A 64,873-nucleotide genomic window follows, 5' to 3' on the forward strand; every position below is an offset into this window, starting at 1 on the left:
TCCTACACAGTGAAGATATGTGATTTTCCAAAACCTTACAAGAGTCACTTCATTCTAAGCAATATAAAAGATAATTACAGTATAGTTTTCTAGTATTCCATTTTTCCACCTGCAAGGAGGTCCTCACTGAATTTCAGCTCAAACGCCACTCCCAAAAACTCATTGTGAGGGCCTATCCCTTGGAAGCACTCCTAATACAAGAGTTATATCAGGCAGTGCCCAGCCTGGAAAACAGAAAGGGGGATTAAGTACAGAAAGTTGTTACACAGCTAATGAACAAACTGAGTGAGGCAACTCAGTGAAGAAGAGTAGAAAATCTCTACCACCTCCAGGTCTGGAGGGACAATGGAGGAAGTGGTAAAACCTGAGAAAACCAGAAGCTGGTGTCATCCATTAAGAACCACAGTATGGTCAGTCCTGTTGGACCTGGGACCCAGGAGGGAACTGGGACCCAGGAGGGAATTGAGCAACCGTCTGATAGGCTGTTCAGAGCTAAGTGAGAGAGAAAGGAGCGTCCTGGTTTCTCTGCTTCTCTTATACTCCAGTATTACACAAGGCCTCTTCTTAACCTATATGAAAGCTGGTTAAAAGGTAACCTGAGAAATATACTTCCCTACAATTCAGAGCAGTACATGCAAAAGGGAAAGCATATGAAGGCAAAGGGCTAATGATTGGCATAGGGAGAGCTCTCTCTTTTTTTCTTTTTTTTTTCCTGATTTTCTTTAATATTGATGTTTTTTATTCCTTAAATATTTAGTAAACCTTGCTGATGAAGATATCTGTAGCTTTTTCTGAGAAAATTTTTAATTAATGATTCAATTTCTTTAATTATAATGTAACTATTGAGATTTAAACATTCCTTCTAATGTATATTTTGGTAAGCTATATTCATCAGGATTTTGACAATTTTATTTAGAATTAAAAGCTTATTAGCAAAAGTTGTTTTTAATATCTTTCATGATCTTTTTTTTTCCTTTTATCATTCTTTTATTAGGTTTGTTAATTTATTTTCAGAGAGTGAGAGAGCACATGCACGTGTATCTGCATGAGCAGAGGAGGGACAGAGAGAGAAGGAGAGAATCTCAAGCAGGTTCCGTGTTGTCAGCACCAAGGCTGATGCAGGGCTTGATACCACAACCCTGCGATCATGACCTGAGCCAAAATCAAGAGTTGGATGCTTAATCAACTGAGGCACCCAGGCGTCCATCTCCTTTTATTATTCTTGATATCAATTATTAGTACCTTCTCTGATTTGTTCTTAATATAAATTACTAGGATTTTGTCAATTTTTAAAAAATATTTCATCCAGAATCATAGGAATCTACCCCAAAAACCAAGAGCACACTTTGCACACTCTATGTTAGCCAATTTGACAATAAATTATACTAAATAAATAAGATTAAAATATTTAATCCAATTAATTAATTTTTAAAGTTTATTTATTTTGAGAGAGAGGGGGGGGGAGAGAGAGAGAGACTGAGTGAGCATGAGGGAGGGAGAGATATAGAGGTAGAGAGAATCCCAAGAAGGTTCCTCGCTCAGCACATAGCCTGACACAGGGCTCAATTCCACAAACCAAGAGATCATGACCTGAGCCAAAATCATGAGTCAGATGCTCAACCGAGCCACCCAAGGGCCCCTATTTAATTAATTTTTTAAAGTAATCTGTGCACCCATTGAGGGGTTTGAAATCACAACCCTCAGATCAAGAGTCACAGGCTTTACCAACTGAGCCAGCCAGGCACCTCTACTATTTTACCAATTTTTTTTCAAAGGACCAACTTGGCTTTCTTCTCTTTTCTATGCTATGCTTATTTTCTATTTCATTAATTTATGCTCTTGTTATTTTTCCATATTTTTTTGTTTTTATTGGGCTTAATTTTCTATCCTTTCTTTAATTCTTTATGATGAATGCTCAGCTAATTGATTTTCAGACTGTCTTGTTTTTATTTATTCATTTTTTAAAATTTTTACTTATTTAAAATTTTTTTAATGTTTATTTACTGTTGAGAGAGAGAGAGACAGAATGTGAGCCAGGGAGGGGCAGAGAGAGGAAGACAGAATACGAGGCAGGTTCCAGGCTCCAAGCTGTCAGCACAGAGCCTGACGTGGGGCTCAAACTCATGAACCGTGAGATCATGACCTGAGCCGAAGTTGACGCTTAACCAACTGAGCCACCCAGGCGCCTCAGCCTTCCTTATTTTCTAATACAGATTTTCCTCAACTTACAGTGGGGTTATGTCCTGATCATAAATTGAAAATATTATAAGATTAAAATACATAGGATTTTAATATGTATAGGATATGTATAGGATTTAATTCATATCGCCTGCTAAACATCATAGCTTAGCCTAGCTTTCCTTAAACATTCTTACAACATTTATGTGAGCCTGCAGTTGGGCAAATCAAATCACACAAAGCATATTTGGTAATAAAGTGTTGAATATCTCATGTAATATATTGAATACAGTACTGAAAGTAAAAAATAGAATGGTTGTATGTGCATGGGTTGTTTACCTTTATGATTGTATGACTGACCATTGTATGACTGCAGCTCACTGCTGTTGCCCAGCATCAGGAGAGAGGATTATTTTATATATATATATCACTAGCTAGGAAAAAGATAAAAATTCAAAATTCCAAGTACAGTTTCTCCTGAATGCGTATCACTTTCATGCCATTATAAAGTTGCAAAATCATAAGTAGAGCATTGGTGAATCAGGGACTGGCTCTATGTACATTTCACCTATGAATTTTTCCTTTACACATGACTTTTTTCTGAATCTCACAGAAATTCATATATAGTATATAGAAAAAAGTTCATATATAGTATTTTCGTTGTCATTACACCTAAAATATTATTTAATTTTTATGGTGATATGTTCTTTGACCCACGAAATATTTATGAGTACATTTCTTAATCTCCAAACCCATGGGCATTTTCCAGTTATCTTTCTGTTTTGTTTCTAGCTTAATTTTATTGTAGAAATTACTCTATATGAGAGACAACTTATATAACAGAGGACATACTTTATATGATTTCCATCCTTTGAAATATGAGGTTTCCCTTATGACCTAGCATTTGGACAACTCTAAATGATTCATGATCAATTGAAAATAATATGAATTTGCACTTGCTGGATGCAGTATTCTATAGATATCCACTAAATCTAGTTCACTATTTGTAAAAGTCAAATATTAAATGTACCGTATTTACTATTTTTTTTTGTCTGCTTGATCTTTTAGAAACAAAGGTGGTGTGAAAAAATCTCATACTACGATTGTGAATTTGTCTATCTCCATTTTTAGTTTTACTGATTTTTATTTTATGTTATATTATTATATTTAATTATTAGATAAATACAAAATTTGAAAAGTTATAGCTTTTTGGTATCTTGAAAATTTAACATTAATAACTGTCCCTCTATTTCTAGTAATGCTTTTCACTCTGAACTCTACTTTGAAATTATTATAGATATGCTGAATTCCTTTTGATTTGTGGCTTTTATATCATACTTTCTCATCCTATTACTTTCAACTTTCCTGTATCCTTATATGTTATATGTATCTCTTGTAAACAGCATTTTATTCTTTCACAGTTACTATAATTACTTAAATATTTGGGATTAAGTAAATCATCTTACTTTTTGCTTTATTTTTGTCTCACCCATTCTACGTTATTTTCCTCTCTTTCTTTGCATTTTTTTCTGGATTGGTTGAGTTTTTTCCCCTGATTTTTCTGTCAAATAACTTGGAAGCTATGCATTCTTGTACTGTTGTTTTTATGCTTATCCAAAATATTCCTCTATACTTGCTTGACTTATCAAATGCTTGTATAAATTAGTAATTATGTCTTTTTCTCTAATAAATGTTTGTATAAATTAGCAATTATGTCTTTTCTCTAATAATGCAAGAGACTTGGAATATGTTAACTCTAACTCTTCCTACTTCCAAGTATTTGTTGTTATTTTAATTATATATTTTTATTGTACACGTATACACATATAAACACATATATAAGCATCCATGAATAATTATATTGTTTTATACAGTTAATATTTATTTATTTATTTATTTATTTATTTTCAAGGGCTTTATTTTATTTTATTTTTTTATTTTTTTTAATTTTTTTATTTTTTAATATATGAAATTTACTGTCAAATTGGTTTCCATACAACACCCAGTGCTCATCCCAAAAGGTGCCCTCCTCAATACCCATCACCCACCCTCCCCTCCCTCCCACCCCCCATCAACCCTCAGTTTGTTCTCAGTTTTTAACAGTCTCTTATGCTTTGGCTCTCTACCACTCTAACCTCTTTTTTTTTTCCTTCCCCTCCCCCATGGGTTTCTGTTAAGTTTCTCAGGATCCACATAAGAGTGAAACCATATGGTATCTGTCTTTCTCTGTATGGCTTATTTCACTTAGCATCACACTCTCCAGTTCCATCCACGTTGCTACAAAAGGCCATATTTCATTTTTTCTCATTGCCACGTAGTATTCCATTGTGTATATAAACCACAATTTCTTTATCCATTCATCAGTTGATGGACATTTAGGCTCTTTCCATAATTTGGCTATTGTTGAGAGTGCTGCTATCAACATTGGGGTACAAGTGCCCCTATGCATCAGTACTCCTGTATCCCTTGGATAAATTCCTAGCAGTGCTATTGCTGGGTCATAGGGTAGGTCTATTTTTAATTTTCTGAGGAACCTCCACACTGCTTTCCAGAGCGGCTGCACCAATTTGCATTCCCACCAACAGTGCAAGAGGGTTCCCGTCTCTCCACATCCTCTCCAGCGTCTATAGTCTCCTGATTTCTTCATTTTGGCCACTCTGACTCACGTGAGGTGATATCTGAGTGTGGTTTTGATTTGTATTTCCCTGATAAGGAGCGACGTTGAGCATCTTTTCATGTGCCTGTTGGCCATCCGGATGTCTTCTTTAGAGAAGTGTCTATTCATGTTTTCTGCCCATTTCTTCACTGGGTTATTTGTTTTTCGGGTGTGGAGTTTGATGAGCTCTTTATAGATTTTGGATACTAGCCCTTTGTCCGATATGTCATTTGCAAATATCTTTTCCCATTCCGTTGGTTGCCTTTTAGTTTTGTTGGTTGTTTCCTTTGCTGTGCAGAAGCTTTTTATCTTCATAAGGTCCCAGTAATTCACTTTTGCTTTTAATTCCCTTGCCTTTGGGGATGTGCCGAGTAAGAGATTGCTACGGCTGAGGTCAGAGAGGTCTTTTCCTGCTTTCTCCTCTAAGGTTTTGATGGTTTCCTGTCTCACATTCAGGTCCTTTATCCATTTTGAGTTTATTTTTGTGAATGGTGTGAGAAAGTGGTCTAGTTTCAACCTTCTGCATGTTGCTGTCCAGTTCTCCCAGCACCAGTTAATATTTATTTAAATTTACTGATAAAGTATTTACCATTTTTTTTGTTCTTTGTTACTCTTCATATCTTTGAACTTCCAATTGGAATAATTTTCCTTATGCTGGAAAAACCTATTTTGGTATTGCCTTTAGGAGAGATCTGATGGTGATAAATTTGCTTTGTTTTTGTTTGTCTGAAAACATCCTTATTTCACCTTCATTCTTGAAGTATATTTTTTCTGAGTATAGAATTCTAAATTGGAAACTATGTTTCTTCTGTGTTTTGCAAACACCATACCATTGTGACTTCCAGTTTCTGGTGAGAATTTAGCTGTCAGTCTAATTATTGCTCTTTTTAAAAGTGTATTTATTTATTTAGAAAGAGAAATATAGTGTGAGTGGGAGAGGGAAAGGGAGAGGGAGAAAGAGAGAGAGAGAGAGAGAGAATCCCAAGCAGGGCCTGTGTCATGAGCACAGAACCCAATAATGGGGCTCAATCTCACCAATCATGAGATCATGACTTGAGCCAAAATCAAGAGATGGATGCTTAACTGATGAGCTCCTAATTATTGCTTTTTTGAGGTGTGGTAGGCTGAAAAATGCCCTCTAGATGATGTCTTTGTCCTAATCCCTATAACTTGTGCATGCTACTTCCTATAGCAATTTAAAGATCTTGAAATGGGGAGGTTATCCTCAATTATCCAGATGGACCCTAAATGTAGTCACAAGTGTCCATATAATAAAGAAACAGAAAGAGATTTGACACAAACAGAAGGGAAGAGGGCAATGTGACCACCGAGGCAGAGATTGGAATGATGTAGCTACAAACCAAGGAATGCTGGCTGCCACAAGAAGCGGGAAGAAGCAAGGAACAGATTCTCCCCTAGATAATCCTGCTCATGCCTAGATTTTGGCCCTATGATACTGATTTCAGGCTAATGATCTTCATCCAGAACTGTGAATGAATACATTTCTGTTGCTTTAAGCCACAAATTTTGTGGTAATTTGTCACAGCAGACATGGGAAATTAATATCTGAAGATAATTTATTTCCATATTTGGCATGATATACAATAGTTTTAGAATAATGCATCTAGAATAGCTTTATTTTTATCTTCCTTGTGTTCATAGGACTTTTTGAATCCATGGATTAATATCCTTTGTCATTGTAGAAAAGTTACCATTATCTCTTTAGATATTGTATTCACTCCATTCTCTCTCTCATCTCTTCCTCAATTCTTTTTACACTATGTTATACCTTCTCCCTGTGTTCTTTATGTCTCTCATTTCATCATGTATTTTTCATCTTTTTATCTCTACTTCATTCTAGATGTTTTCCTCTGATCTATTTCCCACTTTATTAATTTTCTCTCCTACTGTGACAAATCTGTTGTTATACCTACCTATTTGATTTTACTATCAGTAATTCTACTTTCTGCTTTAGAATTTTCATTGTATTATTTTCATTAATATTAGTTCCCTTAAAAAACTCACAATACATTTCATTTCCTTGAACACATAAACATGGTTATTTAAAAAAATTTGTTAGGGGCGCCTGGGTGGCGCAGTCGGTTAAGCGTCCGACTTCAGCCAGGTCACGATCTCGCGGTCAGTGAGTTCGAGCCCCGCGTCAGGCTCTGGGCTGATGGCTCGGAGCCTGGAGCCTGTTTCCGATTCTGTCTCCCTCTCTCTCTGCCCCTCCCCCGTTCATGCTCTGTCTCTCTCTGTCCCAAAAATAAATAAAAACACGTTGAAAAAAAAAATTTTAAAAAAAAATTTGTTAATATTTATTTATTTTTGAGAGAGAGAGAGAGAGAAAGGGGGGGGCAGAGAGAGAGAGAGAGAGGGAGGCACAGAATCCAAAGCAAGCTCCAGGTTCTAAGCTGTCAGCACAGAGCCTGACGTGTGGTTTGAACCCACAGAACGTGAGACTACAACCTGAGCCGAAGTCGGACACTCAACTGATTGAGCCACCCAGGTGCCCCTAAACATGATTATTTTAAATCTGTGACTAGTAATTCCTAAACCCAGAACCCTCTGACTCCAGTTTAATCATCTTTATTAGTTCATTTTTTGTTATTGTTTTCTCTTATTTTGGGAGTCTCTGCCTCACTGAACTGGGAAGTAAGTGGTAGGGGTTGGGGGAGCAGTCTTTATTTAAATGCCATAGATTCTTGCCTTTTTTATGGAATATTTGTAGATGTTCTCAAATAGATGCTTCTTCATGTGCTGCTCCTGCTTAGGACCATTTCCAGGGGCATTAAATGATTGTTTTTGTTGTTTGTATAGTTTTCATTGTTTCACTTTGGAGAAGGTCAGCAGAACCCTTCACACTGTCATGCAGGAAGATTATCTCTATCCTTCATTTTTAAATTAGCACAACTCCACAGATCCTTAGGTCAATACCTTTCTCCCAGCCTTCTCCAAAGGTCATATATATGAATGTTTTTCTCCCATGGACTTGACAAAAAATTTGTCCTTAATTTTGCTACCACCTAAAGTGCTTGCTTCTTCTCTTACTGTCTCTTGGATTTAGATCTAGTCAATGTCTAAAAATAGAGCATAATCACTTTTCTCATGAAGGTCTGACATTTCCTGGCATGGTATTAATACCAAGTTTTTCCTGACAGGTTGGATTTGAATTTTGACCAGCATGTGGCAGGCTGCTAGTAGTTCCTTTACTATTAGTCAAACTTGGTGATAAAGATGGGGAACATCTAAGTGTCCTCATTGCAAGCTGCTGTTATTCATAAAATATTAAACAGGTTTGAAATCCATACCAAGGCTAGGTTTCTATTGTGGGTCAATCATTCCATTTCTAGAAAAGCTTCTGAAATTTTGTAAAGACCATTCTTCTGGCAAAAAAAAAAAACAAACAAAAACAAAAACAAAAACAATTTACTGTGTTACTTCCCTTGTGCCTGAGTCCTTGCAGGACTGATTCCACATTTTGAGAAGTGCTACATGAAGCTATCATGCACTTTGGATCACCCTTGTTGTCTATTTCATGACATTTCCCTCAAGTCCTTTACCTGAAATGTGAATACTTGACCTGGAAGAAGTTATAATGCTGCATTTCCCCTTGAGTTTATACTTACTCCAGTGGGAATTATCTGTCTGAGGGTTTTACTTGTCTGCCTTTAATTCAGTTCCCTATCAGCTTCACTGGAGTCCAGGCATTTATCAAAGAATTAAGGATGCCACATGGTTGTTGAGCTCAAACTAAGAGTGTGGCAAGTCAAGCTAGATTGAATGTGCCCTGCAGGGTAAGGCAAGCATCACAGTTGAAATTTCCATTCTCAGATCTTACATTTTCAAGAGAGTCTTTCCTGAGCATCATCAATTAAGAGTTACAAGACCTCATGGATTTCCTTTGTTTCTTTTTTTTAAGTTTGTTTTTAAGTTTATTTATTTTGAGAGAGACAGAGACAGCACACATAGGGGAAGGGCAGAGACAGGGAGAGAGAGAGAATCCCAAGCATGCTCTGTGCTGTCAGCACAGAGTCTGATGCGGGGCTTGAACTCAAGAAACCATGAGATCATGACCTGAGCTGAAACCAAGAGTCAGATGCTTAATTGACTGAGCCACCCAGGCACCCTCTTTGAAACACTTTTTAAATTTATTTATTTATTTTGAGTGGATTTCCTTTCTGACTTGAAACTCCAGGTGCACTCCTTTTGTGCAAAGACTGAGAATTTAAGTTATACAAAGTCTCACCTGTACAATCTTATCCAAAACACCAACAATGGTTATTGGTTCAGCCTTAATAATTTCCCTTACTGATGTACTTCTCACTCTCTTCTTCCTGGTCCCAACCACCAGAAATTCTCGCCTGGACTATTGCAATAGTCTCCTAAGTGATATCACCATATATTCCCTTTTCCAGTAACAGACTAATTTTAACACTGTAGCCTGGGATATCCTTTAAAAACAAAGCCAGATCAGGCCATTTCTCTGTTCAAGAGCACTTGCACTGAGAGAAACAGCCAAACTCCTTACAAATGACTAGGTTACCTTACATGATCTTGCTTTCTTCTGCCTCTCTTACTTCTCTAATTACTCATCCTAGAGTTCAGCTGAGTCCAGCTATCCTGGTCTTCATTCTATACTTCATCCACATCAGGCATGCTCCTGCTATCAGGGATTTTGCACTTCCTATTCCCTGTGCATGGAACACTCTTTCCCCAGAAAGCCAAATAACTCACTGTCTCACCTCCTTCAGGTACCTCTTTGGTGAGCTCTTCTCTGAGTTCTCAATATAAAAGGGGCCTGCTCAAGGTACCTGAGTGGCTCAGTTGGTTGAGTTTCCTACTCTTGGTTTCAGTTCAGGTCATGATCCCAGGGTTCTGGGATTGAGCCCCACATTGGGCTCTGAGCTCGGAGTCTTCTTAAGATTTTCTCTCTCTCTTTCCCCCTGCCCCTCTCCCCTGCTTACTCTCTCTCTCTCACTCAAAAAAAGCATACTCAAAAAAAAGCTTACTCAGCTCCCAGATACTACTTAATTCCTTTATTCTGCTTTATTTTTCTTCATGTCATTTATTCATAGGCACACAGTAGGAGCTCACTCCATATCTCTTGAATGCCAAAGGTAATGATATTGCTAGAAAAACCCTGGTGCCTGGATTGCTCTGTCAGTTGAAGTTCCAACTCTTGATTTCGGCTCAGGTCATGATCCCAGGGTTGTGAGACTGAGCCTTGAGTCCGGCTCCTTGTTGAGCATGGATCCTGCTTAATATTCTCTATCTCTGCCTCTGTCTCTGTCTCTTTCTCTTCCTCTGCCCCTCCCCCCCTCAAAACAAAACAAAACAAAACAACAACAAAAACACACCGGTATCAGAGAAATGGCAAAAATCTATGGGTAATAATGTTGAGGGGTGCCTGGGTGGCTCAGTCAGTTGAGTATCTGACTCTTGATTTTATCTCAGGTCATGATCTCACAGTTCATGGGTTTGAGCCCTGTGTTGGGCTCCGGACTGACAGTGTAGAGCCTGCTTGGGATTCTTTCTTTCTCTCCTTCTCTCTTTATGCCCCTCCCCAACTTGCACTGTCTCTATCTCTCTCTCTTTCTCTCTCTCAAAATAAATAAATAAACTTAAAAAATAATGTTGAGATGCTAGGCTAGCCTCTACATTTCATATCTTCAAGGCATGAGACTTGTGGCCACTGGTCTGCCTCTGGCTCAGTTCTTGCTGTCCAGCCAACTCCACAGAGAGTCTGTCCTGAGCTCATGAACACACAGCGACATTTTTCCATTTGAGATATAATATTATGAATCATATAGAGATATATTATTCAAGTAAAATTGAACATTTAGTCATACTTAAAATTCCTAATATGCTATCCTATATCCAAACTTTTCAAGTCAGTATAGCTAAAGATGGCCAGATGTCTCGTTCTGGTGTTCTTTAGTTGTCCTTCTGAGCTAGCTGAGACATTCATGCCTCTGGTAATTTAAATTCTCTCCAGATCCTGGACACAGTTATTTATCACATTCAATATAAAATGGCTATAAGTGGAAAAGAGGAATAATATATATTCTTTCTATTTGATATGAACAGTGAGGATTTGGGCAGTTTAGTGTGAGACACCCAGGAGTTTCGTCATGGCCTGCTCAGAATATCAAAAGAAGGCAAAAGTTGTAAAAGCAGTTCTTATAAGTCTTTCTACACATCAATTCACCCCAATGACCAGGAACCCTCTTCCCATGGCATTTGGTTATATCTGACTATTATACTGGGAGGGACATAGGACTGTTGAAAGGAAACATGGAAAATTATTTTAATTTTAAAGCTCATAAAATCCCCGAGAAAGCCTCTTTCTCTGAAAGTCAGCTTGGAAAAGGGTTTTTGCTGCACTCCAACTATGATGATACATGTTTATCCCAATAAAATTATCTATATTTCTGTCAGTCAAGTTGTCTGTTTCTTTAATTACATTATTCTTGGTGCCTAGGGTCTTCAGCTACAGAGTCAGGATCAGTCCTGGAAACCATTGCATTCTCCTTGTTCTGCATGACCCCAACTCTTTTTCTATCAATTTGTCTCCTCTGGGTCTCTTCTTTCTACAAGACCACATAGTTGTTATATATATATATATATATATATATTCTTAGCTCAGGCTGCTATTAAAAATAACATAGATTGGGGCGCCTGAGTGGCTCAGTCGGTTAAGCGGCCAACTTCAGCTCAGGTCATGATCTCGCGGTCCGTGAGGGCTGTGAGTTCGAGCCCCGCGTCAGGCTCTGTGCTGACAGCTCAGAGCCTGGAGCCTGTTTCAGATTCTGTGTCTCCCTCTCTCTGACCCTCCCCTGTTCATGCTTTGTCTCTCTCTGTCTCAAAAATAAATAAATGTTAAAAAAAAAATAACATAGATTGGATGGTTTAACAACAGCCATTTATTTCTCACAGTTCTGGAGGATAAGTCCAAGATCAATGTCCCAGCAGATTTGGTTCTTTGTGAGGGTTCACATCCTGGCTTGTAGATGGCTGCCTTCCTGCTGAGTGCTCACAGGGTCTTTCCTCAGATTGTGCATATGGAGAGAGAGAAAAATTTTGTGTCTCTTCCTCTTCTTATAAGAACACTAATCCTGTCATGAGGACTCCACTCCCATGACCTTGTCTAAACCCAATCACCTCCCAAAGGCCCCACTTCCAAATAATATTACATTATGTGTTAGAGCTTCAGCATATGAATTTTGGTAGGACATGAATTGCAGTTCATATGAACTTTAGCAGGATACAAATTTCAGTTCATGAACATATACTATATATGTTTATACATATTATTTCTCACCTTGGTTCACTCAGCCCTGGGATTGGGCTGTGACACTGTATCAGATATTATCTGCCTCAAATACCACACACAGTTAATGACTACCGGTCTTGCACTTACTCTTGCCTTCTGGTGTTGCTTAGGCTCAGTTCAGGATGAATTGCTACTGAGTCAATCTTTGTGACTTGGTGGGTCTGATAGCAACTAGCTCCCAGACACAAAGTCACTTGGAATCCCATAGTCAAGCATTCTGTCTCTACCAAGGCCCAGAAAAGCACACCAGATTCTATTTCTAGAAAGGTGTATAATTCTCTGAGGTGCATGGCACAGCCTTGTTCCAGAACCCTAGGTGCCAGGGTGGTGATTCTCCTACACAGGCATGCCTTGAACTCTATACTGCATTCTTTCCCCCTGTTGATACCTCTGACACCATGGGGTCTGCCAAATGAGATGGTTCAAGTGACTGCTTGCACTGCAGCCAGGACCTGCTGTAGATTAATCTCCTGCACCTGCCTTTCTCAAAGATCTCAGCCTTCTGTGTCACCTGATATATGGACAAGAACAATAATCCTGAGGGTGGAATGTTTTGTCCACAGAACCTAAAGAGGCCTAGCAGATATACTACTTCCTTCTTTGTGGTAGAGGATTCAAGATATAATTTGTGTTTTACTTCAGAGGAGGCATCCTGGCATGCCCCTGACTACTGGACTCCTAAAAACTTCACTGAATTGGTAACATTCCGAATCTTTGCAGGGTTTATCTCCCACCCTCTGGAACATGTGTCTTACAGAAGCCTTTTACTTATCCTCTCCATCAGTATGATGGTGTCAGTATAATGGATATGGGTGATGTTCTGCATGATATCTTGACAGTCTTGATCTTTTCTCACTAGATTATGACTGGGGTATAAGAATTAACAAATTCCCAAAGAAAACTATAAATAAATGTTTTTATTCTGTCCATTGTTTTTTAATCTCTTTTCTAACTGGAATGGAAAACCACACATTTGCCAAATCAATTACTGTATATCATGTACCTAACCTACTCTAGCAACAATATGGCAGAGCAGCTGTAATCCAAACTGTTACTTGCTGAAACCTGTGGTGATATATAGTCATTATCCAGGATCTATGCAGTTTCTTCAGGGGCCAGACTGATAAATTAAATTGAAACATACAGGGAACTTACTTGAGGTGTATAAGGGTGGCACTAACTACCCCCATCTGGCTTGTGATGTTTTTGCTTTACTGTCTTGGCTGGGAAAGGGCATTTTTAGAGGTTTCCACTTGGCCTTTCCCACTATGATAGCTCTTATAACACAGATTATGGATTCAATGTGGAGGGTACTCCAACTTCCAACTATATCAAATTCAGTTATGCACTTACAGGACTGGGAAGATCACCACTGAATGAGTCTGTAGATCTGGTCATCCCACTGTGAACCTCTAGCTACGATTCAATTTATTTGTTGGTCTCCATAAGTCTTCAACTCTAAGATGGAAGTCTAATTATAGCCTTCTGGTATCAAAATTAACTCAGACATATGTCCAATAGTCCTTGAGATGTCTTGCTATCTCCCTCTCTCCCAAGTCTACAGTCATCTGAGTAAGTGGCTGGAAAATCCTTTTACAAAGGAATGAGGATGTAATTACAGTTATAAGGATCTTTCTGTAGGTCATCAATACAATTTAGTAATAACAGACCAACTCCACTCTTTTTGTATACAATGTTTCTGCTATAGCCTTCAAGTGCCTGAATCAGCAACGGAGTTCCCTTCATTAGCATGTTTTCCCAGGTAACCATCATTGAATTGGGATTGGGCTGTCACATTGTGCCAGATGCTATCTGTACCTCAGGATGGGTTGCTCCTTGCCAGCCAGATGGTGAGTGATCCCATCTCAGAACCCCATTTTACTGTGGTTTCAACTGTGTCAGTTTAGGTCTTCTGGGAAACAGATGTCAAGATGGGATTAGAAGAGCAAGAGATTGATTGCAGGAAATGTTTGTGAAAGGTAAAGGAAGAAGGAACAGGAGTAGACTGGAAAAACCTTTAAATTGGAATGAGGTCTGACACCTGAAAAGAGACAGAGAAGCAAGGACAAATAGGAGACCCTCAGACTGCAAAGCAAGTTTGATGAAGTCTCAGCCAGGCTTATGGGAAGCTTGGGTGCAAAGATTGCTTGTTGGAGGAGGTCTTCTGCATCTGGCAGAAGTGTCCATACTCTGGTACCCCTCTGTGCTCAGTCTCGGGCTTGGAGCAGCCCAGAGTCAGCATGACCTCAAATGAAGCATACTTATAATAAAATTTATTTGTTATTTATCTAAAATTCAAATTTAACTGGATATCCTGGATTTTCATTTATTTTATTTGGCAACCCTATCATAATGGCAAGGTTGAAATTATATGTTGGCACAACAGCATGGTCACCTACTCACTAAGGCTGATTTAGGTATTGACCCTGCCCACAACTGAGACCAGTGGTGAGTCCCCAATATATCACCATTCTCGAAGGAAACCAAAAAGCAACTTGGGGATAAGTTGACGACACTGAGCCTCTTCAAAACTTCATGGGACAATGATTCATCTTGACTGTAATCCACATAATTTCCTTTTTTTAAATGTTTATTTATTTATTTTTGAGATAGAGCACACTAGCGTGATCAGGGGAGGGGCAGACAGAGACAGCATTCCAAGAAGACTCCAGGCTGTCAGCTCACAGTCTGAAGTGGGGCTCAAACTCACGAACCGTGAGATCATGACCTGAGCTGAAATCAAGAGTCAGACGCTTAACTGACTGAGCTATTCAGGCATCCCGACATAATTTCTGAATACGAGTTTGCCTTTCTTTCCTGGAGGGCCTCAGCCAGCACCACTATTTAAGAATGTAGAGTGATCTACTGAGATAGGATTTTATCTAAGACACAGGATTTGACCCAGAGGTCCACTTTCTGACCAAAGGAGTTTAACATTGGGCACAAGGCCTGGGACTCTATTACATACTGCACCACTAAAAAGGTGCTAACCAGATAGAGTAATGAAATAGTATGTTGAAGGTACAGCTGAAATGTCAGTTTGGAGATGATACCCTGAGAGGATGGGCCATCACCCAACAGAAAGCAGTATACACCCTAAGTCAATGACATCCTAGATCAATATTATATGGAAGAGTATACAAGTTTGGGTGTGGGAGTAGGAGTTGGTATTGTTTGTTATCACTCCCGGTGACCTACTTGGGGAATTTGTGCTTCCCACACTTATAATTCTGTATTGTGCAGGTTTGGAGTTGTTGGCTCTAAGATTGCAAATGCTTTCTCCAGGGAACACAGGAGCCCCATTGAATTTTAATCTGTGGTTGCTACCTGGTTACTTTTAGCACCAGCCAAAAGAAAACAAGCTGCCTGGTCACGTTTGGCACCATCCAAAAGAAAACAAGTCAGCATCATATCACGGGAAATTGACCCTAATCATCAGGAGGAAATAGGGCTATCACTATACAATAGGGGCAGGCAAGAATAGATTTTGTGTCTAGGTGACCCAGTTAGGTATCACTTGGAAATGACAAGTCTTCCAGCCATGGCCCAGAAAGGGCATGGTGTCCAGAGTCTCAGACCCTTTAGGATGAAGCTTTTAGTCACTGCACCAGGTAAGATACCTAGATGAGCAGAGATAGTGGCAGAGAGTAACAAAAAATCTGGAATTGGTAGTGCAGTACAGGGATAATGAATATCAGTTAAGGTCCTAAGACCAGATCCAGTGGCAGGTGCTATAATGTCTTTCACTGATAAGTTTTCCTCAGGAAAAGAAACTTGACATAACCATGGGATAATTGCTGAAGAATTTATATGGAGCAAATGAGCCTGAGAAAGGTGAGAAATGAACGATAATAGATGCTGTGGTGTGTTGCCAAGCCCTTCTATATCCATGCTCCTTTGGCACAGAAGCTCGTATTTCTCCAGCTTCTGAGACTGTTGGAGGCTGACAGGCTTCAAGTGAGTCCTTCTCCAGACATACCTGACTTCATGTATTTCCAAGTTTATGCTCACATCCAATGACTGGTCAGTACAAAAGTATAGAAGCCTAGCTCCCTTGCCTTGATTTGCAACAATTTGGAAGGCTCATCCCAACTCCAGAATTTATTATGTGTTCAGCTGAGGCCCTTATTGTGACTGCATCACAGGCCTGGATCCCTTTCACTATCTTCAAGGGTGTTGACCTTAAAACCAGTTCCTAATCAACCTCCTGCATTCTAATCTTAGTCTCAGAGACTGCTTCCCAGAAAAACTGATAAGTAACAGTGTTAACAGATAAGTATTACTTTTTGCTTTTGCTTCAATGATTGCTATTTCTTAGTACAAAAAAAATTTTCAATATTTTCCTTGATAGTTTCTGGTGTTTTAGGCTATGCTTAGAAAGGCCTTTTCCATCCCAGGATTATAAACATACTCACCCATATTATCTTACGGTTTCCTTAAAACATCTTCAAATTTTTGATTTATCTGTAATTTTGATGTAAAGAGAGAGGTAGTGACTCAGTTTTATTTTTTGTTTTTTAAATGTTTATTTACTTTTTTGAGAGAGTGTGAGCTGGGAAGGCACAGAGAAAGAGAGAGAGTGGGAGTGGGAGACACAGAATCTGAAGCAGGCTTCAGGCTCTGAGCTGTCAGCTCAGATCCTGATGCAGGGCTCAAACTCAAACCTTGAAATCATGACATGAGCTGAAGTTAGACACTCAACTGACTGAGACACCCAAGCATACTATTTATTGTTTTTTAAATGATTCTCTTTACACTGGTTTTTTAAAAAGTATCTTTCCCCCCAAATTTTCTAAGGTATAATGTGTTTTTTGTCATTTATCCAATTTCTAGGTTTCAATACATAACTCATTTTTCATCCATTGTGATTACAAATTTTTGTGAGTGCAGTGTTGGCTGCATCCCATGTGCTTTAATATGTAGCTTTTCTTCATTAATTTTAGTTTTTAGATATTATACACCCAATTTCAAATTATTTTTTGAAGAACTGTTTACATGAGCTTTTTAAAATTTACAAATGGTAGGAATTTTATTTGTTCTTAGCTTTGTTGTAGTGTGATTAAGGACCATGTTTTGCACTATTTCTATTTCAAAAACATAACCTGGCTACTTTTTTCTACATCTTTCTTTTTTTTTAATATAATTTATTGTCAAGTTAGCTAACATACAGTGTATACGGTGTGCTCTTGGCTTCGGAAGTAGATTCCTGTGATTCGTCCCTTACATACAACACCCAGTGCTCATCCCAACAAGTGCCCTCCTCAATACCCATCACCCATTTTCCCTGCCCCCTGCCTCCCAACAACCCTTAGTTTGTTCTCTGTATTTAAAAAGTTTTCTTCCGGGGCGCCTGGGTGGCGCAGTCGGTTAAGCGTCCGACTTCAGCCAGGTCACGATCTCGCGGTCCGTGAGTTCGAGCCCCGCGTCAGGCTCTGGGCTGATGGCTCGGAGCCTGGAGCCTGTTTCCGATTCTGTGTCTCCCTCTCTCTCTGCCCCTCCCCTGTTCATGCTCTGTCTCTCTCTGTCCCAAAAATAAATAAAAAACGTTGAAAAAAAAATTAAAAAGTTTTCTTCCTTCTCTGTTTGAAACTATTTTTTCCCTTCACACACAATGAAAAAGAATGAAATCTTGCCATTTCCAACAATGTGGATGGACCTGGAGGGTATTATGTTAAGTGCATCTTCCTAATGTAAGTAAAATTGAAGAACTATTTTCCTTGTTCTAAATTTTACTTATATTTTCCCATGGGTTAGAACATCAGAAAATACACAGTAAAAGCATCTGAGTTTCTTACAAGAAGGTTTTTGAACATCCTTTTAAGAACTTTATGGCAAAAATGTTGGCTGTTCACATGCCATTTTTGTCTCCTAGTTGGTTCTTGTTATTTTTTCTGAGTTCCCTTAGGGTTGGGTGTATCACAGGATTCCAGGGCCAACATTCTTCAATATAACCTTTAGAGAGTTTTTGTTTAAAGTGTGGATCAACCAAGCTCTCCAGAGTTAGTCCTAGATAAGACAGGGTGTTGGGATTCCTGAGGTCTGGTCCCTTCCATTATCTGCTTGTGTGACAGTAGACATTCCTTTCTGTGCCTCAGCATCTGCATCTTTATATGGTGGTAGTGGAAGAGGAGTGTTCTGAGTCTGATAATCTGGAGGAAACTTCTAGCTTTCTGACTAGGTGAGGTTAGAATGATGGACAAAGCAAAAAGGACATGGCAGGGAGCACGAGCATAGAAGCAAGTAAGAGAATCATTAAAAGGGGGCCACCACTTGGTCACTGTCTTCCCTTCAGTTCTCCACTGACAGAAGGTACACGGTACATGCTTGGCAGGTCTGGGAGTCATGGATGGGAGAGGAGAACAGATAGGTTTGGGTCATTGATTTAGGATTTAAACCTGAACTGAGAACAAACTTGAATGCCATACCTTCCATGCTTTGCTGATATATTTATTGATACATTTCCCCTTTTCAGGTGATGGTGACAAAAAGCAGATGAATCCCCCTACCCTACCCACCCCCCAATAAAATACAGACACAGATTTCATTCAGCATATACAAGCATTGGGGCGTGTCCAAATTCACCTCACTGGGTTACTGGAGCCAGGAGAGGTTTGGTCTTGGGGGCCCAGGAATTGAGCAGCCAATGCTAAAGAGAGGCTGCTACTCTGGGCCTTGCCACTGGGGTGCTGGCAGAGGCAATAGAATCAAATCATGGTGAACAGAGTTGCTCAGCCCTGTCATGTAGTCTAGAAGGTGACAGTGGGCTCCTGGGTACTTTCCAGTGAGATCCACAGTCCCATAGAAATCTGTGCCTCAGGGTTCTCATCTGCAAAATGGGGATAAGAATCCTGCTCTGAATCACAGGCTATGATAAGGCTCAAAATAGAAATAACTTCTCAAAAGTGCTTTGCAAAAGGTAAAGTGCTATACAAATTTAAGGGAATTCAATTAATTGCGATTGTGAGTGCCCCAGGATAAGAGTGGACTGGCTCATGGGTCCAGGGGCCAAGGAAGTGATAAAACTCTTATGTTGTGCCTTTAGAGGGCACCAATCAGTGCTGGTAATGCCCACTGCAAAGCAAAGTTCTCTTAATTTCTTGGCCCCGGGAAGTCACCATGGCCTAGCACCTGGGTCGGGGCTGGGAAAGTCACTAGGGAAGCTACAGAAAATGTCACAGGGGTCAAGGAGGAGGAAGAAGGTGGCATCCAAAGCAGGGAGTCGTTACTATTATCACACACAAAAATAGATACCCAATGGATGCAAGGCGTTGAATTTGTAGTGCAGATGAAGAATGGAGGCGGGGGGTGGAGGGAGAAGGAGGTGGCACAGCAGCAGAGGGAGATACTGTCCCAAAGGCTCTCAATTGCTGGCTCCCTTCCTCCTAAATGGATAATATTGGTATCTATCTGCAAGGGAAGGGAGGGCAGGAAGAGAAAACCAAGAATATAACAACTGGACCTAAGGACTAGGATCCTCTTACCCTTTATACTGCTGCCCAGCATTTTAAGGTGTCAGGAACAGGCAAGCAGCTGGTCTATGCACTTTGAGGCTGAGGCCAGAACTGGGCCTGGAGCACCACAAAGGCAGTATTATTTCTGTAAAAAGGCAGTGGTTATCAGCACTGTTGTAGATAGCTAATCTGCTCATATTTGGGCATGGTCTTAGGGAGCTGGTCACGGACAGCCTGTGATTTTTAGGTCTGAGCATCATTAATGCCCCTTGAGGAACAGAGAGGTGGGCCATTTTACTTGAAATTGGCTGCCATGGAGAGTCAGTGAATGGGCCAGGTAGGGGAGATGGCCAGCAAAGAGGAAATCTCTACAGGCTTATATTTGAGGAATGGGGAAGGAAAGATAGTGTCTTGTTGCTCCTGCTGCTGCTGCTGCTGCTTTCCCCTGACTCCCTTGGCAAGGGGCATGGGACCTCCTGGAGAACTGGGGAGGCTGCCCACAGGGTACCAGCTGGTACTTACAAGTTAAGGCAAACAAGCCAATACAGCACATTGAAGAAGAAGAAGGTCACTGGGAAAACAACTCTCGAGTAGTTATCCAGGCGGTAAATGTGGATGAAGAGGCGGCCCTGCTGCCAGATACTGCCCTCACACCTAGGGACCACACAGACATACTTCTTGCACCACTTGCAGCAACCGCCAGGATTCTGGATGCCACCTGGGCTGAGAGACTGCTGGGCTGGGCAAGATGGGCCCTCCTCTCCATCACTCTCATCAGAGTCCTCAATCTGGCACACAAAAGCATCAGGATGCTGATGGGCACTGGCACGGGGAGGCATAAGGGCACGGGCACGAATATCTGGCTGAAAAGGACAAGGAAAGATGTGGGAAAAAGTCAAATGAAGGTGAATCAAGCCTAGGTGCTGTCTCAGGATTTCTGGAGATTCTGGTCTTGGCACACTGTTTTTTGTCCACCCTCTGCAATTCCCGGCATCACATCCAAAAGTTTATTCAACTACCACCCCCAACGCCAGGTTACCCCCACCCCATAAGTTGGTGAGCTGGCCTCCCATGTGCCATGAGTCCTAGTGCCCTCACTTGCATGCCTCCACATCCCAAAGGCTTGCCACCTCTCCCATACCCAGGTCATACATGGCGAAGTTTTGGAGAAGCACGGGGTTTTGTCCGGTTGTAGGTCAGGAAGTTGAGCACAGCAAACTCCATCAAAGCACAGAAGCAGAAGACAAAGCAGATGGCAATATAGAAATCCAAAGCGGTGATATACGAGACACGTGGGAAATTCTTACGGGAAAAGGTGCCCAGTGTGGTCATGGTGAGTACAGAGGTTATCCCTGTGAATGCACAGAAGTAGAGGTGGGCTCAGCTACCGATCCCTATGTTACACTGCTGAAAGGCCCCTCAAGAAGGCAATTCTGTGCCCATTTGTATGCCCATTTGCATGTATTACCCACTTACCTAGAGAGGTTCTGGCTGGAGCAGAGTCTTTCTTGATCCAAAAGGAAACCCAGGAAAGCATTGTAGTCACAGAAGAAGGGACATAGTTTTGAAAGGCTATAAAGCCAAATCGCCTGCTCACATTGAAGAAAAGTGTCATGACCATGAAATCACCTGGAAGACATTAAAAATACCATTTCATTACAGCAGATGAGGGTCTCCCCCAGGCAGGACATGCATAAGGGTCTTGTTCAGCTCATGGGATTCCCACCACAGTCCTAAAATAGAGGTAGATTATTCCAATGCCACATACAGAGAATCAGAAGAAGCCCAGAGAGGAGACTCACTGTAAGACCCATTGTCAGTTAAGAGCTGAGCCAGGGCCACAAACTTCGTTGCTTCTTTTTCAGCCCACTTCCCCACACCCCGCATCTGTCTTCTCAGGGTGGCAGAAGTGTCAGATTAAAGTGAAAAAATTAGTTAGCCTTCTAGCTATCAACACCACACAACTAATGTCCACATGGCTGACTGAGACCTTCACGCCCATTAAGGTGCAATATCTAGTCTGCAAAATCATAGCCTGACACATGCAATACTGGTGTTTACAATGTATACTCTCAGGGGATAAGCCAAGGATGGCCTATTCTGTGGTGGGAAAAGCATAGAATCGATTTGGCCTCCTTCCTATTCATTTGTATGCTGGTAAAATGCTTTAGTTGCACTGTTGTATCAAAGGCCAAAAGAACTCAGTTGCACACCCCCAAACTTTTGCTGGTTCCCTATTCCACAAAAATTCTACAGAGTCAAGTGTGCACTTTGTAACCTCATACTAAATAAAGGCTCACCATGACTTGGCTCCAACTGACATCTTACACACACACACACACACACACACACACACACCTTCCTGTAGGCTCATCTCATACACTCTCAGATTCCCTGAGATAGCTTACATAGTTGCACCAATATTCAAATTCTAGACTCTCTGTTCCTTAGTCTATTATCCTAATCCAAATTGGCTGCTGCAAAAAAATAGAAAAATTAGCTGAAAGTGAAAATTAGGGCATCATGTCCTTGATGTTGGCTCTTCCCCTACAGAGTGATGGCTCTTATAGTACTTATGACAATAGTAGAATTAGCATCTTCTATTATACCCTTATGCTCTGACATGCTCATCCCAAACACTCTACATGCTCATCAGGACTGCAGAGATTCTGATGGCTTTCCTAGAACCCAGAACTCCCCATTTCACTTTCAATATCACATAGGGTTTGTGATAGCTCAAATTCTGTTAGTGAAGCTAAGCTCCAAACTTCCACCTAAGTGATGCTGTAAAATTCCTTGGCCTTGAGTTAGGTGGTCTTTTAAAACACTACAAGGTTTAGACTCCTCATGGAAGCCCTGTGGCTTGGCTTTTGCCCATCCAAGCCCAGCATGGGCTGGAACCTAACAGAGGCTCAGTGACACTTACTACTGACTGACAACAACTTTGTAAAGCAGACCAGAACACGAAGATGTCTATGTGTCCTTCTATTTTGAAAAGTATATCACCTGCCTTCCAGGTCTGGGTATACTGGAGCTAAATGAGAAGAGAAGTCTTTCCTACTCACCTTGAAAGTACTGACATTTAAAGGGCAAGACTTCTTGGAATCTTCCAGAAAAAAAAGTAAGGAAGTGGTCTGGGGTCAGTAGAATATGTGTAATCAGAGTAGTAGCTTTGGGGATAGAACTCCTCTTCCAGGCCTGCTACAACCACTCCATTCAAAACTTATATATTCTTGTTGGAAGATGTATTATCCTATCAGCTTTTTCCATATTTATTTTCTTTATTCCAGCCAAAGAATGACCTTTTCCACTGGGTAAGCTTTGGAAAGCTGAGAGAAGGATACCAACATACAATTTATTATTTGTGAGGAATGAAGGAGCATGGGTAACAGAAAAAGGATATCTGGGGTTGAGAAGACAAAGTCAAAGTCAAAACAAAACAATCCCTCCCACCAAACTAAAGATGCTTCTGCTTTTCTCTCATTTGGCTAGACCAGAGTTTGTCACTGTACTGTCCGAGGAATGCAATTTAAAAGACTGAGTCTAGAGTACTGGGACTAGAAGAATGAGTGGACCCAAAGCTTTGAAGAACAGGGAAGGAAAAGGAAATAGGCTGTAGAGTCTATAAAAGATTGTGACCCAGAGCTGGGACCATAATACTAGTAATTTAATCTTGTCCCTGGAGAAGAGTGACTGGGCTTACCACAAGTTCAGTAGTTCTAAGGAAAAAGAACCAGGTAGGAGTTCCAGAAACTCCGATTTCAGATGAACAGCAACAGTTTTCCAATGGACAGAGTTGTCCAGAGATGGGTGAAACTCTCTTAAGAGAAAGTGAACTCCTGGTCATGGGTAAGGTCCCATCAGAGTCTCAATAGCCACCAGTGAAAGTTACCTCACTCACTGCAGGCAAGGGTGGAGTCTCTAAAAGCCTCCTGAAGCAGTGAGGGTCTCTGGTTCAAGGTCCAAAGTGACCAAAGTAGCAAGCTACCCCCACGTTCTGACCCCTTAGAAGCTGAATATGTAGATAGATAGATAGATGATAGATAGATAGATAGATAGATAGAACTGCCCAGAGGCTGATGGGAAGAGTTTCAGACCAACCTCAAAAAGAACTATGATACTGGAGAAACTATAATTCACAAGCAACTAGCCTCTAGCAGAAGAGAAAGAAGCCCTCCTCTTTTTTTCCCAAGAACAATCTTTTCTCCTAAGGAGGGCCAGTGCTTACCTACTGTCATTTCTTTGGTGATGATGCTAGCTCTGGGGCTTTGTAGTCACTAGGGGGCCATTTTGAAACAATGCACAGCCATCTACTAAACGGAATCACTAGTGACTTGAAAGCCCCTGGGCCTTGTCTCTTCTGCTTCTTTTGATGATGGGTCCCCACCTGTCTGGAAAAACTGAAGTGCAGAAAGGCAAGAGGCATGCCCATGGTTAGCTGGCAGAAGAGCAAGGTTAGAGTGTAGTATAGTATAGTATAGTATAGTATAACTGCTTACCCAGAGACCCTGAGAAAAAGAAAGGCATTTGTAAAACAGCCCTCTGTCCCTGCCCTAGTACTGTGGAAGCAAATCTCTGGCCAGAGGAGCATGACCCATCCCTCCCCCCATGACCAGCTCAACAAGTACAGTGAAAGCAGATTTTCTGCCTAGGCACAGAAGCAAAGCAAGACTCCTCCTATGGCAAATGGCTGGTGGGGTGACTGTCTCCATCCGCATCCTGGAAATGATGAGTATACTATACTATACTATATATTATATTATATTATACTTGGTCAGTTTGTGTGAAGAGGGTTTCCAGGGCTGCTCTGGGAGCAACCCTGGGGAGGTCCCTTAGATTTTCATTGAGATCACCTAGGAACCAAGCAAAGACACTCATATCTAATTGGAAGCTGATGGTGAAGAGACCCAGGACCCTCCCCTTTAGTCCTTGTTAGGTACAAAGTCAGAAAACCAATAATAACCATGTCCGTGTTGAATCCACCGTGAAGGCTTTGACAGGAATCTGTGCTTGTAAGAGCTGCTCCTTTATTTTTTTTAATATAATTTATTGTCAAATTGGTTTACATACAACACCCAGTGCTCATCCCAACAACAGAGCTGCTCCTTTAAAATAAATGTTGATGCAATAGGAATTGTAGTTGCTGAAATTTCCCTTATACCATCTGAGCCCTCACCTAGCTCACATTAGAACTCTAGCCTCTGCTTCCTATTAGGACCAACTTTGTTTCCCACTTAACCCAGCTTGGATTGGTTCTGGGTACGAAGAACTCACATGAGCTCCATTCCCCAAAGTCATCCAAGCAGGTCGGTTTTAACAAAGATCTAGAAACTGGGGGCATCTGGGTGACTCAGTTTGTTAAGTGCCCGACTCTTGATTTTAGCTCAGGTCATGATCTCTCAATTTGTGAGATCAAACCCTGTGTCAGGCTCTGTGCTGACAGCGTGGGGCCTGCTTGGAATCCTCTCTCTCCCTCTCTCTCTGCTTCTCCTCCACTCATGCTCACTTGCTCTCTCTCTCTCTCTCTGTCTCTCTCTCTGCTCCTCCCCTACTCTCGCTTTCTCTCTCAAAATAAATAAATCTTAAAAAAAAGACGTAGAAACTGAAGGGTCTGCATGACAAAGCTAGTTGCAAATCTTGACAGCAGTAAACTTTATCTACTTACCTACCCTCTCAGGGAGTTGGCAAAGCACTTACTCCTTTGTAGATGAGAGTGAGATGTAGTTACAAAGTCTCAGTTTCCTCTGCAAACAGTTGTAAGTGGTTAACGTTTACAAGACAGGAGTCATGTTCTATACAATTTCCATGGGATAATTGCATACATTTATATATATGGATGGTCACCCCAGTCATTCTTACCACCCCCTTACCAGACCTCTACCTCTACTAAGCCCTTGTTCCATAGGTACACGTACCAGTTGGGGTTGAGATTGTTTCAGTAATGTTGGTCACTCCTGTAAAATCAAACTGAAAGAGCTTCCAGGAATTCTTCTCATTGATTTCAAGCTTGAAATCTTCCCATTTGTAGATCATCTCACTCTCAGGATAGGAAACTGTAAGGCAACGTGGGAAGGAAGGTCATGTGAGACTGGGAAACCAAGCATGGAGTCTGAGAAATGCCTTGGAGTCCTGACTCTGGCCTCACGAGCTGTGGGACCTTGCCTCTCTTCTTCATTGTTGAAGTTCACTCAATATGTGCATTTATTGAGCATTCCTTAGTACCAGGCTCTGTGCTGGAAATATAGAGATGAGCAAGGCAGAAGCCTTGCCCTCATTCACATTTAATTGAATAAGATAGTAAATATACATCTGTAATTGTTGGAGTTGCTGAAAAACTTCCACCCGTGGGACAGTGGAAAAACAGATGAGGGAAAGACCACCTGGAGACCCACCCAACAAAAATTTTATACAATAGTTGACATTTCCAATAAATCTTAAAAGCTGAGTAAATATTCTCTGTATGGGTGAGGCTGGAGGGGTGAGGAGGGTGTTGTATGCACAGAAAGGTGAAAATGCCTGATGGATTATGGAAATGCCAAAAGTTCAGGATGGCTAGCTCACAGATGCTGGATGAAGCATACAGGAATGGGTGGCAGGGGCCAGTAAATGAAGTACCTTGAGAGTCATTATAAGGAATTAGGAATTGACCCATGAGATTTCAGGGAGGATTTGAAACTAAAACACGACCTAGTCTAGATGATGCTTCAGCTAGGTCACTCTTGTCATTATATGAAGATAGCTTGTGGACAGGGAGACCAGTTTTAGGAGGCCAGTGCAGTAATCCAGGCCCAATAAAATGAATGAAGGCAGGAATCAAAGCTGTGGCAGTGAGAATGCAGAGAAATAGGATCAATAGAGACTCAGAAAAGAAAACCAACAAGATATGTTGATTGATTAGATATAGGAGGTGATGGAGAAAGAAGCATCAAAATTCTTGGCTTGGACAACTGAGTGGCTGATGGTGCCTTTCAATGACACAAATGAGAACACAGAAGCAACACATTTGTTTTGGAGGTAGAGGTTGGGAGGAGACAATGTATTTAGCTCTGGACATGTTCAGTTTTAAAATAAAGATGTTGTGAAAGCCCAAGTGGAAGATGACAAAGACCTAAACCAAGGTACTGACAGTGGAAATGCAGAGGAGTAGACATACTTGAATTACACTTCAGAGGTGGGTGACTGACTTGAGATGGAGTGGAAGGAAGACGGAAGAACCCAACACGAGGTCCAGGTGAAGCAACACAGTATTGTCAGCAAGAAAGGAGATAGAGGAGGTTCTGGGAAAATCTGGCACCATTTTAGGAGAAAAGCAGAGGCAGAAAAATGTAAAGGGCAAGAATGAGAAAAAAGAAGGGGCTCAGCATGACTCTGGGGCCCCAGAAACCTAAGAAGGTACTCACAGCTAGAGAAAGACAGAGGGCAAGAGTGAGAATCCATTGGAAATTTGAGCATGTGAAGTAAACATCCAGCATCAATGGTCATCCTGGAAGGGAGAAAGGAGCCTCATTAGGCTGGCTTTGAGCACTTAGGTATCCACCCACCTTGGTCCTGGGCACCACCACCAACCAGTGAGTGGCAACAGTGGGATTTGAAACAAAGAGCTCAAAGGAGAGACAAAAAGGAAGAACAGCTTGAAAGTATCTGGCTACTTTGATTTCCATAATCAGAGAAATGTGTGGACCAATTTAGATGGGCTTTTTTTTTCTTGCCCATCCCAGCTTCCAGGACTTGCCAACACTTTCTCACTCTACCACCTTCACACCTCATACCACCCATACACAATCTTCCCCGGCCAAGCATTCAAATGTCCAGCCTGTTCTTAGATAGACATGTTTTCAACTGCTGTGTTGCTGCTCTGCCTGGACAATTCCAACACCATGGATGTGTCTTTACAGCCAGTGCCCACTTGGGATGGAACTGTCCAGGCAATGCAGTCATACTGTACATTCTAGTGGGGGGACTTGTGGACTAGGAGCCAAGTAACTGGCTACCAGTCCCAGCTCTGCCATGAACTTGGTGTGTTGCTTTAAGCAATATCTTTCTGTTTTGAGGCCTGGTGTCTGTGTCTATACATGAGGGGGTTGAGCTCATGGTCTAGGAAAGCTGGAAAGGCCCTTAGAAGTATCATTGAGGATGACACCTATGTTCATGATTCTTTGGCAAAAAGAGTCCCAAGAGGTAATATTCCAGAGGCTTGACATACCTAATTGTGTACAACACCTTGCCATCCTTGTGGATGCGAACCATCTGGTTGGGCATGGTGATCACATGCTCTTGGGTCCTCTTAGAATTCCTAAAAAACGTGTCCGGGATCCATAACTGGCTCACCATGTTGCCATTCAGAACAAAGCTCTCAAAGTTGCCATTGTAACGGAGGCGTTCATCATACCAGGTCTGGCAGAAGGTGATGTCAATGGTGTATTCCTGGTAGGATGGGTAGAAAAGCACACACCTAGATCTGTACAGGCAAAGAATATTCCCATGCCATTCTGTGAAGGGCCCATCAAGCAGATAGGAGACTACTTAGGTTTGCACAGATGACAGCATGAATTAGGCTGTAGGAACTTTTCTATTTCCAGGTATTCCCAAAAGAAAGAAACATTCCCAGATAAACAACAGTCAGTGAAGACACATTTCATCTAGAAACAGACAGGCAATGGTTGTGTAACTGCACAGGCTGGGCCCATCGCATCACCACCACCTTGTAGGGTTATGGTATTACTCCAGCCAGGTAAATGCCCTCTCAGTCCCCACATTTCCATAGCAAAACAAAGGTCTCAACTCAAAATCATTTTATTTTTTATTTTTTTTTTTAATTTTTTTTTTCAACGTTTTATTTATTTTTGGGACAGAGAGAGACAGAGCATGAACGGGGGAGGGACAGAGAGAGAGGGAGACACAGAATCTGAAACAGGCTCCAGGCTCTGAGCCATCAGCCCAGAGCCTGACGCGGGGCTCGAACTCACGGACCGTGAGATCGTGACCTGGCTGAAGTCGGACGCTTAACCGACTGCGCCACCCAGGCGCCCCTCAAAATCATTTTAAACATTTACAAACACACACCTTTGGTTGTATATGGTGAAGATTCCCCTTTCAGCTTTTATTTGGGGAGCACAGATGTTAATTAACCTCAATCCTTCATTCTCCAGAGTTATATTTAAAAATGAAGTGCTTTGAGTCATAAGAGAGGTGTGTATTTAGTCTCATGTTTTTTAAATCATTGTTTTGTTTTGTTCTTCCTTTTAAACAAGGGCACCTAACCTCTGAATGTGTGTGTGCATGTGCATAGATACACTTATGATTATTTGGTCTCCAGATCATATTATCTGTCCCATAAACTATCCGTTAAATATCAGGAAAGATATTTAATAGGAAGAAGCATGAGAAGCTAGAGATTTGCACTACTGGTATTGGAGGGTAAAAAGTAAAACAGCGTGAAGAGCAAGTGCCAGACCTAGGCCAAGGGGGAACCTTGAGGGTTATCCAACCTCCTTTATTTCAGTGGTAAGGAAACAGGCTCAGAGAGAAAAGGACCTGTCCAAAGTCACACAAAGACAGCATACTAGTTCTGATGCTCAGAGCACCATTACCATGACGTTGTCCTGGGATGGCCTTCACTGATTTCCCTCTCAATGGCTTATTTCACTTGCACCAATAATCCCTTTGGGAACCAAGGTCCAATTTCCCCATATAGAATCCCTAGGTCTTTCTCCTGAGTTATCCTGCATCAAACAATGAACACTAACCAGAAACCCATAGTGCTGGAGGCCATTGGAGCCCTCAGGGGAAAGGTCAAGACAATCCCAGCTTGGCTTTGCTGCCTAGGCCAAAAGGTGGTGATAGCAATTGCCAAATTGCTGGAAGCTAGTCTCCCAGACTGAGAAGGTTCCCTGGAGTAGCTCAGAGAAGCAGACAGAAAAAAGCATAGCTACTATTCACATGGGAGCCCACAGCCCTGCCCCACAGAGCCCGACCAACCTTCATAAGTGGCTTTCAGAGTGTTTCTACAGTCCCAAGTAGCTTGCAGTTCCAACTTGGCATACAGAGCCTTCTTCATTCCCAGGCCATGTGAACTACTTGGTAGCTAGGGGAAGTCTTCCCTCCACAACCCACACTGCGCTCCTGCTCTGTGTTATACTGTTTCAAATAAGCATTTAATTTCTATTTAACAAGATACCAATTGTAAGGTCATTACACAGCAACTGATAACCAAAAGTTCGGTTCTTCCCCAATTTGACAACGGTACTTGGGTTGTACATCTTTTTTAGCTCAGCTGAAACTCTAGAAATTCAGCGTCAAGAAATTGGCTTAATTAGAATTGCCTGCAACAATTATCACAGCAAGAAGCCTTAGCAACTGTTGGTGTTACGATGGGCAGTCATTCCCAGACTGGTCACTGCCTTCTAAGCTCAGGCTACGTGTCTCAAAAATTTAACCAAGAAACTGGTAGAAACATTTGATTTAAATCTCCATGCTGTGGGCTCAGGTTTCTCTCTTTAAGGACTTATCCTATGCTCTACACAACATCTGATTGACTGAGGGGTGTGTGAACTCCCCTCAAACAACCATACCCTCTCTGTAACAATGTTTGCTGAGAGGCTCAATTGCTTCAAATGTAAAATAAGGATCCCAGTGGTAGCTTGCCTGCCACACAGGGTGTCATGAAGATCCAAGGAGACAAGTGTGCTCTGTTCATTGGCTGTGCGAGAGAGACATACACTCCTTCCTTACTAAGTACAAAACTCCACAGTGTCACCAGGGAAAAGTAGACTGTATAAGATCTATCACAGTTTTAAAGAACTATTTGGAACTATGTAAAAGACCAGACTTCTTGGGTGAAGTTTAATACCATATGTGTATCTGGCATCTTATAAAGGCCCTTGGCCTAGGCTAAAGCAGCACTTTATTGGCCAAAGAAAATCAGGCTGTTTATTCCTCTTTGGATCAGTTCTGTGTTGTATGCCAGGTTCGGTGACTACTGAGTTATTAGACTGTATCCCTTGGGATACAGTCAGGTATCAGGGGGAAATGTGACTTTTATAGAACATCTTTCATAACTCATTTGCTCAGTTAACATATATCGAGTCCTTGACACCAAGGAACCCATAATCAGGAGAGTAAGGCAGACATAGAGCACATAATTACAATACAGTGAGATAGGGAAGATCAGGCAAACAACTGTGATATAAGCTAGAAAAATCTGAATGTTAAAGAGAGGGGTGTGGTCTGAGTAAGAGGGGAGTAATTAATAGCTGTGGAGGTAAAGGAAGATGCCATGGAAGAGAAGCCATTAGAGACAGACCCTGAAGGATAAGGCTGTGACATGTAGAAAATTGGAACAATGGCATTCCAAACAAGAAAGAGTTTGAACAAAGACTCAAAGGTACAAGGTGATCTGGGAACACCCATACTCTAGTCACTAGGGCATGTGGTCTCTAAAGGGGGGGAAAAGAAATAAAGCTCTGGGTTGGCTCCAGCCATGGAGGACCTTGACCACTAGAGTGTGATGTTGAACTTCATGCTTTAAGCTAGGTCCCAGATCTGCAGGAGGCACATCACTCAGGAGAGCAGGTCAGTAGGTGGACTGATGTAGGCAGAAACCTTGAATTTTGCATATTTCAAGGAGAGATAATAGAGGCTAACTGGGGACAGTCCTGACAGTAGAATGATAGCAATAGAAAAGGAAAGAAGAAACCAGGCCAAAATTAGAGAAGCAGTCTTAGAGCAAGAGTTGGTAACTATAGACTTAATTCTACAAAAATCATTAGAAAAAAAAGAGCCATTCCACTGTGATGTTTAAAGTTGCTTTATTATTTTTATTTTGAACAAAACACTAGAAGATATGGTCAGGATTCTGAAGGTCCTCTTCAGACAGCAAGGGACTTACCTTTTCCTGACTTCCAAAGTCAGTGTTGGTTACAATCTCCCCTCTCCAAAACAAAAACAAAGTAAACCCACAAAACTCTTCTTATGGACACACAGAGCAGAAAAAATAAGTATGTGAAAGGCCCCATGGTGAGCTTCCTGGGCTACAAGACACTGTAATAAAAAATCAGTACTCACCATGTCCAGGATAGAAATAGGACCAAGGGTGTTGACAGAGAGCTCCACAGTGACCACAGTGGGCTTTTCTGTAAAGGAAGCAGAAGTGGCAGAGGTAAGTGTCAAACAGGGACATGGGACAGGGGAGGGCGTGGTCAGAGGGGAGAACAGGTGAAGGATAGAGAGATGGTTTCAACATCACTCCTATTTCTTTCTTTGTTCTTTCATAGCAAGATCCAATTCACAGACTGTTAAGAGTTGGACATACCTTGAAGGCCAGTCATCTAGTCCACTCATTTTGCAATTGGAAAACTGAGGGTGAGAAAAGAAAAAAGTCTAGACCTAGGCCAAGGGTACTGCTGAGACTAGAGTTGATATGTCTTACCCAACAGGTCAGCAACAGATTCCCTGGCCCATGTGCATGGCACCCTCACTTATACCCCAAACCCATTATCCACACCTATGCCCTCAACTTCCTGCTCCAGGAGGGGAAGAGCTATGTTCTGATACTCACCACCAATGCCAGGGCGAAGTTTATGGTCATAGTTATTCAGGATACTGTTCAGGATGTGAGTGGCTGCTGGCAGTTTGCCAAGTGTGCTGTGGGGACCACTAAGAGTGGGCTTTGTTTCTTCAGAGAGGAGCTTCTCTTCAGCAGCCTGGGGCTGGGGCCCATAGACATCATCATGGGCAGAGGGTCCATTTTCTGATTCAACATGAGGTCCTTCACTCCTAGAACATACAAACACACAAAAAATGAAGCTCTGTTCTCCACTCCGTAGGGGTCACAGATGAGGCCTCTTGGGATAGAAACAAACCAAAACAAGTCTGAAACGCAAGACATAAAGAGTGACTGGTAACAGCAAATTTTAAGCCACTAACATAATATTTGTTAATTTCTTCTAAATCTTGCTACTCTTTGGGGACTTTGGGTACTATCCTTCCTTCATGGTAATTCTTTATTTTTTTTAAACCCAACAACAAAACCAAGCTCGAGATTTTAAAAGAATTTCTCAATGTAAGATGAAGAGGGCATTGGTGTATGAGCTCTGGCCAAGCTCTTCTGCTGTTACTAACACTAGTGTCCAGTCTGCCTTGATCAGCACCACTGGGGAGCAAATGGGCAGGAAGAAGGCCAGGATTTCTGAGGAACGCTCAGGAAAGCTAGAACAGCCTCTCCCACAGAAGGCTAGAACACCTTGGGAATATTCTACATTTCTTTGTTTTTGTGAAATTCATTGCATTGGACTTGGGGGCCAGGGGTGAGGGAAAGCTCTGAGCACTAAGAAAAGGTCCCTTATGCAGAGACAGTCATCCAGGAGAGAAGGCCAGCTAGAATCCTACTTGAGTGCCATGCAAGACAGCCAAAAACTAAGAATTAAATTAAGCAAAACAAAAATGTAAAAAGCCATTTGACAATGTACAAAAGTCACTGATGGTGTTAGAAGTTAGGGACCTGGTGCTTTTGCTGGAAATCAGTGAAGAAGTGAGCACCAGGGGGCTTCTGAGGTTCTGGTCATGTTCTAGTCCCTGATGTGGCTGCATTGATACCAGTGTCATCATTTTCTGACAGCTCATTAGCTATACAGTAATGATTTGAGCACTTTTCTGCATATATCTTCTAATTCAATAAAAAAGTGTTTTGAAAAACAAAAATGCTAATGAAAATCTGCTAATATATGGATCTTATTTGGATCTTGATTTTAAAAAGCAAACTAAAACAAAACAAAACCCATTTATGACACAATATGGGAGATTTGAACACTGGATAGTTTCTTCAGTATGACAAAATTATTCTAAAATTTTTGGTGTAATAGTGATATTTTATTATGTGTTTGGAGTCCTTATGACTAGAAATGCATAGTAAAATAATTGCATATGAAATAATATGATTTGCTTTAGAATATGATTTGCTCATAGAAATATGAGATTTGTTTTAGAATAATTTAAGCTGAAATGGAGAGTGTGTGAGGGACAGAGAAATTAAGCGTGGCCATGGATTGATAATTAATGAGGCTGGTGATGGGTACATGAGGATTCACTCTATTGTTCCTTCTAGTTTTATGTATCTTTGAAAAAATATATAACTAAAAGCTTTTTCAAAAGCCATCAGCAAAAGTAATCTATGATGTTGTAAAGCAGGAGAGTGGTTTCCTTTGGGTAGGAGAGTGTATTGGGAGGGGGCATGTGGTCAAGCTTGTGGGGATTGGGTGGAGGGGACTAGCAACATAGGCATGGCCTCTGTGGTGCAGACCAGGAGCCTGACACTTTGTGCAGCAAAATGCATTTTTCTGCAGTATTTGAAGCACTTAGAATTGCTTAACTGGCATGCAGTGTGCCAGATTTATGCCATTTCTTGTGTCTGAAGTGGCTAATTCCCACTGTGGACAAGGGAAGAAATGGGCTTGACAAAAGCAGTTTCCATTTCCAAATAGCACATGCAGAGATGTCCTCTTTCCCTGAGGCTTTCCCCCCAGTCCTCTGACTAGATAATGCCAGCCACTGTTGCAGGGGAGGAAGAAAAACAGAGGCATGAGACCCTGCAAAATGAGTGACATGGCTAGCAGCATGGCACAATCAACACTGGCACTGCCAACCAAGACCACCCAAGAGCCTGCAGCAGCTCGTCCCAGATGTCTAAAGCCAACAACAAGAGCCCCGAGGTTCAAGAGGCAAACAAACAAGCAGAGTCCCAGGGACCACTGAAGACCCTGTGTTGCCCAACTACTACATCTGCAATGAAAATATCAGAAGGTGAGGTTGGTGTAATTCTACAATTAGCTTTTGTTAGTAACATAGAAACAAAACAAACATGCTCATCCTGGATCCTTGAGGTTAAGGAACTGCTGGCACTGACAGCATACCTTTCCTCAGCCAGCCATTAAGCCCCCTTTGAGGGCTAGAAATAATAAGAACTTGAAAAATACTCACATACTGGACTAGTGGAATCTTTCCATGGGCCCTTTTCATGCACCCACATGCCTTTAGATGCAATGATCCAAGGATGGAGCCGAAAGTCTGCACCCACTCCCACTACTGGGGATGCTCATCCAACTACCAGTGGGCAAGGGAAGGAGAGGGGGAGGGGACTGGCAGTGCCCTAAGAGGGGCCCACTGGATTCTTTTTTCCTCCAAATTAGCCCTCTTTTTCACCTTACAAGATGAAGAGTCTGAGGCCCACATGGGGGAAGGGCTGTGCCCAAAGTCACACAACCCACTTGAGGCTGAGCCTGGACCAGAGTAAGGTTTCCTGGTTTGATGTGGCCCTTGCCAACACACCTCACAGCCACCTCTTCAGCTCTTTGCTGACATGATGGGTTGCCATGTTGACAATGTCTGAACACCAGTTACTGCGGCCCTTCCCCCCACCTCCAAGGGTAGTATCCATCTGCTGTTTTTTCTGCTCCCCCTGCTTCCTTCAGCCCCCACTCCCAGACCCCTTTCGCCCTAGCCAGTAACCATGCCAGCTCTCCCAAACACTCCAACTCATACCTGGAGGGATGTAGATGACTGGAAATTCCTAGCACGCATTCAGAAATACTTGCCAAGCCCCTGCTGAGGCCAGCCCCCCACACCTCAGGGCACTAGTGAGCCAGCAGGGAGCCCCACAGCCCCTCCCCTGAGGAGCTAAAGCAGTCTGTGGTGAAGAGAGAAGCCATCTCCTCTCTCCCCAAAACAGATAAAGAAGTGCCCAGTGCTGTGGAGACTTCTAGAATTGAAACCGTCTCAAAAATATGAAGCAGTCATCTTCCACTCAAAAAAGTCAGAAGTGCAGGGGGGCAACCTTCCTAGCAAAATCCCAGGGCCAGAAGAGAGTGTGAGGGAAGCTGGCTGCTCAAGGGGAACTTGCTGTTAGCCTTTGGAAAAGGGGGGTGGGGACTGAAATCTAGGACCCAAACCTCAGACCTCAGAGAATAACATCCTTGGCCTCAGGTTCCAGTCTGCCCGGAGCTCTAGAGCCAGCAGGGTGGGGAAAAGGGGATGAACGAGGAAAGGGGAGGCCAGTTGCAGAAATGGGGTGGATAACTGGGGCGGGAATCCTTGGACTAAACTGGGGTTCCCGCCTGGGACTGACACCAACAGGAGCGGCAGGAAGGGAAGCAAGTAAAGTCAGAGTTATCTGGCACAGTGCCTGGTAGTTAGTAGGCACTCAGAAAAAGAAATCTGAAAGAGAGGACAGACTAGCCAACACTCCAGCATTTAGGTACAGTTCCGCTCCCGGAGCCCGAGCGCCTTTCTGGGCGCCACCTTTCCAAAGTCTCTCCCGGTCCTCAGATGCGCGTGCCTACCCAGGTCGGTTATCCCGCGGGCCACTCGCCTCTTCTCACGGAAGACTCAGAGAGGGAGAGGCGTGCTCATCCCCTGGCTGTCGCCGTGGTTTTGGAGACCGGGCGGGAGTCTGGAGACGGGAGCAGCCAGGGGACAGGCGTCCCACCTTCCTTCCTGGACACCCCTTCAGCCAGCACATCCTAGAGGGAGTGGGTTGGAGGCTGGCGGCGCGTCGCGTGGACCCAGGGCCCGGCTAGCCCGCACGGGGGCCAGGAAAAGGTGGGCGTGGGATTAGAGGAACACAGGGGCGCGGGGGTCCGGGTAACTGGCCTACCTCCAGGGGAGAGAGAGCTGGGCGCGCAGGGTTCCTAGGTCCCGGGATGGAGACTCACCTAGACGGAAGGATGATGGACAGGCCCAGGAGGATCAGGAGAACTTTGGTTAACATCGTGGCGCAGACCCGCGCGACCACCTGTGCGGAGGTCGCTGCGCACGGTCTGGCGGCACAGAGCGCGTAGTGCAGGGTTTTGTTGGGCTCCAACTTCCACTCCTCCCACTCGCCCCGCCCCGCGACCCCCTCCCTGGCCCCGCCCCTGAGCCCCGATGGAAATCTCCGACGACGTGTTCGCTGCAGCGGAGGAGAGTGGGATGGATAGGCTTCAGCGGGCGGGGGGCGGAGGAGAGAGGAGGAGGGAAAAGAGGAGGTAGCCCTGTCGCCAAGGCCCCCCCGCCCCCCGCCGCCACTACAGCAGCGCTGCCAGACAGCCAAGGGCGGGGGACGGGGGAAGGGAGGAAGACGCGAGCTGGCCGTGAGGGCCCCAGGCAGGGGAAACCAGAGGCCCGCGGCTGCAGCTGCAAGGGTAGCCGCAGACTGGGTCGGGCTGGGCAAGATGAGGGACTGGGTGGGCCCCTGCCTCCTTCTAGACCCCCTCCAGCTCGGTGGCACAGTGTAGGGTAGAACTGTGGCCTGCGGCCCTTGGCTGCCTCCCTATCACCTGTTGCTTCCCCAGGTCCCTGACCTCTGAGATTTCACATACCCTCACTCCAGACCTTCCAGTCTTTCAGAGTACATCTCTTGGCACCCGAAGGAAGCTGGGTAACTGAGTAACCTCCTTGGCACAGGGGAAGAAGAAAAACTTGGGGAGGTCTCCCCAACAAGCTTTGAGCTACTCCACAGACCAGTTTCCCAGGTATTTGGGGCAGGGAGGGACCCAGAAGGAGGACCAAGCCTAGGCATTCCCTGGAGCACTTTCCCTGAACCACAAGGAGGCACTGGCCTGGGTGTGAGAGGGACCATCTGGGATAGAGGGACCTTGGAAACCTCTCCAGGACTGGCTGGCCAAAACTTTCTGGAGACTTTGCTACTAGTCATGCCAGAAGTAGAAGTGAGAAGGAGCTAGGGGTGTGGTCATGGGGGTGGTGGGTGGGCTCAGTGCCCCCATTAAGGATAGCTGAAGAGTCTCAAGCGTCCTTGGACTTTCTCTTTGTTACCTAGACCCTCATGATTCACTTGAGAGGGGAAAAGATTGCGGAGATTTGCCTATCAAGCTGATGTCAAACATTAACAGCATTCTCACCTGTTGCTCTAGAAGGGGCTGTGTGCATCTTAGCTAGCAGGATGGCTCTCCACCACCCTACCCCTATCCCGTCACTCTGCTTTGTCATCTCCACAACATTGCCCACGAAGTAACGATTTTCTTGGACATTTTGGGGGGAGCTTATTTACTGTGGGTTTCCTCCACTAGTGTAAGATCAGTGACAGGAACCAAGCCAAACCAAACCAAACCAACCAACCAAACAAACAAAACACATCTCTGTCTGGTTTCCCACTATATAATTCTGAAACTTAGATGAGTTCTGGGCACACAGTAAGCACTCAACAAATACCTGTTTTTGACCTGTGTGCAGCTGTGTGTGTCCCAGTGCCACTGAGTTTACTGGGACCTGGGTTCCCCTCAGCCTCTGTGCAAGACGGAGGAAAAGATTACAGGACACATTCAGGCCTCTTGTGTGCATGCTTCCTAGCCCTGTGGCAGGGCAAGCTTCATGGGTTTGTAACTTGTGCAGAAGGGCCCTATTTTGTTTAACGCTTTGCTGTCCTCTTCTTGAAATTCTTAATAATTTTTGAATATGTGGCCCTGCATTTTTATTTTTCCCTTGCCCTGCAAATTACTTAGCCACTCTTGCCCTAGGGAGACATGCTGCAGAGCAGAGACCAGGCAAACACAGAGCATTCCTGAGCTCACTACAAGGAGAAAGCTGCCGACCATCTGCTTGCCTTTCTGTTCAGCACCAGAGTGCTGTGCAGAGATGCCTTGTGCTTGAAGTGTCTCATATGGATGTCTCTTCCTCCACTGACATTGGAGTTCCAAGAGAGGCAGGTTTGTCTGATTTCTCTGTGTTCTTCTAGGTTGAGTGCAGTGCTTAATGACTGGCATTAGTTATATTTGCTGAATAAGTGACTAAGTCCCAGGCAGTCAAAAGAGACAAGGGGTTATAGCTTCCAGGTCAGAGGACCCACCTGGGGCACTTTTCTCATAAGGGTGGAGATTAGTCACACTTTGCCATCTTCCTTACTCACCTCATCCAGTAGGAGAGCTGCCAGAACCTGCAGAAACTCCTGAGCCTTACAAAAGGCAGGGCCTGATTATTGTGTTGCACTCTCCAAGTACTTCCTGTGTGCCTGTCTATGAGAGGCCATGGACTTGGCAATGGAGGGATATACAGTAATGGTCTTGGCTTTCACATATATGGTTCAAGAGAGAAGAAGGGATTTCTCTCAAAAATTACTAGTACAAGGTAGAAAATCATGATTTCCCTGGAGTTCCCAGAAAGACACGCCTCCCTCTGGCTGGGCAGTTCTGGAAACTTCAGGCAAGAGGAGGAGCCTATGCTTTACATGGACTTGAGACCTGCAGCAATACATAGGCCTTATTGGCAGAGGTGCAGAGATGGGCATTCCAAGCACAGAGCCAGCCAAGGTGTTGAAATCAGAAATGTGTGGTGCTTGATAGAAAACAAGTAGGAGTTTGCGGGAACATTTGCATGAAGAGGCATTGTGGGAGATAAAGCTGGAGTGGCAGTCTGGTCAGGCTAGTGCTGGGCCTTGAATGCTGAGCCAAGAACTTGCACTCTATATTGTAGGCAAAGGGGAAGTTACAGAAGAATTTCAAACAGGGACATTGCATGTCAGAACTGTTCTTCAAGGACGCCCCTCTGATAGAAGCAGGCAACAGTGTTTGCAGGAAGGAAAGACTGGAGCCTTTTTTCACCCGGAAAGGGAGTTGTATGGATCTGAATGAGAGCAGAGCCATCAGGATGGTTAGAAGGGAGAGCTCAAAATGGGTGAGTTTTAACTGACACAATTATGACTAATTAGATGGAATGGGAGAGGAGGCAAAGGAGATCGGGTTGCTAGAGAAGATGCAGGGTCTTCCTCAGGTGACCAGCATGGCAGAACAGTAATAGGGAAGGCGAAAGGAGGAGGGGGAGGGCTTTTAGTCACAGTAATGAGAACAGTCCCTTGCATTTTGTGTTTCAGTTTCTAAGTTTCCAAGAACCTGCACACTTATTGTCTAGGTGTGTGTGTGTGTGCATGTGTGTGTGTGTGTGTGTGTGTGTGTGTGTGTGTGTCTACTTCACTATCTTGGGCTGATTACTTCAAATATATCTCTCTACAACTTGATTTTCATGCTGGAGAAAAACAAAGAAGTTAATATAGTGGCTGTATTTTCATAACTAAACCAAGCTACCCATTGGTCAGAATAGCCATGAACAACCCCTTTGTCAGTTGTGAATGATCACATTTAATGACCAATACCAAACCATCCTGTGTCCTGCTATACATGTGGTTTAGGGGTAAAACCAGAGCTGCCTGCCATAAAGTCTGTGTGTTCCTGTCCAGCTTGGTCCAAAGTATAACACATGCACAACGTGTTTTTCCTACTAGGCCAAGGGAAAAATACCAGCCCTAACAAGTTGTGTAAGATTCTTAGCTAGTTAAGTATGGCCTTACAGCAAGACCAAAGTGGCTGGGACATTGGGGGAGGCAAGCTGGAGGAAGAACTATCTGCAGGGCTAAGATGGGAGCTGAAATGGATGGAGAAGAAAGCAGGGAACAACCAGGCTTCAGAGCAGATAGACGGTAGAAGTAGAGGCAGCACAGGGCAGTAATTAGGTCTGTGTGCTCCACTCTAGATAGGACTGGGGTTGAATTTCAGATCCTCCATTAGATACTAGCTGAATGAACAAAAATTATTTGCCATTCTCACCATGACTGTTATTAAGGAATTACTGATAAATAGCAGTGCAGGCACATCTAGTATTCCTGAGATCTTGAACAGCACCTAGGAAGTGTCTGACCAGGGAGCAAGGGCCCAGCCCCAGATATGCATAGCAGAGCAAAGCTCCTGTTTCAGGAAGGAGGTAGTTGAGTTGACAGAACAGATTCTAGATGTTGAGGAACTGGACCACTGAATGAGCACCCCAGGATGGTGGTACAAGGGAGGAGAGGCATGGCTGGGGCTAGACATTGAGAGTCTCAGCACATGGATGCTATTCAAATCCATGGGACTAGGTGCAATCACCCAGGGAGAAAAAAGATGGCATAAGCCTGAGTTCTGAGAGCTGTCACAGCAGCCAACAGAAGAGAGGAGAGTTTCTACTAGGATGGCAGGTTCAACAATGTTCTAGTAAGACAGGGATTGAATGATACCCATCGGGTTGGTTTATTAACAGGGAAGTCATTCATGAGCTTTGACACAGCTGTTGCAGTGGAGCAGTGGGGTGGGGGTCAGTTCACAGAGGGTTGAAAAGTGCAGGAAAGGGGCAATGAGAGAAGGGAGAATATGAACACAGACAGCTTATTTGAGAAGTCTGGTTGGAAAGCAGAAAAAGTTGTCACTATCTCCCAGACCAAAAATGGGGATGGGGGCTTAATGCAGGGGCCATGTCTGATTATTCACTGAGTCAGGCTCCAGGGCCTTGTAGAAGAAGAGAAAGAGGTTCAGAGGAAGAGCTAACAATGGTGGCAAATGCTGCTGGGCAGCAGCTGAGAGTAATGAGGTCTAGAAAGTGCTCTGAGGAGTGAATGTGTGAGGTGTAGATGTGGGATAAGAAAACAGACAACTTCTCAAGAAGTTTACCTTGAAGGAGGAGAGAGTGTAACAGAGGGAAAGAAATATTTGGAAAATTCTGAGTTTCGTGTTTTAAAGATGAATGAGACCTACCATGTTTATAGGCTACAAGGAAGAAGCCTATCGAGGGGAATTGGTAGGGGAGTAACTTCTTAAGGAGGTAGTTGGGTAGAGTCAGAGCCCAGTGTGCAGAATTGGTCTATTAGTAGAGGATGAACACATCTTCCTCAGAGGAGAGAGAGAGGAAAGGAAAGAAGATGAAAGTGACAGGCTCATTAATTTATTCAACAAACACATGTTACCACATGCCAGGCACTGTCTTAGGTGCCAAATAAGGGAGAAAAAACAAAATTCCTGCCCTTGTGAGGCACACATTCCAGGGGAGGAGGCTAACCATAAAAAATACATATAATAGGTAAATTTATAGCACTTTAGACAGTAATAAGTGGATTGTATAAAAATAACAAGCAGAGTAAGGTAAGTAGGATTAAGAATTCTGGGGAGAGTGGGTTACAATTTTACATAGGATGGTTAGGGAGAGCATCACTAAGAAGGTGAAACTGAGCTATGCAAATGTCTGAAGGAAGAGTGTTCTAGTACCAAAAGAACAGACAATAAAAATTATCTAAGGGCAGAGAATGCCTGGCATGCTCTAGAAATAGCAAGAAAGCCAGTGCATCTGGAGCAGAGTGAACAAGGAGTTAGTGAGAGATGAGGTCAGAGAGATAATGGGGTGGGATTGGCAAATCATGTGTCAATGAAAGAACATTAACGTTTACTCTGCTTAAAAAATGGAAGCCATTGGGAGGGTTATGAGCAAAGGAGTGACATAATATGACATAGAGATGACATTTAAAGCAATGGGACTAGATGAGATGAACATGGGAGTGAGTGTAGCTACAGAAGTGAACCAAGGACTGAGCTCCAAGGTACTCTAATAGTAGGAGACCAGGGAGAAGAGAAGGACCCAGCCAAAAAGACTGAGCAAGTTACCAGTGAGGTGAGAGGATAATCAAAAGTGAGACATCATGGAAGTCAAGGAGAGAGGAATTCAATTGTCAACTGCTGCTAGAAGGTGAAGTGGGATTAGACTAAGACTTGTCCATTGCATTGAGCAATATAAGTCATTAGTGAGCTTGACAAATGAAGATTGTATGATGTATTTTTTGGAAAGCTGGGGCATTGGATATAAGGAGCTTAGACAATTCCTTGGGGGAGTTTTGTTGCAGAGAACAGCAGTCAAATGGGACAGTTGTTGGAGAAGGAAGGAGGCTCAAGAGGTTATATGGGAGAAGTGACAGCATATGTATATGCTTATGGGAATTCCCAAGTATAGAGTGAAAACTTTATGCTACATGGGAGTGAGGGTGAGGATGATGTCATTAAGTGAGCAAGAGGGAATAAGATGTAATGGTTTGGAAGCAGTGTTGCAGAAGGTGACAACCATACCTGAGAACCTAAGGGACAGAGAGCACAGGAGAATAAACCACTTCACATGGCCCCCAGAGCTGATGCCCTATGCCAGTATATTGACCAGATAAATGTCTGAGTGTGTGAATGAGGGGCCTGCACGTGAAGCCATGTCTTCCAGGTGGAGAGGAGCTAGAGCTGGATATGGATAAAGAGGTGGGAAGGTGGAGGCATCTGTCTCATAGAGCAAGGTGCTGGTGGGAGGTTTTGAAAATGTAGAAGGATGCTAGAGTGGTCAGGGGTCTGATTAAAGTTGCTGAAATACACAACAGTGCAGGGATGGGCATGCTGTATAGAGAGAAATGAGCATAGAGACTTACCGTGGAAAACTGGGGTGTGGCATGTGGTGGGTCTTGTAGTTTGAGGGAGATGATTACCTGCACCCCTGTCCCTTCCCGTCAAAATTCAGAGTAATTTAAAAATAAGATACAGGGGTCAGGCAGATAGAGAACAGATACTTCCCCACATCCCTTAGGAAAAGGAGCAGAGGCTCCAAATAGGCTTCTAGAAATGCCACCTATCCCTCACCCCTGCCTCAAATTAAATATAACTACCTTTCCTGAGGATAGGCAGCTGCAAAAGGTGTATGGTCTTCTTGTGTACCCCAGAAGTCTGACAAAGAAGAAATAAGGATCGCTATGTTTTCCTTTGCTCAGGTAGGCTACTGCTTCTCCTTAGGGAAGAGTAAGAGAAGAAGCAGAAATGTTTCTCACATAGGGCAGGCAACTGAGGTTTCTTGTTATATGAGCAAAGTAGAGACACTAAATAGAAGAGGAATCATTTCACTTATAATCTCCAGGTTTTTGTTCCTCTTAGCCACTTAAGCTTAATGATTAAGTTCAAGATAAACCATTGGTTGAGCTACAACCCTCATTTTTGTAGCAGCAGTTGGGGTGAATGTGATGATATGTCAAAAAGCTCCTGCTTACAGAAAGTCCTGTTCTCCCTTTCTTTTTTTTAATGTTTTTTTAAATTTATTTTTCAGAGAGAGAGAGAGACAGACAGACAGAGCACGAGTGGGGGAGGGGCAGAAAGAGAGGGAGACACAGAATCCGAAGCAGGCTCCAGGCTCTGAGCTGTCAGCACAGAGCCTGACGTGGGGCTTGAACACAGCAATCATGAGATCATGACCTGAGCCAAAGTCTGATCCTTAACTGACTGGGCCACCCAGGCGCCCCTCTTCTCCCTTTCATGAAACTCTTCCCTGGTTACCAAATCCTTCCCTCTTTGTGTATTCTCCTTCTTTGTGCAAGGAGGGGTTAACACCCCCTCCTTTGTTAACACCTTTGTGCAAGGAGGGGTTGAGCCTCCCCTCTCCTTTCTCTCAGATGCTGTTCTGGGTGCTGGGGATACAGTGACAAGCCAGACTAAGCCCCTGCCTTCATGAAGCTTACATTCTTATGCAAGAAAATAGGCAATACACAGACAAGGAAATAAATATAATAATTTCTGGTACAAAATACCATGGAGCCATTAAAAGTTGTAATGTAGCCAAAAATAACTGCAGGAGAAGAACAGTAGCCTGTCAACCTGGTCGGAGTGCGGAGAATGTCCTGGGATCCTTCTGGGCCTTCTGGGCAGCTTGGAAACTCAGGACAATCAGCTCTGAAACCAGCTTTACCATCTCTAATTCCACCATGGAATAAAGGGAACACGAGGAAGGTAAAATGACAAGGCTATTAATATATGAGAGGCTGCCAAGCCATTATCATTTATTTCAAGTGGTGGTAAAAGCAGATGACTCATCCTTCAGAGCTGCAGGACTTTGCAGCAAACAGTGTGGATGGTTTGCTGGCTTGCCTGTTTTTCTAAGTCCAAAGTTCAGGGGACAGGGATTCTCAGTGCAAACAGCCTTGAGGAGCTGGATTTCTTCACCCTAGCACTAAGAAAGATTTTCCCAACTGTCAAAGGTCCCAATGGAAAAAAAAAAAACAAAACAGATTCTTCAATAATGACTGGGAACAGGGTGTTTTCCTGGTGGGGATGGAGCTAGGCAGCTAGATGGAAGAGTCTGTGTTTTACTTGCCCTCCCTCAGCAGACACACTTCCTTGCCTTGTAGGTTAAGGAGGAAAGAAAGGAGTCTTGTTAGAATTCCCAAGAGAGGCACCTTTTCTCTGCTGCTCTTGGCAAATGTAGCCTATTTCATGAAAGGCATTTCTCCTCCTAAGGCTTTGGAAAACTGATTGGCAAGTGCATAATGCCTGCTGGGCCCAGCTGCCAATCATTTGTAAGAATTGGGAGTGTTGACCTTGGTTAAGTGGACTCAGAAGCTCCCTGTATGGGCACTCCGCCATTGATTCTACAATGTGAAGCGGCCTGTTCTACAAAAGAGATGGGTTCCAACAGACTGGGAGGTGAATTCTCAAGGAAGTATGTAGTTTTGATGTAAAAAGGTCTTTGTAAAGAACAGGTGTCCTTTCTTTTCTGATGCATCATCAATAATATTACTGGTTGGGCCTCAGTTCCAAAATTATTAGGGCTAGTGCTCTTATATGAAACAGAAAGGGATCCAGGGTGGGCCAAATAAATTTGATACTTCTTATTTCTATTGGCAATTTTGACAGGAGAAAAAAATAGAGAATATGTTTTCATCTCTAGGGGTTTAGTGTGATGGGCTGTAAAAGGAATCAAGATTTGGAATGGACTGTAAAATATTTGATGAAGCTGGCACTAACCTCCTCCTGAAATAGGAATCTCTTTTATAGTCTCCCCTCACAATTGCGGCATTCAACCTTAGATTGAATCAGGGATAGACTTCCCACTACTCGTAGGGCACGCTGTGTCACTTTTAGACTAGCTGTAACAGTAAAAAAGTCCTTTGACATAAGTAAAGAATTACCTGAGAAAAGGTATATAGGCCAGTCAGACTCTTTGCTTTTCAACTCTTAGTTGGCCAGGACAAAACATTTAAAGTTTAAATTAGAGAGCCCATCCTTACTACTCTTTTTCCCTGCCCACATAGGCAGGCATGGTTTGAGGTCCCCCTCTATTGATAGGCACTCTGAGACATTCAGGGATCATTTTAACACACACAAATAAGAAGGTGGTACATTATACTAATGCTTCTGATACTATATAGACCAAAGATTAGTCAAGAATATAGAGATATTGCACTCATCTGGATGTCTCAAAGTTAGCACTAAAGCCTCTGCCATTTCTTCATAGGCAAGCCCTTAGGACTTCACTCAGAGCCTCTTTACACTTAGTATACAAACAGTTCTAATCCTGTGGAAATCTGGTTACCCAATCCACTGCAATTTAGTAGCACAATTAGAAGGGACCAGGGCTTATTCACCAGATAATCCAGACTGCAAATAATTTTTAGTGTTGTCATAATCAATGCAATTAGCCATAATTTTCAGTGTGTTCTTGGGGAAATTGCTTTACTTCTCTTAGCCTATTTTTACTTTTATTTGTTTGCTTGATTGATTTGAGAGAGATGATAACACCCTTGCATATTTTACAGGCCTGTTTTGCTTGAGTCAGCTATTGTGTTGGAACATTTACAATGCTTTTAGGTGCAAGTAATGAAAACCCTTGCTTAGATTGACTCAGACAACAAAACATTTATAATAGGAGGTCCAAAGGTATGGGTGCTGTTTAGTTCCTTAATTCAGCAGCTCAACAATATCATTGAGGACCATCTCACAGACAAATCAATGTAGTTGGCTCTTTTCTTTAGTGGCAGAACTTGAACTAGAGCAAGAGCTGGACTTAAAGGTGTCTGACAATTAACCCAGAGCCCTGTCCGGTGCTCCTGCTCTTAGTAATTTGGGTATCCCATAGTTAGCAATTACCTTCTGTGTGAGGCTGTATTGGGGAAAAAATCACTGGAAGTTGAAGAAAGCTATGTCAGGGAAACCTTTGATATCAATTGGTTGTAAAGTTCCATAACTCCATGAAGATCTAATTCTATGATAAGGTTGAAGGTATATGAGAATAGAAAAGGGTCATGGAGGTTGGAGAGACATGGTCTGTTTAGGATGCTTCTGATTAGGAGTGGATATTTAGAGGGATAGGGTGGGAAGTGAAGCTGGCATATATCTTTAGTGCCAAGGTGCTAACACTGGGTTATCTCTCTTAGGGAACATTGCATGATTTAAGTAGAGGAATTTGGCACAGTCAAATTTATGTTCTTGAAAGACTAGTATGACCGTCATGACAAGAATGAATTTGGAAATGTAGAGTATGAGACCAGACATAGGTGAATCTCTTAAGATGCTATTGCAATGTTCCAAGACAGAAGTACTGAGAATGTGACATAGATCAGAGCAGAGGGGATAGAGAGAAAGGGCTAAGAGTCCTTCAGGTTTTAGTCTCAGCTTGGTTGTTGCTGACATATTGGATGTGGGTGGTGAAGGAGGATTCATCCTATGGGAACTTTCAAGTTTTAGGTGTGATCCTGTAGTGCGTCAAGTTTCCTTCACTGAGATGGGCTCCAAAGGAGAGACAGAATACCCTGCAATGGAAAATAAAAGTTTTTGTAGTTTGGAATATGTTGACTCTGAAGTGTCTGTAGGATGTCCAAGTGGAAAGTTCTAGTAGGCAGTTGAATATATCAAGCTGGAGCTTTAGGACAGAAGTCTAGGTTTGAGATTGACTTAACATTATAGATGATATTGTATAGCACTTTATGTTTTAAAAAGCATCTCATCTTCATTATTTTATTTAATCCTTACTGTAATTCTAGGAGGTATACATTATTTTTCCCACTTCCCAGCTGAGGGAACTGAGTCCCAGAGAAATTAGATGACTTGCCTCAAATCACCCAGCAAGAAAATAACAGAGCCAGGACTAGAATGCAGGTCCAGTAATACAGAATACCACACATTTCCTACTGTTGTTCAAATAGGAAAGTCATCTGCATAGAGATAGTGGGAGAAGCCATGGGAATTGCTGAAGTCCCTCAGAAAACTTATGAAGAACAAGAAGAGAGTCGGGAAGAAAATGGAACCCTAGAACTTTCATGGAAGTAAAAATGAGCTGGCTGCAGGTGGGCCTACAGAATTCTGATCAGTGTGATGTTATGATTCCTCTTGCCTTTGGACCTTACTGGGCCCTGGGAATGCTGCAACTTAGCCTTTACAAGTTTTCCTCCCAAACCTACTCTAACCCCCTCCTCCCTGTGCTTCTACTGATGTTACTCGGTTTTTATTTTGGATCTTGGCTCTGTTAACTGTGTCTTGAGGTTCTGAACCCTGGCTGCATCCCTAGATTGTTGACTCACTGGACCCACCCTGGGCCTCCCTGTTTGGGTTTTGGACTCTCTAGGGCTTAGGCTGGCTGGGCCTCAAGTTCTGGGTGCCAACACCCAGGGAGTGTTATGGGGAAGGAATAAATTCAGACATGTTTCTTCATCCCCTCTCGGACCTGCTTCATCCCCTCTCATGACCTGAGCAGGTCATGGAGAATGACTATGACTTGCTTGATTGGCAAACAAGCACCAATGAAGGGTCACAAGGCATGTTAGGCAGAAATGAGGCCTTTATAATCTGGAGGGTGATTTTCCAGCTGGTCCTCGTGGGGAGGCAGTGAAAAAAATTCAAAAGGCAAGCATCAAATTGGGGGTGAGTTGGAGGAACGAGGGTGCCAAGGGAGACAATGGAAGTGCCTGTTCATGTTTTTAAAACTGAAGGCAATTTATTCCCATCCTCAGATCAGGAGAAAGTAAGCAGCAGAACTGTGTTGAGAACAATAATACTTCTTATATCACATTTTCCAGCCTGGGGAGTGAGAAATCTGCATGAAGGCATCTAAAGGAAGTTCACCACTTTAAACATCAAGGTTTTTGAAAAGAATTATTTAAACTACATATTAGGAAGACATAAACACATCTTCCAGGTATGGCACATTTTTCTACCTTAGCAAAACAAAGCACACCAGACATGTGCAACCTCTTCCTAATGACTCTGGGCTATTATTGTGAACTTCATGTCCTGTTCTTGACTGTGACAATTGTTTTCTTGGTTGATACTTAGATGTAGTCACTACTCCTATGGAAAACGTCCCAGATGGATGTGTTTTTTGAGTCAGTGTATCTCTTTTTACAGGGTTTCTTCTCTTCCTTCACTATTAATCTGTCAACTGCCACTTCTCATAATTGTCAACAAGTGTTCTTCTTTAATAAAATTACTTTTTCTTGGTATTTATCATTTGTTTTGACACTGGAATTCAGATATGTATGTTTCACCGAACTTTATGTAACCTAAAGTTTCTGTGCTCTGTTTCAAATCCTGAATGTCCCCTACCTCCATGAAAAAACTGTGGAGCTTGAGCCTCATGATTGTGATTTTAGTTGCTCTGAGGCTTTCCTTTCCCCCAACTCAGTTGTATTTTCATTAAGCAGGGATTATTCATTCTCTTAGCAAATATTTTCTGAGTACCTGCCATATGTCAGAGATTGTTTTAGAGGCTGGGGATATAGAAGTAAGCAAAGCAGAAAATATCCCTGGCCTCATAAACCTTGCATTTTATGGGAGGAGACACTTTAAAAATGTGATATCTTAGAAGATGTAAAATGCTATGAAGAGAAATAAGGCAGTGGAGGGAAATAATGTAGTGCTGTAGTTACAGTTAATTATTTAGGATGCTGTGATTTGTAAGGGGATCAAATGGAGGGAGTGGGCTATGTGGATGTCTAAGAGGAAAGCATTCCAGGCAGATGGAAACAGGAATACAAAGGCTCTGAGGGGGGTGGGTGGGTGCCTGCTTGATATGTTGGAGAAATGGCACTGGGCCTGGTATGACTTAAAGGAGAGTGGGCAAAGGGGAGAGTCTTAGATGGATGAAGTCATGGAATTGCCAGGGCTGGATTCTGAAACATCTTCAGAACCATTGAAAGGAAACCACTTTTCACTCTGAAATGGGGTATCATTAAAGGGATTTTGAATAGAGGAATGGCGTTATGAGTTGAATTGTATCCCTCCTAATTTTTATGTTGAAGTTCTCTCCCCTAGTACTACTACAGAATGTGACTATTTTTTGAGCTAGGATATTTAAAGAGGTAATTAAGGTAAATGAAGTCATTAGGGTGGGACGCTAATCCAATATGGCTGATATCCTTATAAGAAGAGAAAATTAGGGAGGCACCTGGGTAGCTCAGGTGGTTAAGTGGTTAAGCTTCTGACTCTTGATTTCAGTCTCAGGTCATGATCTCAGGGTTGTGAGAGCAAGCCCCTGTCAGGTTACATGCTGGGTGTGGAGCCTGCTTAAGATTCTTTCTCCTTTTCTCTCTCTGCCCCTCCCCCTCCTGCATGCATGCATACTATCTCTCACTCTTTTTCTGTCTGTAAAAAAAAAAAAAAGAAGAAGAGGGTATTAGGACATAGACATGTACAGAGGGAAGACTGGAGACACAGGGAGAAGATGTCTATCCGCAAGCCAAGGAGAGAGTTCTTAGAACATCATGCTGACACTTTGATCTGGGACTTGGAGCCTCTGAAACTCTGAGAAAATGTCTGTTGTTGAAGCCCCCTAGTCTGTGGTACTCCATTATGGCAGCTCTAGTGGACTCATACAATTGTCATGATCAGACTTAAACTTTAAAAATAGCACTCTGGCCCCTGTGTGATGAATAAGGAACTATTGAATCACAAGGGTGGCCACATAAGTGGCCTGGGGATATGAATATTGAGGAAGCATAGTGAATGTTGTTCAGAAGTGTGTATTGGGCCCAGAGTTGAAGAGGTAGATGAACAAAGGCTTTAACAGATCAGAATGGAGAGTATGCCAAAGAGTGCAAATGACATGTGTAAAATGATTAAGAAACTGTTTTAAGCAATAGTACAAAGGACAAAAAACATCTTGGTCTGGCTATGCCTGAGTCCCCATTGGGAACACACACCATCATATTGCCAAGGTAGAGAAGTTTCTATTTTTGTGTGGCTTTGACCATTTCCTGGGAGGAGGGGACTATAGGCAAGGCAGAAATGGAGGTGAACAGCTAAGAACCATATAGCAGATGATTATTAGAAAGGAAGATAGAGGAATATAAGATACTGAAAAATTACAGGTTCTTGGAGTTGGAAGATCAGGGTTTTCACTGCAGAGTTTGTCACCAGGGGAGGCAGATAACTTCTTCTTTGAGTCTTGCTTTATTTCTCTTTCCATTGGAGCCCCAAATTCACACCTTGCCTGCCTCACAGTGCTATTGGGAAGGCCAACTGTGCTAAAGGCTAAGAAAGTGGTTGCTAAGGTAAACAATACAGAGATTTTTAGGCGTAAGTGCAAATAAAAGTTCCAATCTACCTTCTGGGTATAGAAGAAGCAAGAGGAAATGGGTGTGGTCAAGACTGCTAGCTGTGCACTTGAATCTATTTTCATTTTCTTCCATAATAATAAAGTTGTGACTGAGCACATGGCTTTCCAGCTAGACCACATTTCTAAGAATCTCCATAGTCAGGTGCTATCATGTGACTATATTATCCCTAATGGAATCTGTGTACCTTAAGACTACGGTATGCCTCCTCCTTGTCCTCTTCCCACTTCACACCACCTGGACCCATTTATGGTGGTTACTCAGATTTAATTAGGTCAGTTATATCAATGCCCTAATGGATAGGCAAGTAACAACTTGGAAGGAACCTGGGTTTGTAAATGATTTCAAAGCAGCAGAACCACTTGCCAGCCAGCATTCTTCACATCAGGACTGTTAAGTGAGAGAGAAACTGCTTTGCTATCTCAATCATCCTATTGGTGGGTTCCCATTAGAACAATTCTCCCTTAACAATTCTACCTTAACTAAAGTGGACTTATACCTTGAAATAGGGTACTATTGTAGAAAACAAAAAAACAAAACAAAACAAAACAACAACAACAAAAAAACCTAGCAGGTAGGTGTGTGGAGGGGGACAAAGATATTGATATTATAGAGTAGAAAGCAGGTAACTTCTTTAATGCCATGGCAAAACATGGTAAAACTGTCACGTAAACTAACCTGGAATTCAGTCTAATGCTTATTGAGACTCCAGCACTAGAAAAAGTCATTGGAAAGAGTCAGAATGCTTGTGTTGGCTGCATCTTGATGCTTTTAGAAAAGTATTAAAGGGGCGCCTGGGTGGCTCAGTTAAGCATCTGACTTCAGCTTAGGTTATGATCTCACAGTCCATGAATTTGAGCCCCACATTGGGCTTTGTGCTGACAGCTCAGAGCCTGGAACCTGCTTGCACTCCCTCCCCTGGAGGGAGGACTTCGGTTCAGGTCATGATCTCACAGTCCGTGAGTTTGAGCCCCGTGTCAGACTCTGCTTGTGCTCAGAGCCTGGAGCCTGCTTCAGATTCTGTGTCTCCCTCTCTCTCTGCACCTCCCTGCTTGCACTCTGTCTCTTTCTCAAAAATAAGTAAACACTTAAAAAAGAAAAATATTAAAAAGAAGTGATCTTGCCATTTCTTTTTTTAAAATGTTTAATGTTTATTTATTTTTGAGAGAGGGAGATAGAGTGCAAGCAGGGAGGTGCAGAGAGAGAGGGAGACACAGAATCTGAAGCAGGCCTCAGGCTCTGAGCATGAGCAGAGTCTGACACGGGGCTCAAACTCACGGACTGTGAGATCATGACCTGAACCGAAGCCAGACGCTTAACCAACTGAGCCACCCAAGCGCCCCTAATCTTGCCATTTGTGACAACATGGATGGACCTAGAGGGTATTATGCTAAGTTAAATAAATCAGAGAAATACAAACAGTAGTATTTCATTTATATGTGTAATTTAAAACAAAACAAAACAAAACAGAAGCAGAAACAAACTCGCAGATACAGAGAACAAACTGTTAAAAGAGGGGAAGAGGATGGGAGGATGGATGAAATGGGTGATGGGGATTAAGAGGTACAAACTTCCAGTTATAGAACAAATAAAACATGGAGATGTAATGTACAACATAGGAGATATAGTCAATAATATTGTAATATATTTGTATGGTGACAAGTAGTAACTAGACTTACTGTAGTGACCATTTCATAATGCATATAAATATCAAATCACTATGTTATACACCTGAACTAATATCATATTGTATGTCAATTATTCTTTAATAAAAGGGTAAATTTTAAAAAAGTGATCTCAGGCAAGAATTTCTTCAGTCTGCAACCTGGCATGAAAGGGAATGCAAACCTTTGCATTGAAAGTTTTGAGAAAGGCAACTACTTAAGAAATTCCAAATAACTGGAGAGAAGACTGGCCAACCAAAAGGAGGTGGACTTGTGGCAAAGATTAGACTAAGGGAGTTACCTTAATGCCCAAACCTATTGTTTTCAGATTACCTCAGGTAGTCATCATTAAAATGGTGAAGAGAAACGTAAACCAAGCAAAGATGCAAGGAAATAAAGCAAGTTTAAGAGCTGTGTCTATGACTAGAACATAGACGTGATTAGAAGCAAAGTACCAGAAGCTTAACTAATTTTGTGTTTAAAAAGTGTTGGTGAATAAGAGACTCTTAAAAATTGAGAACAAACTGAGGGTTGATGGGGGGTGGGAGGGTGGGGAGGGTGGGTGATGGGTATTGAGGAGGGCACCTGTTGTATGAGCATAGGGTGTTGTATGGAAACAAATTTGACAATAAATTTCATATTAAAAAAAGTGTTGGTGAATTTGGATTCATTGATATTCTCACCATTTCCCCCCAACTCTCCTGTGATTACTAACAAATGTTGTTGTATTTAAACTTTTTAAAATTGAATAACCCACATATACAGAAGAGTGCACATAATCTAAGTGTACAGTTCAATGAACATATCCTCATAACCAGCACCCATTCTCAGGGAATTGAACATGATCAGCTCTCCAGAGCACCCTTCCAGTAATTAAACATCCCCAGCAAATGACCACATTATTGTGATTTCTGTCTCCATCGAATAGTTGTGTTTGCTTTAATTTTTATATAAATGGAATATATAAAGTGTGCACTCTTTTGTGCCCGGCTTTTATTACTAATCATAATGTCTGTTGAGGTTCTTCCATTTTGTTGGGTATATCAGTAGTTACTTCTTTTTCATTGTTATGTAGTATTACATTTTATCAATATACTATATTTTAAAATATACTATAATTTTATTAGACATTTGAATAGTTTCCACTTGGGGGTAGTTATTGTGAATAAATCTGCTATGAAAATTCTTACATGTGTGGATACATGTGTGTATTTCTGTTGGTTATACTCCCAAAACTACAATTGCTGGGTCAAAGGGTATGCATATATTCAGCTTTGGTAGATACTGCTGAAGACTTTTCCAAAATGGCTGCACCAATTTGCATTCCTGCCAGCAGTGTTAGTTCCCATTGCTCCACATCCTTGTCCATGCTTTGTATGGTCAGGCTTTTTCATTTTAGCCACTCTATTGGGGATGTAGTAGTATCTAATTATGATTTTAATTTGCATTTCCATGATGATATTGAACACCTTTTCATACGGTTTTTGACCATTTGGATATCCTCTTTCTCTTAGATTTCTTTTGCCCAGCTTTTATCTTGGGGTTTCTACATTTTTCTTTTTTTTTTTTAATTTTTTAATGTTTATTTTTGAGAGAGAGAGAGAGTGCGAGCGAGCGGGGGAGGGGCAGAGAAAGAGGGACACACAGAATCAAAGCAGGCCCCAGGTTCTGAGCTGTCACCACAGAGCCCAATGTGGGGCTCAAACTCACAAACCGCGAGATCATGACCTGAGCCGAAGTCGGATGCTTAACCGACTGAACCACCCAGGTGCCCTCTACATTTTTCTTATTGATTTTTAAAAGTTCTTTATATATTCTGTGTGTGAGCCCTTTGTTGTATATATTGTAAGTATCTTCTCCTACTCTATGAGATATTTATATAATTTTGTCCTGTTCCAATACTATGAAGATGTGCTCCTATATTGTCTTCTGGAAGCTTTAGATTTTATCTTTCACATTTAGTTCCGTAATCCCTCTAGAATTGATTTATGTATAAGTGTGAGGTAGGAGGGTCAATTCATATTTTTCAAAATGGGTATCAAATTGATCTATCATTGCAGTGGCACCTTTGTCATAAGTCAAATGACAATATTTGTGTGGGTTTGTTCTACCGTGTTGTAATGGTTTAAATTATTTAGCTTTAAAATAGGTCTGATATCTGGTAGTGCGGTTCTTCCAGCTTTGTTCTTTATGATTGCCTTGGCTATTCGTGGACCCTGGCTTTTCATATAAATATTAGAATCATATTATCAATTCACACACAGAGACATACATACACACCCAAACTTTCTGGAAGTTTGGAAATTGTGCCGAACCTATAAATCAATTGTGAGAGAGTTGGCATCACTTGTAATATCAACTTTTCCAAACAATGAACATATTTACATGTTTTTTTGTTTTGTTTGTTTGTTTTGTTTTGTTTTTTTAGCACCTGGAAACATCTAGCCTGGAGGTAAGAGTGGAATATTCCTGAGCACTCTTTTTTTTTTCAATATATGAAATTTATTGTCAAATTGGTTTCCATACAACACCCAGTGCTCATCCCAAAAGGTGCCCTCCTCCCTCCCACCCCCCATCAACCCTCAGTTTGTTCTCAGTTTTTAAGAGTCTCTTATGCTTTGGCTCCTGAGCACTCTTAAGGCAATGCTCTGGAAGCATCTTGGAAACAGCTGGAAAGCCTTGGAGAACCTCTGATTTAAGGCAATAACTTCAATGGGATTTCATATAGAGTGCATTATTCTTCATTAAGATTCACATCTCTTTTGTTATTGTTGAATGCTTAAAAATAATTTTAATAATTTTATACAAGCAAGTTTCCTAGGCAAGTTTCTTTTTAATACTGCTAGGAAATAGAAAAACTAATTAATATTTGGGTATTTTGTCTTTATCTATAGACACATTCATGTTTGAAGGTGAGTACACAAACCTAATTTGCAAATATACCTCCTATATATAGTACTTGTTATGTTTATGTTATATACCTCCCATATACAGTACTTGTTATGTATATGTTATATGAAAATTGAGTTAATTTTATTTTTATTGAGATATAATGACATATAACATGTTAGTTTCACATGTACAACATAATTTGACTTACATGTTTTTGAGAGAATCTTAAAAAACTACATGCGTAAAAAACCGCAACCACCCATATTTCCATCAGCTGATAAATTGATAAACAAAATGTGCTATCCCATATAATTAAATGTCATTCAGTCACAAAAACCAATGAAGTACTGATACATGCTACCACATGGACGAAACTTTAAAACATTGTTAAGTGAAAGATGTCAGTCACAAAAGGTGACATATGCTTCCATTGATATAAAATATCCATAAAAGTTAAACCTATAAAGAAAGAAAGTAGATAATGCTTTCCTAGGACTGGAAAGGATCAAGGGATTGGAAATGGAGTGATAATTAATGGATATGGGGTTTCTTTTTGAGGTGATGCAAATGTTGTAAAATCGATTGTAGTGATGATTGCACAATTCTGTAAATATACTAAAAACCATTTAATTTTAAACTGTAAGTGGGTGAATATATGTTAATCATGTCTCATTATATTTTATATCCTTAAAGCTGTTACACCACACACACACACACACACACACACACACTCACACACACACACACACACCAGAGCCCTGGTCTGACAAATTTCTTGATTGCTTAAGCCCTATATCTGCCCCCATAAAAGACGTATTTTCCAATATTGTATCACCTAGATATTTGTGAGAATGGATGGATGCAAGAGTTGGATGAGGCTGTGGGTTGTCTCCCTTGAGGAGACAGACTGTCTTTTTTGTATGCAAGGAAGGACAAACAGGAATATTGAGGCAGATGGATAGGTGGACTGTAATGAAGATTGTTAATTGTCTATCAAATCCCACTTCCCTTTTCTTCCATTGTGATAGAATTATAAGGTGATACATGAATGTTCATGTTGACTACATTTTCCAACACTCTCTACAGTTAGTTGTAAACACATGACTACATTCTTACCAATAAAGTAAAGGCCTTAAGAGACTAGATGTTTGCTTTCCATTTCTTCATGGCTGAAACCCTTTTGAGGTGGCTTCTGAATTTGAATCATGTAGAAGATGGCATGTCCTAAGAGCTAGAAGGCTAGAAGGGATAGGAAAGCAATGACTTGGAAGGAAAAAAAAATTGAGTTCCAGAATGACCGTGAGATACAAAGCCAAATCTTTCATATATTATCTGGCCTGATTAAACAAGGAGGCCATTAGATTGAAATGGCTTTAATGTCATTGTGACCTATGTAAGCAAACCAAAATCTAAGCCTGCAAATGCCTCAAGGTTACAAAATCAAAATGCTAAGGACAACCAAATACAAAGAGCCAATAAGCTTTAAGCTGTAGCCAGTAGAATAATTTCCTTTCTTTGCTTCCATACTTTCTCTAAATCAGTATTTCTGCTAGCTTTTGTCAGTGGAACACTCCTAACCACTTCCAGTTTGACGTTGCACTTAATTGAATAAATTTTGTTCAAATAAAATCTTAATATGCCTCAGTGTATGTTATAATAACTTTATTGTTAGTTCTTTTTTTTTTTTAGTAGCTTAAGTTTACTGTAACTAATACAAGTGGTAAGAGTCTTCTGCTCCCTCTCTGCCAGCAATCTGAAATTTGGAAGTTAATACTTAACCAAGCTCAAGAAGAAGACACAAATCCCTTAAGATTTGTGGTTATCAGCTTGATACATGTCCTCATTCAGGAAAAAGTGCCTACATGTGGCACTTCTTGTCAAGTCAATAACTGGATAGTTGGCTTTCAAGAGAAGTCACCCCTATCAAGGGCCCCAGGAAGAAAAGACAAGATTAGGAAGAAGGGATTCAAGCGTGGTTCTGAGATTGTGGCACTCACTGAAAGCCTTTCAGGCTTCTAGCTCTCTTGAATCCCCCTAGGTTGCTAAAGACTTTGTATCCTCCACAGTCTATGTTCAGGATGGCTCAGGCTTTGAAGTATGTATCCTCCACAGTCTATGTTCAAGATGGCTCAGGCTTTGAAGTAGGGAGAGCATGCTCTTTTACTCACAAACATAATTCTTTCGTGGTAGGAAGGCCCAGAGATGAAGGCTATCTCCAAATTCTTTAAGCTGCTTTATAGTTTCCAGGAAATCATGCTTTATTGAAAATTATGCTTTATTTTAGGGAGATAGAAAAGAAACTAAACAAATGCCCTATGAACTTTCTTAGGGACAAAGGAGGTCAAATTATGAGCATTGTTCAATATTTTTAGAAAGCTGCCTCCAAAGGCTGGAACAGACTCATACTTAAGTTGGTAGTTTACTGAGGGAATTCTGGAATGCCACTGCTGATATACAGGGCTCAGAATACAAACCGATTGATGTAATAACAGAGACACTGATGCCCAGAGAGCACAAGTGACATGCCTAAGGTCATTCTGCAAGTCAATATTGGAGTTGGAATAGGAACTAAGGTTGACTGCCTCCTTGTCTAATTATTGACCTAATCTGGATCCCAACAGAAAATTTACCTTCCTGGAAATTAATTGTTATTTCTATGGATTTTGCACAAAAATTTCCCCTTCAACAAATTCTTGCTGTTTGGGAAGCTTGGAAGAGTTGCTGAGCAAAAATCAGGGAGCTGCCTGTACTGAGGGTGCACACATGAGAATAGACTTTACTCCATTTTACTAATCCTCTATAATTCTCAAAATTGCTGGCCACCTTTCTACAAAAGCACCTTAAAGGCATTGTGCCCTGTGCCTCTCACTACTTCTGTTCCCTCCTGCTTCTACAGCCCCATTGGCATTGAACCTGTACATATGGGTGCTGTGAGCTGGCACTGTATTTGAAAGACATAACATTTCTTTCTCTCTGATAACCCTCAGCAGTAACCTAGCAAATTCTGAAGGTTGGAAACGCTCACCAACTGTGACTTTCTAAGGGGATATATGACAAAGATCATGCAGGCGATTCAGCAATATATGGTGAGCTGTTCTGAATAGTTTCACCTATGACTAAAACCAGGTAAACAAATTGTTTAGCAATCAATCAGACTATTTCTTTGTGATTAACAATGCAGTTCACTTATTCCCAGCTGTAAGCAAGATGATCCATGTGACTGTTCAAGATGGGTCTGAGGAGGTGGGGCCCACCCAACTCCTGCAGCAACAGGTGTAGTCTGTAGTGAGACTATCAACAGAGCTAAGTATTAGAGAGAAATAAGTCCAAAGGCTATTGAAATTTCATATGTAGGCTGACATATGAAACAGATCTTGGACTCTTGAGCTTCCATGGCTATCAGAATCACTTAGTGAACTTGTTAAAATTCAGATTCTTAGACCCTTCCCTGGACATATTCATATACTTCATTCTGTTGCTGGTGGCTCAAGGGAGGACTATATGTTGATAATTGTCCTCAGGTATCCAGAAACTCACCTGAGCCAAGATCAGGTGAGCTGCAAGATTTTTCTTTCCATCTTCAAATGTATCCAGTTATTCCAGCTGGCCAGCTAGTTTTTCATTAGTGTGTTACTTGAACCTGTGAACAATAGCATCTGATATTGTATAGACCTTCTCAATTCCTAAAATATCTCCTGGACACAAATTCATTTGATCCTCATGTTAACCCTGAGGTAGAACTGGCATGCTGGCATGAGTATCCCATTTTACAGATGAGGGAACTGAGACTCAGCGAAGGAAAGTGACTCACTCAAGATTTCATTGCCAGAGTTGCCAAGCTGTGATTCAAATCTTTAGATTCTTATTCAAGGAGTGTCCTGTTTCCCCAGCCTGTAAGCTGTTCAACCAAAAGGCATTGAGCTTCTGATTTTATTCAATTGCAAACGGTCTTTTAGAGGCTTTGTCATTTATTCTAATCACTCAAATACATAAAAGTACCTTTGAAGTTAAACTCAGGGGTGCTTTTTGGCAGTCAGAACTGTGGAGCAGAGGCCAAATCTCAGGAAAGTGGTCCTTTGTAACTAGGCCAGTATCCCTTTTATTATATGAGGCCTAATCCAGAGCTCTTTCATCCTCCATCAGGTGTCTGGAGCCCCAGTAAGTCTGATCTCCCTAAACAGGATGCCATCCCCCCACCTCTCCTTCCTTCTCTCTCTCAGAGCATACTCTCCTGGGCTGTGCTCCTTATCTCAGAATCACCAAGTCTAATGGTGCAATCTAGTTTAACTGGGAGCCTTGGATTACAGCCTAGAATAATCCTTAAGGAGGGCCTTTTTTCACCGTGCAGAGCCAGGAACTCTACCTGTCAGTCATCTTCCTCAAATTTACAATCCAACTATATATTTTAAGATATTGATCTAAAAGATGGACTTCATAATAGGATCCCTCTTCCCAAGTCCCCTCACCCAGCTCTGGGGCATTAAAAGCTTTTTTGTCCATTCCCATGCAGAATATACAATTTGCTTATGGGAAAAGATTTTGGAGCTTGTTTGGAGCCACTGGCTAGTTGTGCAGAAGCCTAACTGTCACACCCATCAGGTCTGAGGAGATAGTTTGCCATTTGACCTCTTTCATGTTTCCTCTCCAAGAAAGTCTTCATCTCAGCCTAAAGAATATTTCTTTATTCAGCAAATTTTTATTGGGACTCTGATAGGTCTCAATCATTGTGACAAGCTCTGTTGACACAACAGTGAACAAAACAGACAAAAATTGAACCTTACATTCTAACAAGGGGATATTGAGAATGGCTGACACATGATATGGAAAGCATGTATGTTTTTTTACCTTTATGTAAAGGTAAAAAGGTTAAAACAGGTAAAAATAGAAGAAGGGAAAAGTGTCTGGTGAGTTTTAGGTGTTTGCATGTGTGTGTGTGTGTGTGTGTGTGTGTGTGCAATTTTAAATAGTGTGTCAGTGAAGGCCTCATTTAAAAGATAATATTTGATAAAGACCCAGAAGAGATAAAGAATGAGCCATGTTGTGGATCTGGAAAAACAACTCTGTCTGTCTCTCTCTCAAAAATAAACATTTAATTTTTTTAATTAAAAAAATAAAGCCTGCTTCATTGTGTATGGTGTAAGAAAGTGGTCCAGGCTTATTCTTCTGCATGTTGCTGTCCAGTTTTCTCAGCACCACTTGCTGAAGAGACTGTCTTTATTTCATTGGATGTTCTTCCCTGCTTTGTCAAAGATTAGTTGGCCATACATTTGTGGGTCCAATTATGGGTTCTCTGTTGTATTCCATTGGTCTATGTGTCTGTTTTTGTGCCAATACCATTCTGTCTTGATGATTACAGCTTTGTAGTACAGGCTAAAGTCCAGGATTGTGATGCCTCCAGCTCTGGTTTTCTTTTTCAACATTACTTTGGCTATTTGGGTCTTTTGTGGTTCCATACAAATTTTGGGATTGTTTGTTCTTGCTCTGTGAAGAATGCCCGTGCAATTTTGGGATTGCATTGAGTGTGTAGATTGCTTTGGGCAGTATTGACATTTTAACAACATTTGTTCTTCCAATCCATGAACACAGAATGTTTTTCTATTTCTTTGTGTCTTCTTCAATTTCTTTCATAAGTTTTCTACAGTTTTCAGCATACAGATCTTTTACATCTTTGGTTAGGGTTATTCCTAGGTATTTTATGATTCTTGGTGCAATTGTAAATGGGATCAATTTCTTTATTTCTTTTTCTGTTGCTTAATCATTGGTGTATAGAAATGCAACCGATTTTTGTACCTTGATTTTGCTGTGACTTTGCTGAATTCGTGTGTCAGTTCTAGCAGCTTTTTGGTGGAGTCTTTCAGGTTTTCCATGTAGAGTATCATGTCATCTGTGAAAAGTGTAAGTTTGACTTCTTCTTTGCCAATATGGATGCCTTTTATTTCATTTTGTTGTCTGATTGCTGAAGCTAAGACTCCCAACACTATGTTAAACAACCGTGGTAAGGATGGACATCCCTGTCATGTTCCTGATCTCAGGAGGAAAGCTCACAGTTTTTCCCCATTAAGGATGATATTAGCTGTGGGCTTTTCATATATGGCTTTTATGATGTTAAGGCATGTTCCTTCTATCCCTACTTTCTTGAGGTTTTTTATTAAGAAAGGATGCTGTATTTTGTCAAATGCCTTTTCTGCATCGATTGACAAGATCATATGGTTCTTATCCTTTCTTCTATTAATGTGATGTCTCACATTGATTGATTTGGGAAAACTGAACCAGCCCTGAAGCCAAGGAATGAATCCCACTTGATCATGGTGAATAATTCATTTAATATACTGTTGAATTTGATTTGCAAGTATCTTGTTGAGAATTTTTGCATCCATGTTCATTAAGGATATTTGCCTATAATTCTCTTTTTAGTGGGGTCTTTGTCTGGTTTGGGAATCAAGGAAATGCTGGCTTCATAGAATGAGTCCAGAAGGTTTCCTTCTGTTTGTATTTTTTGGAACAGCTTGAGAAGAATAGGTATTAACTCTGCCTTAAGTGTCTGGTAGAATTGCCCTGTGAAGCCATCTGGCCCAGGACTCTTACTTGTTGGGAGATTTTTTTTAAATGTTTATTTATTTTTGAGAGAGAGAGAGAGAGACAGAGCATGAGTGGGGGAGGGGAAGAGACAGAGAGGGAGACACAGAATCTGAAACAGTCTCCAGGCTCTGAGCTGTCATCACAGAGCCCGACATAGGGCTTGAACTTGGGAATAGTGAGATCATGACCTGAGCCAAAGTCAGATGCTTAACTGACTGAGCCACCCAGGCACCCCATTGGAAGATTTTTGATAACTGATTCAATTTCTTCTCTGGTTATGGGTCTGTTCAAATTTCTATTTCTTTCTGTTTGAGTTTTGGTAGTGTGTAGGTGTCTAGGAATTTGTCCATTTCTTCCAAGTTGTCCAGTTTGTTGGCATATAATTTTTCATACTATTCTCTAATAATTGTTTGTATTTCTGTGGTGTTGGTTGTGATCTCTCCTCTTTCATTCATGATTTTATCTATTTAGGTTCTCTCTTCTTTTTGACAAGTCTGGCTAGGGTTTTATCAATTTTGTTTATTCTTTCAAAAAGCCAGCTCTTAGATTCATTGATCTGTTCTACTGTTTTTTTTTATTCTATATTGTTTATTTCTGCTATAACCTTTATTATTTCTCTTTTGTTAGCTTCAGGGTTTCTTTGTTACTCTGTTTCTAGTTCCTTTAGGTGTGAGGTTAGGTTTTCTATTTGGGATTTTTCTTGTTTCTTGAGATAGGCCTGGATTGCAATGTATTTTCCTCTTAGGACTTCCTATGCTGCATCGCAAAGGGTTTTGACTGTCATATTTTCATTTTCATTTGCTTCCATATATTTTTAAATTTCTTCTTTAATTGCCTTGTTGCCCCATTCTTTCTTTAGTAGGATGTTCTTTAACCTCCATGCATTTGGAGGCTTTCCAAATTTTTTCTTGTGGTTGATTTCAAGTTTCATAGAGCTCTGATCTGAAAATATGCATGATGTGATCTCAATTATTTCGTATTTATTGAAGTCTGTTTTGTGACCCAGTATGTGATCTATTTTGGAGAATTTTCCATGTACACTCAACAAGAATATGTATTCTGCTGCTTTTGGATGAAAAGTTCTGAAAATATCTGTCAAGTCCATCTGGTCCTGTGTATCATTCAAGTCCATTGTTTCTTTGTTGATTTTCTGCCTATATGATCTTTCCATTGTGCTAAGTGGAGTATTACAGTCACCTACAATTACTGTATTATTATCAATAAGATTGCTTATGTTTGTGGTTAATTGATTGATATATTTGGGTCCTTTCAAGTTGGGGCAGAAAAATTTATAATTGTTAGCTCTTCTCAATGGATTCACCCCTTAATTATGATATAATGTCCTTCCTCATCTCTTGTTACAGTATTTAGTTTAAAATCTAGTTTGCCTGATATAAGTATGGCTACTATAGCTTTCTTTTGATGTCCATTAGCATGACAGGTGGTTCCCCACCCCCTTACTTTCAATCTGAAGGGGTCCTCAGGTCTAAAATGAGTCTCTTGTAGATAGCATATAAATAGATCTTGTTTTTTTATCCATTCTGATACCCTGTGTCTTTTGATTGGGGCATTTAGTCCATTTACATTCAGAGTGATTTTTGAAATATATGGATTTAGTGTCATTGTGTTATCTGTAGGTTTCATGCTTGTGGTGATGTCTCTAGTCCTTTGTAGTCTCTTCAGCGTTCCACCCACAGAGCCCCCCTTAGGATCTCCACAGGGCTGATTTACTGGTCATGAACTCCTTCAGTTGTTGTTTGTTTGTCTGGGAGAGCCTTTATCTCTCCTTCTATTCTGAATAAAAGTCTTACTGGATAAAGGATTCTTGGCTGCATATTTTTCATATTCAGCACATTGAATACTTCTTGCTGCTCCCTTCTGGCCTGCCAAGTTTCAGTGGACAGGTTTGCTACTACCCTTATGTGTCTATCCTTGTAGTTTAAGTCCTGTTTGTCCCCTAGCTGCTTTCAGAATTCTTTCTTTATCTTTGTATTTTGCCAGTTTCACTATGATATGCCATGATGGATGAAAGATATAAGTGTGAGACAGGAAACCATCAAAACCCTAGAAGAGAAAACAGGCAAAACTTACTTGACCTCAGCTGTAGCAACTTCTTACTCAACATGTCTCTGAATGCAAGGGAAATAAAAGCAAAAATGAATTATTGGGACCTCATCAAGATAAAAATCTTCTGCACTGCAAAGGAAACAATCAACAAAAATAAAAGGCAACTAATGGAATGGGAGAAGATATTTGCAAATGACATATTAGATAAAGGGTTAGTATCCAAAATTTATAAAGAACTTACCAAACTCAACACCCCCCCCAAAAATAATCCAGTGAAGAAATGGGCAGAAGACATGAATAGACACTTTTCCATAGAAGACATCCAGATGGCCAACAGACATGAGAAAAAATGTTCAATATTGCTCATCATCAAGGAAATACAAATCAAAACCACACTGAGATACCACTTCACACCAGTGGTTAAAATTAACAACTCAGGAAACAATAGATGTTGGCAAGGATGTGGAGAAACGGGAACCCTCTTGCACTGTTGATGGGAATGCAAACTGTTGCAGCCACTCTGGACAACATTATGGAGGTTCCTCAAAAAGTTAAAACTGGAATTACCTTATGACACAGCAATAGCAATACTAGGAATGTATCCAAAGGATACAGGAGTGCTGATTCAAGGGGCACATGTGCCCCAATGTTTATAGCAGCACTATCAACAATAACTAAGTTATGGAAAGAGCCCAAATGTCCATCAACTGAAGAATGGATAAAGAAGATGTGGTTTATGTATACAATGGAAAACCACTTGGCAATGAGAAAGAATGAAATCTTGCCATTTGCAACAATGTGGATTGAACTGGAAGGTATTATGCTAAGTGAAATAAGTCAGTCAGAGAAAGACAGATATCATATGTTTTCACTCAT

The 64,873-nt window shown here is 41.7% G+C and overlaps 1 protein-coding gene across 1 annotated transcript; it reads right to left on the reverse strand.

The window, feature by feature from the left end:
• Window positions 1-18,628: 18,628 nt before the first annotated feature.
• On the reverse strand, window positions 18,629-36,448 carry GABRE (gamma-aminobutyric acid type A receptor subunit epsilon). Its single transcript, XM_058713319.1, has 9 exons — window positions 36,325-36,448; window positions 32,178-32,395; window positions 31,685-31,752; window positions 27,825-28,045; window positions 27,022-27,104; window positions 25,537-25,674; window positions 21,098-21,250; window positions 20,774-20,973; window positions 18,629-20,484 (listed from the first exon to the last, which is right to left on the reverse strand). Exons 1-9 carry the CDS (start codon window positions 36,378-36,380, stop codon window positions 20,140-20,142), a joined length of 1,482 nt encoding a protein of 493 aa, XP_058569302.1. The 5' UTR covers window positions 36,381-36,448; the 3' UTR covers window positions 18,629-20,139.
• Window positions 36,449-64,873: the final 28,425 nt, after the last annotated feature.

The sequence above is a fragment of the Neofelis nebulosa genome, chromosome X (assembly GCF_028018385.1).
Source record: "Neofelis nebulosa isolate mNeoNeb1 chromosome X, mNeoNeb1.pri, whole genome shotgun sequence".
Classification (NCBI taxonomy): domain Eukaryota; kingdom Metazoa; phylum Chordata; class Mammalia; order Carnivora; family Felidae; genus Neofelis; species Neofelis nebulosa.

Excerpts from the sequence above, each read along its gene's own strand:
- GABRE (XM_058713319.1), bottom strand. The coding sequence starts at position 36,380 with ATGTTAACCAAAGTTCTCCTGATCCTCCTGGGCCTGTCCATCATCCTT. Across the intron at positions 27,105-27,824 it reads AAGGTGTTGTACACAATTAG|GATGACCATTGATGCTGGAT; the intron begins GTATGTCAAGCC and ends TCTCCCTTCCAG. Across the intron at positions 20,974-21,097 it reads TCCAGCCAGAACCTCTCTAG|GGATAACCTCTGTACTCACC; the intron begins GTAAGTGGGTAA and ends GTGCATTCACAG.